This window comes from Hyperolius riggenbachi, chromosome 9, assembly GCF_040937935.1.
Source record: "Hyperolius riggenbachi isolate aHypRig1 chromosome 9, aHypRig1.pri, whole genome shotgun sequence".
NCBI classification, from domain to species: Eukaryota; Metazoa; Chordata; class Amphibia; order Anura; family Hyperoliidae; genus Hyperolius; species Hyperolius riggenbachi.
In genome coordinates this window covers 211,592,678-211,664,766 of record NC_090654.1, presented here as the reverse complement: position 1 = coordinate 211,664,766, position 72,089 = coordinate 211,592,678, and the positions used below count along the sequence as shown (strand labels likewise).

The 72,089-nt window shown below is 43.2% G+C and overlaps 1 protein-coding gene across 1 annotated transcript; it reads left to right on the top strand.

Annotated features, from left to right (window-relative positions):
• Positions 1-14,830: 14,830 nt before the first annotated feature.
• Positions 14,831-63,923, top strand: LMOD3 (leiomodin 3). The gene is made up of 3 exons (XM_068253951.1): positions 14,831-15,460; positions 42,205-43,674; positions 62,921-63,923. Exons 1-3 carry the CDS (start codon positions 15,023-15,025, stop codon positions 62,960-62,962), a joined length of 1,950 nt encoding a protein of 649 aa, XP_068110052.1. The 5' UTR covers positions 14,831-15,022; the 3' UTR covers positions 62,963-63,923.
• Positions 63,924-72,089: the final 8,166 nt, after the last annotated feature.

The window sequence follows — 72,089 nt, the reverse complement described above, 5'->3', positions numbered from 1 at the left end:
TATGAAAAGAGAAGGGTGAAAAGCGTGCACTGAAATGCTCATAGGCTTGAAGGAGTGTTTATTTAACTTTGTATGTGTCAGAGTGGTGCAATAAATATTTTGAATTTAAAAAATTTTTGGTTTGGGTCCGCTTTAAGGGGAATAGTGGAAATAAAGCAAAAAAGGTCTTGTAGTTTTTGAGAAAATAGATTTTGAAAATGCAAAGAAAAAATGGCTTTTAAACTTAGAAAAATGGTTTCAAAATAATCTTATTTTTGCATTTTCAAAATCAATTTTCTCAAAAACTACACGGTCTTTTTAAAAAAATGTTTTTGCCGTGTTCCCACTATTCCTCTTAATATATGTAGCAATTTTACTAGTGGCTATGGTGGGGGTTTTGCTATTAACTGCTAAAGTCGGCACAAATCAAATGTCCAATGACACAGGACTTCTTGCCTGGAGTCACAAAAAGGCTAGATACGCCCCCGTTTATTGCAGATGGTGAACCGACAAATTTTCAGCAACACTAGCTCATGTGAGGGATGCAAATTACTGTCATCAAATAGACAATTTTTGGTAAAATATTGATTTGGTGGCTGATAACTTATAGTGCAGGCATGATCGGAATTGCAATTTCTCCGTTCCGCGGTAATTCCGCATACCGCCGATCCCAAATTCCGCTTCCTTTTAATTCCGGCGGTATTCCGGACCAGTTCCACGGAATTCCGAAGTATACGGAATTCCGTCGGAAAATCTCTCTCTCTCCATCCATCCATCCAGTACAGAATTGCAGATTTTCAAAACAGCTTATATACCATAGGTGGGATTTGAACCCAGGACTCAGTGTGTAGTAGGTATCTGTCTTACCCTCTAGACCATGAACCACACTACATACTAAAGCTGGCCTAGCATAAAGCATACTACCATTATGATCAATTCGATAGTAAAAGTAGCAGGATTAAGGATTTGTACTTTTTGAAAAGCATGCTTATATACCATAGGTGGGATTTGAACCCAGGACTCAGTGTGTAGTAGGTATCTGTCTTACCCTCTAGACCATGAACCACACTACATACTAAAGCTGGCCTAGCATAAAGCATACTACCATTATGATCAATTTGATAGTAAAAGTAGCATGATTAAGGATTTGTACTTTTTGAAAAGCATGCTTATATACCATAGGTGGGATTTGAACCCAGGACTCAGTGTGTAGTAGGTATCTGTCTTACCCTCTAGACCATGAACCACACTACATGCTAAAGCTGGCCTAGCATAAAGCATACTACCATTATGATCAATTCGATAGTAAAAGTAGCATGATTAAGGATTTGTACTTTTTGAAAAGCATGCTTATATACCATAGGTGGGATTTGAACCCAGGACTCAGTGTGTAGTAGGTATCTGTCTTACCCTCTAGACCATGAACCACACTACATGCTAAAGCTGGCCTAGCATAAAGCATACTACCATTATGATCAATTCGATAGTAAAAGTAGCATGAGGAGGAGAGATTTTTGGTGTTATTGCGGAAAATTCCGTCAGAATTATAAAATTTCCGCGGAATTCCGTTTGAGAGGTATAGGAATTCCGTTTTGACTACCGGAATCGGAATTAATCCAATTTTGGCCGGTATCACGGAATTAATAATTCCGCAGAATTTTCCGACCACCCCTATTATAGTGCACTAGCCCTAACACACAGGCCTCAATTCACTAAGCTTTATCAAATGTTTGATAATTTACCTCATGTGTAAAATCTAATTTTGAATTCACTAAGGTGTTATAGATTTATCGAATGTTTTATCAATAAATCTATAACACCTTAGTGAATTCAAAATGAGATTTTACTCATGAGATAAATTATCAAACGTTTGATAAAGTGTTTAATAAAGCTTAGTGAATTGAGGCCATAATAGTCTGCAATTCCACTCCTATATAGTGCACTGCCCTATCCCTGTCCACCTTTTCCCCAAGGAGTCCATGGCTTAGCAACCAAATAATTTTATCAGGCACAGACCTTCTACAAAGTGCATCTGGCCAGTCATGACAGGGGGTGGCCAGAGCGAGGTGGTGATAGAAGTACACAGAGTGGAGAGAGCTGCTCACCTCACCATCCAATGGACTGTTATCTGGGGCAAGGGAGAGAAGCTGATGCTCAATGCAGAATGCCACTAACTACTAGGACATTCCGTAAAGCTGTTAGTGGATGCTGAGTTTCTACAACATTCATGTCACTGGAGCAGATGTCTTACACTGAGGGCACTTTATTAGAGCTGAACTGGAGTGGGGACATTTCCTGCATTCTGCTTGCAATTTAAAGAATCAGGAAGGCCACCGCAGACCACAGGGGTTCACTCTATCAGTGACCGCCGAGTCTAAGCTCTATAAAAATAATTTGTATTTACTATTTGAATTGCACTGAGCACTGTTTTTGTACTTTAAAAAAATGTACCTCCCCATAACGGAGGTTTGTATTGTCGTGTGCTGCTGGGGGTGTGGGGTCGGGGGGTACCATTACTTACCTATGGGGTGCTGATCCTCTGGCCCCCAGCCTGTTTTGGATCCTCCATCTGCAGTCTCCTGACCACAGCTTGTATGTGAATTTGTACTTCCCACTGGGGTCACATGCATGCGCACGCCACAATGCATGCTGGGTGATGTAGTCCCGTTAGATGCGAGTAAGTGGTATGCATCACAGCTTGCGCATGCGTCAAGATGCCGGGAAGTACAAATTCCTACACAGACTGCAGATGGCTGTGCATGGGAGAAGAAGATAGAGGATCCAGAATGGGGTGGGGACCAGAGGATCAGCACCTTGTAGGCAAGTAATGGTGCTCCCTCCAACCCCAACATCAAATAACTATAGGCTGCTACCACCCCGCTTTGCTGCTTTGTGTAACGCTATGTTCACAGTAGAACAATGCGGTGCATTGCATCGGACAATATAATCGCATTTCTATTCAGAAGACCAGTGCTTCCTTCACATAGATTGCACCACTGACACTCTGTGGTTTGAATCTCACTGAGTCATTTAGACCACCATGAGAATGGTCATGGATGCATGTAGGGCATTAAATAGTCCCCCCTCACCTTCTGGTCACTCCAGTCTTATCAATCTTCAGTGAATGCTAACGAAAATTTACCTCTGGATATAAAAGCGTTCATAGAGCAAGATGTTTAAAAATGTCAAAGATTGTATTCTTAAGCTGCACTCACACTTTCTTAGATGGGTTTTAGGCTTTGAGTTTTTGCATCAGCGGCCTGTCCCCGATCTCCCCGTCTGACCGCCTGGGCTGATGTCCTTCAATCTTTCGCAGCCACCCTCATACATGGCAGTAGTGAGTTTTGAGAGGCTAGGCCAGAGAGGCTGACATCTGTTGAGGCTAGTAGAGGGCAGTAGTGGGTCCTTAGTCATAGCTTATAATAGAAAACCATAAAAAATCCATAATATACAACTAATGATATCTTGTTACTAGATAATGAACAGTGTTCCTATCATAAAACTGTAGATTGAGTTAGATAAAGACATCCAGATACAACAATCATTAAAAGTGAACCCGAGGTGAGAGTGATATGGAGGCTGCCATATTTGTTTCATTTTGAACAATACCAGTTGCCTGGCAGCCCTGCTGATCTATTTGGCTGCAGTAGTGTCTGAAGTACAACAGAAACAAGCATGCAGCAAATCTTAATTGAATGTAGAACAGAGGCGCCAGCAGGATAAAAATTCATAAAACCTTTAAAAATGCTTGGAGGAAGTGGTGAGCTTTCCTCCCAAAAGCAGACAAGAGATCCTGTTTTTCATATAAATTAACACATTTATTATACGGTACCCCAAGCAAAAATGCAACGTGTTTCGCAGGTCAAGCCCGCTTCATCAGGCAAAATTGGGGACAACTGTGGACAAATGATATTCAATTTGAATATCATTTGTACTGTTCTAGTTAACAACTGTTACTCTGCAGTAACTGTATAGCTCTCCTCATTGTAGCCATTAGTGTTTATTGTTGTTGTCTTTATCCACAGTTGTCCCCAATTTTGCCTGATGAAGCGGGCTTGACCTGCGAAACGCGTTGCATTTTTGCTTGGGGTACCGTATAATAAATGTGTTAATTTATATGAAAAACAGGATCTCTTGTCTGCTTTTGGGAGGCAAGCCCACTGCTTCCTCTAAGCATTTTTAAAGGTTTTATGAATTTTTATCCTGCTGGTGCCTCTGTTCTACATTCATTTACACTGTGTCCACTCCTGGTGGAAGGGAGTGTTACCCCCTATCTTGATTCTTTTCTACAGAGAGCGACTTCTTAGCCCTGAGTGAGGACAGGCCTAATTTCCTCACCTGCCTTTATAGTGGTTGCCTGAATGGTAACCCATGTTTGTGAGTATAATTTTTCTCACTTAATCATTTGACCAATAATCTTAACATACTGCACCATATTGGGCTGTCGGTTTTCTCTTCTATATGCAGCAAATCTTGTCAGTTCTGACAATATTGTCAGAAACACCTGATCTGCATATGCTTGTTCAGGGTCTATAGCTGAAAATATTAGAGGCAGATGATCAGCAGGACAGCCAGGCATCTGGTATTGCTTAAAAGGAAATAAATATGGCATCTTCCATATAATGCTAACCTCAAGTTCACTTTAAAACTATAATTCACAATATATCATGTACAAAGAAGAGAGAATAAGATTAATAAGCTGAGGTAATAAGGAAGAACTCAAGCCTAAACCTATAACCTATATAAGGGGTGCCCACACTTTTTTGGCTTGTGAGCTATTTTAAAATTTGCAGTGTCCAAGGTATTTACTGATATTTCGAAAGCTAAGCATAGCAAATAGCTACAGAATCCTTCTCCCGTACCCCCCACACATTGTCATGAACAGCACCCAGGTACAGGTAGCCAGGCATAGGTGCCCCCTGTATGGGCAGCCAGGCATAGGTGCCCCCAGTATAGGTATCTAGGCATAGGTGCCCTCAGTATAGGTAGCCAGGCATAGGTGCCCCCTGTATAGGTAGCCAGACATATTGTAGGTGCCCTCAGTATAGGTAGCCAGACATAGGTGCCCCCTGTATAGGTAGCCAGGCTATTTTAGAAATTATCATACTCCAGTCTAAGTTTTCAGATAACCATTTGGCAGCAATGGGGATTCAAGTAGAAGCAAAACATTTCCGAACTCATTTATTCTATAAATGATTAATGGAACGCTCATATTTGACAAAGTATTCTTGGGGCCAGGTAGTATATATTTTTGGAATAAGATACTGGCTATTCTATATACTCTCTCTATATTCTATATACTCTTTACCAAATGTTTTTAACTTTTGGACAATTCCATCACGTATGCCAAAAAAGTACAAAGTACCTGACAACTTCTAGAAACAGTTTGGATCAACACTATCATTTTGCTCTTATAATTGGGTTCAAATACATATGATATAGTAATGTGACTTAGGTTTCAATAAGATTTTCATTACTCCAGCAACATATTCCACTAAAGGTACGTACACACGTCTGATATTTCTGAACAACTTGTCGTTCAAACGGGTCGTTTGAACGACAGTTTGACGTGTGTACGAACGATCGTCAGACAGATAGCAGCAGTTTTGACTGATCCGCTTGGCGGATCCGTGGACTAACTGTCGTTCAAACGTATGTACAAATGTACAATGTACATATGTACAAACGACTTGTTGTTTGAAAGTTTATTAGTGTCAAACTAATAGACTTTCAAACAACAAGTCGTTTGATCAGTCGTTTGATCTAGTCCATTGTTCTATCCAGTCCATTGACCAGGTCAAACGACATGTGTATTAGTTGCAATTAGCATTTCAAAGTTTTGTCATCTGTATATACAAGGAGTCTGAATGGCAAGTCATTCAAACGACCGGTTTGAATGATAATCGGGCATAAAATCAGATGTGTGTACGCACCTTAAGATTCTTTCCATTGATCAATGGAGATAGGAGAACCTAGGTCCATTTCTCAATGGGATTGTGTCCTAGTTTAAGTCAAGTGGTCAGAATAAATCATGGAATTATATATTAGGGAGATAGTCTTAAAGAGGAAGAATTTTTTTTTTATTACAAAGCAAAGGAAAATAGAGTGTGTTATGAGGCGTAGAAGAAGAAGAAGAGATAACCAAAAGAGAGAAAACAAATCCTCTAACCTTGTCAGTGTCGTGTAGAAAAGTGCCTCATGCAACATGGAATGAATCATGTTTACTACGGGCATGCAGGGTTAGAGGTTTTTTTTTTATTCCCTTAGTTGCAGACACTCCCCTTTTTTCCTTCTATAGTATACCCAGATTACTTAGGGACCAGTTTCACACTGAAAAGTGGTGCGAAATCGCTGCTCTTTTTTTCCACAATTCTATTTACAATTCTCGTTCAGGGAGCGATACTAGTTCCGTGCAAAATTTTGCCACGATTTTCAGTATGAAACAGACTGCTTTTGACACTGTTATTTTATGCTATTTCTCTGCTCTCCACTAGGCTGCTACTTCAGTGCTGTGTCCGTTCCTGTGCTACTACTGCTATTTCTCTGCTCTCCACTAGGTTGCTATGCTGAGGCTGTGTCTGATCCTGTGCTGCTGCTGTTATTTCTCTGCTCTCCACTAGTGAGTACCGTGTCTGATCCCGTGCTGCTGCTGTTATTTCTCTGCTCTCCACTAGGCTGCTATGCTGATGCTGTGTCTGGGCCTGCGCTGCTGCTAATACTCTGCTCTCCACTAGTGAGTACCGTGTCTGATACCGTGCTGCTGCTGTTATTTCTCTGCTCTCCACTAGGCTGCTATGCTGATGCTGTGTCTGATCCTGCGCTGCTGCTAATACTCTGCTCTCCACTAGTGAGTACTGTGTCTGATCCTGTGCTGCTGCTGTTATTTCTCTGCTCTCCACTAGGCTGCTATGCCGATGCTGTGTCTGATCCTCCTATGTCTACAGTATTATATTTATTATATTATGCTCCTGATATTAAAGGCTCGATATTTCAGCACTCATAGCTCCTACATACTCCAAATTTTGAGGGTAGAGTGGGGACCCCTGAACTACCTCTGTGCCAAATTGATGGTTCACAAGATAGCTTCAATATACCCCATCTCAGGAACCAACGGTGCTGTGAGGCTGAATATTGTGACAGAGGGGGTTCGATTGTGATATTGTGACAGAGGGGGTTCGAGGGGGGGGGGGTCAATTGGAGTGTGTAGGAGGTATGAGTGCTGAGATATTGAGCCTTTAACTACTTACTGCACCAGGTGCAGTATAATCACATCCTGAGAAACTTCATTTGAAATCCCAGGGCTGCGAAAATTAGTCAATGGGAGTGGGCGGCCGCCGGTTAGCGAGGCGTTCCCATTAATTACTCTAAGTCCCCGAGTCAATGAACGCTGGCATCTATTAGATGCCTGCCTCATTGTTTCTTTGATGCCTGCATCATTGTTACACGGCTACGCATTATTTCCGATTCACGTCCTTACGTACGCGAATCTGAACTAATGACCGAGTACATCTTGTGGCCAAATAGTAAAACTACATCACAACACATTTTATCTAATAAAAATACCTACACTTACGTCTAAAATTAACTATCTCCCTCCCACACTCCCACTAATACCCAAACATATATATATATATATATATATATATATATATATATATATATATATATATATATATATATATATATATATACATACATACAGGTCCTTCTCAAAAAATTAGCATATTGTGATAAAGTTCATTATTTTCTGTAATGTACTGATAAACATTACTTACTTTTGCAGAAATGACTGCTTCAATGCGGCGTGGCATGGAGGCAATCAGCCTGTGGCACTGCTCAGGTGTTATGGAGGCCCAGGATTCTTCGATAGCGGCCTTAAGCTCATCCAGAGTGTTGGGTCTTGCGTCTCTCACCTTTCTCTTCACAATATCCCACAGATTCTCTATGGGGTTCAGGTCAGGAGAGTTGGCAGGCCAATTGAGCACAGTAATACCATGATCAGTAAACCATTTACCAGTGGTTTTGGCACTGCGAGCAGGTGCCAGGTCGTGCTGAAAAATGAAATCTTCATCTCCATAAAGCTTTTCAGCAGATGGAAGCATGAAGTGCTCCAAAATCTCCTGATAGCTAGCTGCATTGACCCTGCCATTGATAAAACACAGTGGACCAACCAACACCAGCAGCTGACATGGCACCCCAGACCATCACTGACTGTGGGTACTTGACACTGGACTTCAGTCATTTTGGCATTTCCCTCTCCCCAGTCTTTCTCCAGACTCTGGCACCTTGATTTCCGAATGACATGCAAAAGTTGCTTTCATCCGAAACAAAAAGTACTTTGGACCACTGATCAACAGTCCAGTTCCAGTGCTGCTTCTCTGTAGCCCAGGTCAGGCGCTTCTGCCGCTGTTTCTGGTTCAAAAGTGGCTTGTCCTGGGGAATGCGGCACCTGTAGCCCATTTCCTGCACACGCCTGTACATGGTGGCTCTGGATGTTTCTACTCCAGACTCAGTCCACTGCTTCCGGTCCTTCTCCACAATCTTCCTCAGGGTCCGGTCACCTCTTCTCATTGTGCAGCGTTTTCTGCCACACTTTTTCCTTCCAACAGACTACCCCTTGATACAGCACTCTGGGAACAGCCTATTCATTCAGAAATTTCTTTCTGTGTCTTACCCTCTTGCTTGAGGGTGTCAATGATGGCCTTCTGGACAGCAGTCAGGTCGGCAGACTTACCCATGATTGCGGTAAGTAATTAACCAGGCTGGGAGTTTTTAAAAGCCTCAGGAATCTTTTGCAGGTGTTTAGAGTTAATTAGTTGATTCAGATGATTAGGTTAATAGCTCATTTAGAGAACCTTTTCATGATATGCTAATTTTTTGAGATGGGAATTTTGGGTTTTCATGAGCTGTATGCCAAAATCATCAATATTAATACAATAAAAGGCTTGAACTACTTCAGTTGTGTGTAATGAATCTAAAATATATGAAAGTCTAATGTTTATCAGTACATTACAGAAAATAATGAACTTTATCACAATATGCTAATTTTTTTGAGAAGGACCTGTATATCCAGTATATATGTATATAACATTCACTTAAAAAAACATGAATAGTTGCCTTAGGGACTGAACTTTTTTTTAATAATTATGTCAAAGGGGTATATTACTGTTATTTTTTTAATCTGCGGGCTTATAAATAGTGATGGATGCAACACTGGAAAAAGGCACCTTTATTTCCAAATAAAATATTGGCGCCATACATTGTACTAGGGAAAATTTTTAAACGTTGAAATAACGGGGACCAATGGGCAAATAAAATGTGTGAGTTTTATCCACAGTAGAACATTTTATTTTAACACTATATTGGCCGAAAACTGAGAAATAATGATTTTTTTCATGTTTTTCTTATTATTCCAATTAAAATGTGCTTAGAATAAAACAATTCTTAGCATAATGTACCTCCCAAAAAAAGCCTACTTGGTGGCGAAAAAAAAAATTATATAGATCATGTCGTTATAATTAAGTTTTTGGCGAAAGAACGGGAGGAGCGCTGACAGGCGAAAATTGCTCTGATCCTAAAGGGGGAAAAACCCTCAGTGGTCAAGTTGTTAATATCAGCATATGCAAATTAGGAATGAGCTGCATGTGATGTAATTACCCACCAGACTGTGAATTAGTAGGCCAAATTTTAATTAGGCCTACAGAGTGGGAGGGGTTTCACTTTTTCAGCTGGATTTCCATTGGCTGCAGGACCCCTGACAAACCTGCCATCAGCTTCACACTGGTGGTGAATTAATTTCCACCTTACAGTTCCTCTTTAATAAGGGTAGATTGTGAGAAATATAATTTTTGAAGAATGCAAAGTTTAGAGAGAAGAGGTTACAGATATGTGTACATCTGCGAAATTCACAGTTTGGATTATTCATGGTGTCTTTGAAATACATAAACAATATCACTTCCCCATTTGTTTTTTTCCTAATAAAGATATTTTATGGAACTACATTGTGGGCTGAGCAGTTCTTCCTGGAATATACTCCAGATACAGTATACAAGACAGGACTAGTTAGTACCAAAGTAGAAAGCGGGACAATGTACTATGTACTATGTGGTTAACCACCTCGGCGTTCTGATTCCCAAGGATTTCTGTGCAAAAAGCGGTACATTTAATTTTCAGCACCTTTTTTCCTGTAACTTACCAAAATGAGCCAAGCAAGAGTTTAGTATACATTCTGAGTATAATAAAAGTGTCAAACACTAATTCTTGTCAAAAATAAAATAAAATGTATTAATAACTAACTGAAATACCTTGCATTTTTCCTCAATGCAGAAATATAAAGAAAATGCAGAAATAAATAAATCAATGCAGAAATAAATAAATGAAGGCAGAAACAAAATTATACAGGGTTCAAGTGTACCTTAGAACACTTCTTTAGTGTGGTAGATCTTGAAGCATGGTAATGCGCAAAGTGGCACGTCACAATCTGGGCAGTAAGTGCGGGTCTCCTTCCGCATCTTTTTGCCATCCTTGTCCTTCTTATTGCAGCAAACAACGCACCTTCTTGTAGGGTTTGCTTTCTGTGGGGTCGGTGGCAAGTACTCCACAAAGTGTCTCCCTGAAAGCCGTGCCGGATTCACGACATATGATGCCCTGCGCCCCGGTCTAGATGTTGACTCTGGTGCGGGGTACTTCGTGCAGATTGCTTCCGTCAGCTGCCAGACAAAGTCATGGTGGGGTACAGGCCTTACACAGCTTTTCTTGTAGAGCACATAGCCATTCCACAGACACTGCTCAAGTAAGTGGCGGAAATTTTTTTTATAATATTTCCGCTGCTGCTTGCGGACAGCCGGATAGAAAGTCATGGCTCCATCAGCCCTGTCCACACCCCCCATAGTGTTATTGTAATCCAGTATGGCTTTGGGTTTATCCACCTCCTGTTTACTCCTGTTGGTGGTGCGGACAGTCTCGGCATTATGAATAGTGCTGAGGACACAGACATCACGTTTGTCCTTCCACCTTAGAGCCATCATTTTGCCTTTCTGCCAGGCAACGACCTCCCCCTTTTTCAGCTTCCTGGCAGAAAAGGCCGGCGGCAGATTCCGACGGTTAGCCCTCAAGGTACCATAGGCATCGGTTTTATGCTGGACCAGGTAATCAAAAAGTTCAGGGGAGCTGTAGAAATTGTCTGTCGTCAGGCAGTACCCCTGATCCAGCAATGGCTCAATTAGGGTTAGGACAGAGGAGGTGGCACACCCAAACTGGCTGAACTGAGGGGCAAATTTGGTGCCTTTGCCCGTGTAAATTACAGAGTTCCAGATGTACCCGGAGTTGGCCTCACAGAGCATATACGACTTCACCCCAAAGCGTGCCCTTTTTGAGGCAATAAATTGCACCCAGCTCAGTCTCCCCTTATATGCCATGAGGCTTTCGTCAACCGTGATGTCGCGATCTGGAACATACACAGCCTTGAAGTTCGCAACAATCATCTGGTATATGTCCCAAATTTTTTTCAGCTTGGGTGCGGGATGGGTGGCCTCATCAAACTCCTCGTTGTTTCCGAAGTGCAAATACTTCATGATGAGGGTATACCGTGGCTCGGACATAACAGATCCAAAGAAGGGCGTACTGAGGATCTTATTAGTGGTCCAGTACCACTTCTGCAGCGGCTTACCAACAACTCCCTGGAGGATGACGAGCCCCAGGAACACCCAGATGTCGTTGGTGGTCACAGGTTCCCACTTCCTGCTCCGCGAGAACCTGGGTAGAGAAGATCCCTGCTGATGTTGCGCTGCATAGCGATTCGTCTCCTCAACAATCTTGCGGATGACGTCATCAGTCAGGAAGAGCTCCAGAAAGGACAGCGGACTCTCGTCGCACGCGATCTTCTGCCCGGGTGCCCCTGTGAAGGGGAACCTGGGTGGCGGAGCTTGAGTGGGGCTCCCCAGCTCACACCAGGTGCGTGCGACCGTCACTGGCTCCTCGGCTTCCTCATCACTGGTCTCCGTCTCCGAAGACAGGTTACCGGGAACCTCGCTGTCTGTCGATTCCTCTAGGAGCTCGTCTTCGCTGTCGCTTGCCTCGAGGACATCCAACAACTCCTCGTCACGCACACGCCTCCGGGAGGACGAGGCCATGACCCCAAGCAGGGTACGGGGTCACGAGCAGCGACAAAAAAAAAAAAAAAAAAACAGCAAAAGCAAACGCACAGGGATCACAGCGTCTTGAAAAAGACGGAAAGCAATACGCAATCTGACAGTAATATGAACGAAGCTAAGGCTGGAAAAAAGCAGTAATCGTACAGAAATCGCACAGAAATCACAGATGATAGCTGAATACAGACTAACACTGGACGCTGAGGACTCTGAAAGAGGGAGAGCCAGTAACTGTTCAGGGCTTTTATTGAGAGCTGACAGGTGTTTGTGTTTGTGCAAACAACTTTTTGAAATACAGTAGCATGATTGGATTACATAGAGTTTGTTTCCCTATGTAATCCAATGATGCAGTCGCCGCGACGGACACTAGGGGGCGCAGGAGCCGACGTCAGAGGAAGTGGCTGGGCTACGCCATCTTCCCTGACTGCTGCTGGATCTCCGTAGGCTTGCGGAGAGAAGAGGGGAGCGGGGACCGGAGGATCGGGGGAGCCTGTGGAGCCTTGGACAGCGATCAGAGCCCAGCAGGAGGGAGAGGGAGCCCCGCAGCAGCCGCAGCAGCACTAAGGAGGCGGCTGAAATCACGTGCTGCACAGCGGTGAGTGGGGACAGCGCTGGACGAGCTGAGCTCGTCCTAAACACTAACAGCAACTTTTTCTTGGACGAGCTCAGCTCGTCCAGAACGCTAGGGTGGTTAAAGAGAATACAAGGCATAAAATAATAATAAAAAAGTAAATACTTACCTAAGGAAAGGGAAATCTCTGGATCCTCCAGCAGCTTTCTACGCTGCCCTCTGGACCCCTGCCACAAACTGGGACCCTCCTTAACATCGAGTCCAAGCTCCTCTTCTGGCACAAAACTGTTCCGGCTTACTGCACAGACACGGCCGTACTTGTGCAGTATGCGCTTGTGCCTGAAGAAGAGCATGGCCCCAATGTGATTACTGACAAGCCAAAATAAATTAAGACTTAAAGTTTACTGTTAAAAAAAATGAAGGCTTAAAAAAAAAAATTAACCTATATAACTCAGATTTATTACTGCAATATCTGGATAGCTTAGAGGATGCACTGCTGTCAACTGTATGTGTGAAAGAGCGCCAAGAGCGAGAGTATGGTTCTGATCCAGTTCTGTATAATGCCTGAAAGAAAAAATGCATCGGTTCGAAAGCTTGCAATAAACCATGTACATTTAGTCATTTAAGGTATTACGCAAATTACTCTTAGTTAGTATTATATCAACATATCTTCTCCACAACTAACACTGAACCATACTTCACTAGCCAAGTCCTAGAGTTTGAGGCGGGTTTCAGACTGCGGGGGATTACTGGGTTAATACATACCAAACAGGAAATTACTCTCGCTTGCACTAATTTCCTGCATTCACTTCCTGTTTCAAAAATACAGAAGTGTACGGAAGCGTATTGTAAAAATACGCTTCTGTGCATGCACGCCGCAGAGACAGCACGTACATTTTTAAGAAACCCTGCATCGCCATAGACTTACGTGACTTTTAGTCAGCCGGACGTCACAGCAGGTCGATGCAGAACCACGCAGTAATGTAGATTTGTCCTTGCGTCGGGGATGCATCAAAAACGTAATTTCCTTCAATTGCACCATACCGCGTCAGTATGAAAGTCCCATAGACTTTCATTGCCCTGCTGTGGGGTGCAATAAAAGTACAGCGATAAAAATACTGCGATAAAAATTCCGCACTGGCCCAGTGTGAAAGCACCCTGAAATGTAGAATTGCCGCAGGGCAATAAAAGTCCTTGTTTCCATAACAACCAGTCAGCATCCAGCTGTAATGTTTGCAGCCAAGGTTTGAAATCCAAATATTTTTACTGGTTAACCTGGGCAACAAGAATATTTTTCCTTTATTGCATGAAGGAAAAATATTCTTGTTGCCAGGGTTAACCAGTAAAAAGATTTGATTTTCAAACCTTGGCTGCAAATATTACAGCTGGATGATGACTGGTTGTTATCGGAAACAAGGACTTTTTTCTTTAGCGCACTTATACATTAGGACCACCTTTTGCATGACAGTGGAATATAACCCAGAATTTCTTCTTTGCTCTAAAAGATTATTTACAGCATATAATATACTAACACACTACTTTATTAGTAAAACAGCATTCAAAGGGTTACATCACAGGGCTGACTCTTTCTTCTGCAGGGAGAACCTGCATCTGAACTGCTGTTAAGCTTATCTTGTGTACACATTCTTTACTTGATACATTTATGTAAAAATTCTCTGGCTGTGCAGGACTTCAGCTGATGAGACCTGGGGTGAAACACAGGTCAGAAATTACTGGTGGCTGCATTCACAACAGAATTACAACAGTTATGAATAAAATGCACCAGCAGCTTTAAAAATAAATTAACTGAACTGTGGGAAGTTATAATGTCTAAATGAATAATAATACTTGTGCACAAAAGCAAATATGATAATTTATGGGTTATAAAAAGTAGGAAAACACATTTTTGTTAAAAATTTTGTCAGAGTTTTAAACCGCTTTAAGGTTTCAAACCACAAAATCTTTATTTAAAATGACAAGTGTTCGATGACCCTGCAGAGAGCTCTAGCAGGTGTTGCCAGTCTTTCATTGGAACACTCTAGAAAGTGACCACTACACGCATCACACAATTAGAGGGGGGAGACCAGCTATAGTCAAATGTCAGAAGCATTTGCACAGCTGACACCAGTTGCTGAAAACAGAACATGGCAGCAGCGTCATAAATTCTCTATGAAGTCTTGCAGAGCTTAATATAGCTCTGGCCTCAGCAGGACCGACTCTTGTCTGAGTAGCTGATGGTTGTGAGCTCTGTACAGGTACTCACTTCAGCACTATAGCTGCCTGTTTTCCACCAAAATTTTGCTTATAGACAGTACGGTTAGTCATGTCGCAGCAAAACCAGGATTCGGACTTGGATGAGCTTTTTGATGACATTGATGAAGACAACATTTTGGCTAGTCTGTCTCCAGAAGAGCTAAAGGAGCTTCAAAGTGAGATGGAAGCGCTGGCACCAGATGTACCACGGAGTACAGTGAAGAAGAACCAGGCAAACAATGACTCGAAGGAGCAGTCTCCAGACATGGATGAAGATGAGATTTTGGCCAGTCTGTCTCCGGAAGAGCTGAAGGAGCTTCAGAGTGAGATGGAGGTGCTGGCACCAGATCCACGTTTACCAGTGGGGATGATACAGAAGGACCAGACTGAGAAAGCCCCCACAGGGCAGTTTGACCACCGATCCCTCATTGATTATCTGCACTGGGAAAAGGAGTCAAAGCGAATGCTGGAGGAGGAGAGAGTTCCAGTCACGCTGCTGCCCTCTGAGGTAATGTTTTCACATGCAAGACAGAAAGACTAGAAAGCTGTATCACTTTAGGTACTTTTCTGGAGTGAAAATGAACAATATGAAGGGTGTCATTGCTACTTTCATTTAAAAAAAATGCAGCTTTGCCTTTCTGTAGTGTTGAACCTCTTCCTTTTAAAGCGACTAGTTTATTAGGGCATCTGCAGCTTGAAAAACATCAGACAACATAAGCATAAGCTTGTAAACATGGCCAAGATCATATCGTTAAATATTGTTTGCTATTAGATGGTAAGGGTTTGAAACCTTCCCCTGGAGGTTGCCGAAAGGTTGGTAACAGTTAAGGGCCTGTACACACTGCTGCCCTTTTAAATTGCATGCAATTTTTAAATCGCAAGCTTTCATAAGAATAGAAAAAGCGCATAGCAGCAGTGTGTACAGGTCTTCACGATTTTCATTATTTTTCAAAAGACCTTGCGATTAAAAAGCGCATTCGATTTGAAAAGCGCAGCAGTGTGTACAGGTCCTTAGTGAGCCGAGTAGCACGAATGCATCCTCAACAAAAAAATGTATTCATAAAGCTGTAAGAGTGTACTGTTTTTACTTTTTATGATTATTATTATTATTATTTTAAGTCATTGTTACATGCGCATGCATGTTACTGAAATCATTCAAGGTTTGCAAAAGCTCATTGGCAAATTTTAACAAATCCAGGTCATATTTTTTTTATTTAACAGGTAAGATTTTTATTGATTTTTTGTTCAGTACATCAGTACAACATGACTTTTATTACAACTACCAGGTCATATTTTTTGGATCACTTATGATCTACTAACTACAGTATCTTGGAGGACTTTAGTAAGTTAAATCTACCTGTGTTTGTATAGATCTTGGGTATTCTGGTTTTAGGTTCATTAGCGTCTGACTAAACTGGCCTAATGCTAGATACACACCATATGTTTTTTTTGGCAGATATATGGCTCGATAGATAAATTCCGACATGTCTGATATTATTTCCAATTCTTTTTCTGATCGATTACTCATAGAAGTGAATGGAAATTGATAAGAAAAGATAAGAGAGTCGAGCGGAAAATTGAGCGGAGAATTGATCGGACAGTAAATTGACCAAAAATTGCATCGTGTGTACCTAGCATTAGGTCTCTTTTAAATGGACAGCTGAACTGCATGCTTGTCAAGTAGTTCTGCATCCCATCTGCCACCTACGAGCGCAATTCGCGTGAAATCTAAATGCAGCCCAATCGCAGTGGTTGTAACACCATATGGTGGTGTTACTCTACAGTAGAAGACCACGACATGCCACATCTAAATATCAGCAAGTCAGATAGGACTCTATTGGGAGGGCCGTCTGTATCAAGTGACTAGCCGATGTCAGAACAGCTGACAGGATGTGAATTCACCGCCTTCAGCTGCCATTCTGAAGAAGGCATTAGAGAAGTGTTTACAAAATCTGTCCTCAAGGCTTAACAATTGTGCGTTCTTTGTGGAAAGCCACACAGGTATCCTATATGTGAGGTTACTTGCAAGACACGTGCTGATGGAGGGCTTTGAGGACAGGTTTGGGAAACTCTGCCCTATTGCATGTTTGCATGCATATGTGTGGTAGAAGCTTTAGATCATGAAGTAATTCAGGCAAAGAGCTGAATGGTCTTTACTCAGAAAAGCATGGTGCAGTGAGTCAGTACTATAAACTATATTTTTATGGACTATAAGACGCTTATGACCACAAGACGCACCTATGTTTAGAGGACAAAAACCAGGGGAAAAAAGATATATACTAAACCTGGTGTATCCATGGTGAAGGGGCATCATGTGGATTATTCCCCCTTTGTACCTTATGCCCCCTTGTGTCTCCCTGTGTTCTCATGTGTCCGCCTCTTTCCTCATTGTGTCCTCCTCTATGCCCCTTTGTGTCCCTCTGTGTCCTCCTCTACATGGGCACAGTACAGGGAGTCCCAGACATTGCGGCGGGTTGGACGTTCGTATTGGCAGGCGTTCACAACTCAGGAATTCCCTGCATTTGGACTGTAAGACGCAGTGACTTTTTCTCCTCCACTTTATTTTTTTTTTGGGGGGGGGGGGGAGAAAAAGTGACTCTTATAGTTCAAAAATACAGTAAATATCAGAGGTAAAGAGATGAGAGACGTAAGAGGGAAAGGGAACATTGCTTGTCTTGTCACTACAATGTGGAGATTTTGCATCTGGAAATGTACCTTCAGTGCTGCACCACATTTTTACATACGCTATTCACACACTCCAAAAGCCAACTACTGCTCAGATTTGTATGTTACTGAATGGACCAGGGCGTACCAGGATTTACATCATTGGAGCCTTTAGGCACAGTTGGCCTGGTACCTTAGAGTTTGCCCTCCATGAACCTACAACCCCCCACCAAACTGTACAGCAAGTGTACTGGCTGGCCCAGCTGTCACTTCTCCCTTACTTCCCTTGCCCGTCATGGGTAGCTACAGGTGTCCCTTGGCATTAGGTAGCTAGAGGTATTCTCAGTATTAAGTTGCCCCTGACTGAAGGGAGATCTCGTCAGTGAAATGCCGAGAGCTGGGTGAGTAACCTCTAATTTACACTCTCATCAGGACTCTGCATAGGGAAGGAGGGAGGGAGGCACTTAGGGGTGGAGTCAGCCACCTTTCCATTATCAGGCACCTGTAGGCAGGTGCCTACAGTGCCTTATGGTAAGTTTGGCCCCAGACCAGGGTGTACTCAACTAATCAAGCACAATTGTGACAGAATCAGGGATTATCAGAAGAACCTTCTCCAAATGTGCAAGCCTCAACTGACTCAAGAGGTCTGCTGCACTAGCAAATAAAGGCCACTTATGGACAGTTAGTAAGATGTTAGCTGTGTTTAATTTGCTAGAACAACTTTCACCACCTATGCAGCAGACATTTGGATGTATGAGTTTTCCATTCATCCTCAAGGCTGGATTCACCGTGGTCAGTTGCCTAACGCACGCGTTATAATGAGCGTGAACTGCAATGGAGACTGATCATAGACTTTCGCAATCCATTACCACACAGTACTGTGAACAAGTCCATAGAATTGTATGGGCCGTGAGTTAATATGCAGAATTATTCTGCAATGCAACTGAGCACTGTGAACTAGCTTTAACACTGATTAATTAACTGTCAGTTATAACTGAACAGCCAACTTAAAGAGGAACTCCAGTGAAAATAATGTAATAAAAAAGTGCTTTATTTTTACAATAATTATGTATAAATGATTTAGTCAGTGTTTGCCCATTGTAAAATCTTTTAAATCCTTGATTTATATTCTGACATTTATTACATGGTGCCATTTTTACTGTTGGCAGGTGATGTAGCTGCTGCATGTTTTTTTGGCAGTTGGAAACAGCTGTAAACAGCTATTTCCCACAATGCAGCAAGGTTCCCAGACAGGAAACTGCCAGGAGTATGTACTCAAGAGTTTCTTGTGGGAGGGGTTTCATCACAATATCAGTCATACAGCGTCCCCTGATGGTCTGTTTATGAAAAGTAATAGATTTATCATGTAAAAGGGGGTATCAGTTACTGATTGGGATAAAGTTTAAAGAGAAACTCCAACCAAGAATTTAACTTTATCCCAATCCGTAGCTGATACCCCCTTTTACATGAGAAATCTTTTCCTTTTCACAAACAGACCATCAGGGGGCGCTGTATGACTGATATTGTGGTGAAACCCCTCCCACAAGAAGCTCTGAGGACCGTGGTACTTTTGACAGTTTGCCACAATGTAACAAGGTTCACAGACAGGAAATAGCTGTTTACAGCTGTCTCTAACAGCCAAAACAGCTAGCAGCAGCTACATAACCTGCCCACAGTAACAATGTCACCATGTAATAAATGTCAGAATGTAAACCGGGGAGACTAAAGATTTTACAATGAGCAAACACTGACTAAATCATTTATACATAATTATTGTAAAAATGAAGCACTTTTTTTATTACATTATTTTCACTGGAGTTCCTCTTTAACGTCTATGTTTTTCTATGGGTCAGTTTACTTTATATGCATTGTAACTGAAAACTTTCCATGATGCACTGCTATAGAACAACTGATCTGTTAAAAACGCATCTGTTTTTCAGCGTTCAGTGTGAAAGAACCCTAAATGGAATCAGGCCCTAGAATTAAAGTGGACTGTACTACTACTATTTTTCTTTTTAATGCTATATTATGATTGCGAACTAGGTAAAAGTATTTTTTTTCATTGTATATTATGACTCCTCTCTAAACAAAACTCATAGCGTAATCTATCGCAGGATGTGAACAGAGGCGCCAACAGGATAAAATACACTAAAACTCTAAAATTGCTAGGGAGGCAGTGGTGGACTTACCTCCCCAAATTAGACATGAAACTGTCAATTTTCAGAAGTTTACATTTATTGACATACTCCAAAAAACAAAGCTGCAACACGTTTCACGGTTATATTCCCGCTTCCTCAGGCAATAACACAAAGGAGTATCTAACAGTAATATGTCATGATGACGCTTAGCGCCTCTCCCCACCTGCATTTACAGTGATTGCCTAATTGGGTAGCCCTGGTTTGTGAGTATTATTTTACTTACCTACATCTTTCATTTTTCCAATCCATACTACACTATACTGAGCTCTCTGTGTTTTCTTTTTTTGGGTTCATGGCATAATCTAGGCATTTTCCTAACGTCCTTGAGTCAAGGGTGCCATCTTTAAAGCACATCTATAGTGTGAGGGATATAGAGGCTGACATTTATTTCCTTTTAAACAATGCATGTTGCCTGGCTGTCTTGCTGATCATCTGCATTTAATAGTTTTAGCCACAGACCCTGAGCAAGCGAAGTCTGAGTAGATTAGCTGCATACTTGTTTCAGGTATGTTATTCAGAGACTACTGCAGTCAACAAGATCAGCAGGACTGCCAGGCAAATGGCATTGTTTAAAAGGAAAAACATATGGCAGCCTTCATATGCTGCTCACTTCAGGTGCACAGGGTTGTTCAATAAGGATTTACAGTGTAAAAAAAAACATAGCTTTCTTTATTACTGCGCTATAGAGATGCAGAGACTGGGTGGGTAGGCCAGCAGTCTCTACTGATGTAAATCTACCAGCATGCTTCTTATTAGGTGCAATCATCACATGATCAGGGACCCAGCCATGTTTGTCCATAGGTGACTAAGTAAAATATGGGCAACAACTGCAGATCAAATCCAGTATTTAAGGGGGGGGGGGGGGGAATTCCTGAAAGGTCTCTTTCAGCCACACACAATAGAATAATATTTTAGGACATTATGTTTTGATGTAGAGTAGGGTGGGAGAGAGATGGAGGGACATGAGACAGGGGAAGTGAGCTGATTGCAAGCATTTTACCTGTTTCCACTGGCCTCTGCAGCATAGTCAGTGAACACGGATAATAATGAGGACAAACAACAACAGTAATGAAGGGGGAAGTGAAGCATTCTGCATGGTCCAGACTTCCTTCTTTACTAGTACACAGCAGGAGCACAGGGCTGTGCTCATACCTGGCTCTGTGCTCTGTGAACACACTACTACTACTACATCAAAAGTCAACTGTAGTGGGTAAAGAAAGGAGGTGGGTGGCAAATAGTGCAGACAGCAGCACGGTGCTGTGACCTGCAGGGTGCCTGCGGACATTCTGGTGTCTCAACTTGTACCTGTCCCCAGACTCTGCATAGGATTCGATCTGAGAGGGGGCATCAGTAATCCCCCCTTTAACCACTTCAGCCTTAGGCGTTTTTCACCTTATGCATCTGAGCCATTTTCACCTCCCATTCATTCGCCAATAACTTTATCACTAATTATCACAATAAATTGATCTATATCTTATTTATTTCGCCACCAATTAGGCTTTCTTTGGGTGGTACATTTTGCTAAATGCATTTAAACAGGTATATTAAGAAAAAAATTGAAAAAAAAATGCATTATTTCTCAGTTTTCGGCCAAATATAGCTTTAAAATAATACATGCTGCCATAATTAAAACCCACACATTTTATTTGTCCATTTGTGCCGGTTATTACACCATTTAAATGATGTCCCTATTACAATGTATGGTGCCAATATTTGATTTGGAACTAAAGGTGCAATTTTTTAGTTTTGCATCCATCACTATTTACAAGCTTATAATCTAAAAAATATTGGTAATATACCCTCTTGACATGCATATTTAAAAAGTTCAGACTCTTAGGTAACTATTTTTGATTTATTTTTTTCTTAAATTGTAATATTTTTTTTTTATTTTTTTTTTAGTTAACATTTTTATTTGGGTATTTTTTTGGGTGTGGAAGGTAAACAGTTAATTTTAAATGTAATTCATTGTGTTTTGTGTAAAAAAAAAATGTATGTACATGCAGTTTTACTATTTGGCCACAAAATGGCCACAGTAATTTTTTCTTATTCCATCCTGTAAGCGAGCACTCTTGCTTTCAGGAAGTATGAGGACATGTTTTTTTTTTCTGTTCAGAAAGACCGTGGCTTCTCATTAAGAAGCTGTCAGTCTTTCTTCTGGGAACTTAGATCAATGAATGAGAACTATATTCCCATTCATTGATCTCTGAGCTAATGGGGGGCAGCTTGGGTGTGTGCATGATTGCGCACTGGAGCGCACAGCAGTAGCTTTTTGGACGTGACAGTAATGTCCAAAAGGCTAAAATGGTTAACCTTGCCTATGAACTAGTGCTACGGCTTGCTTAGCTTGAAGCTTAGTACACACTTTCAATTATAATTATCCAATCACCGACTTATTTTCCCACCTCCATGTAGTATGAGGACCAGCAGATTTTGAATACGAAAGTTGGGTACACACAAGATAAAAGTCTTTGCAAAATAAAAGATGAAAGATAATCTACAGATAATCTTTGTAAAAAAAAGTTCACAAAAGACCTCCAAAAGATAGCACGAAAGATATTTGTCTCTCAGTCTTTCAGATCCATTCCAGTAGATCTGAACTGTAGACAATTGTTCATTAACCATTTAATGACATTGTAGCGTATTAAAACGTCCTGTTTGAGCTCCTGCTCCCGCTCCGGACGTGTGCACCCTCCCCCCCCCCCCGCCGTTTACCATTGGGACCCCGTGTTCAGTGATTGGGGAAAGAGGACCGGGCAGTCCTTTACCCAATCACAATGCCTGGAATGAATGGACGTGACCGCGAAGAGTGGCCACGTCCATTCATAAAACAGGAAACAGTCACAGCATAGTAAAATGTAAAAAAAAAGTGATCACTTCCTATAAAACGGGAGAGTGGACAAAAAGTTAAATTACACATACAGTCAAAAACATACACATATTGTACACGTATTAAAATATCAGTAAAATTAATAACGTACACTTCCAAAGCCTTTTTAATCTATATTTTATGAGGGAAAATTACTTTTACTTTACTACATAGGGGATTGTAATTATGGCCCGGACAAAAAAAACAAAACAGAAAAATAACACCTATATTTCCAAATAATATATTGTCGTCATACATTGTGATAGGCAATGCGAAGAATCCATAGCACCACGTCAGTAATGTATAGCTCTTTTATTGTTTAAAATAATAAAGAAATAGCCATTGCAGCGACAGACGCTGTTTCAGACAAGGTCCTGCCTCAAACTGTGTAAGCCTGACACAGCTTGAGGAAGAACCTTATCCGAAACAGTGTCTGTCGCTGCTATGGCTATCTCTTTATTATTTTAAACAATAAAAGAGCTATACATTATTGACGTGGTGCTGTGGATTCTTCGCATTTGATTTTGTTTGATTCATTTGGGCTATTGAGTCTTTCCAATTAAGCACACGTCTTTCCCCGTTGGGTGCTTGTCTACCTGGTACCTACCTACCTACCTTGCCTACCTTGTGATAGGGACATCATTTAAACAGTTTAATAATCGGGACAACTGGACAAATAAAATGTATCGGTTTTATCCACAGGAGAACGTTTTATTTTAAAACTATAATGGCCGAAAACTGAAAAATAATGAATTTTTTCAATTTTTTTCTTATTTCTCCTGTTAAAATGCATTTAGAATAAAAAAATTCTTAGCAAAATGTACTACCCACAGAAAGCCTAATTGGTGGTGAAAAAAACAAGGTACAGTATACATCATTTTGTTGTGATAAGTAGTAATAAAGTTATTGGCAAACAAAAGGGAGGAGCACTGACAGGTGAAAAATGCCCTGGTCCGTTAGGGTAAAAAACCCTTGGGGGTGAGCTGGTTAAAGAAGGTAAGTATGCGATCTGCAGATATTTCTTAACTTTTGTGTGCATACACATGGGTGAAAAAGAAGAAAGTAAGTAGACTATGAAAGCATTTTGCAGAAACTGATCTTTTGCATGTGTCCCATATCTTTAGAAAGATCAGTCTTCCAAACCTCCTCGACAAACCTATGCCACAAATTAATTCCTCAGTTTGCGAAGATTTTTATCTGATGGGTGTATTCAGTCAGCTTGAGAACAGACTGTGTAGCTATGATTTCATACTACATAGAGGTGGTAAAATTGGCTTTGATCTCTCATTTTCCAAAGACTTTTATCTCATGTGTGTACCTAGCATTTCAGTTATGATAAGCCAATAACTGACCAATTTTACCACCTCCAAGTAGTATGAGAGCATACCTACACAATCTGCTCATAGGAATGTATGCCATATCTGTTGACCCTCATACTGCATGGAGGTGGAAACATTGATATGATTGGTATGATTGGCCAATCATAATTGAAAGCGTGTCAGGTGCAAACCAAGGATTTTCAAGGGGGTGGATTCCTGAAAGGTCTCCCTCAGCCACGCACAATACAGTATCGTAATATGGTAGGACATCATGCTGGGTACACATAATGCAATTTCCCGTCCATCTGACAGAATCTGACAATTATTTCCTAAATGTCCGATCTGCTCCCGATTGACAACGGGATTGATCAGGAGCAGTTTGGATACAGATAATGAGGAAAGCCGACATTGCTATTGAAGAGGAAAGTGAAGCATTCACACAACAGGGCTCAGGGCTGGGCTCATACCTGACTCTATTAAGTTCCCCAGAGCTGCTCTATGCTCTGTACACACGCTGCTGCTCCATGCTCTGTACACACACTGCTGCTCGATGCTCTGTACACACACTGCTGCTCCATGCTCTGTACACACGCTGCTGCTCCAAGCTCTTTACACACACTGCTGCTCCATGCTCTGTACACATGCCGCTGCTCCATGCTCTGTACACATGTTGCTGCTCCTTGCTCTGTACACACGCTGCTGCTCCATGCTCTGTACACACACTGCTGCTCCATGCTCTGTACACACACTGCTGCTCCATGCTCTGTACACACGCTGCTGCTCCATGCTCTGTACACACGCTGCTGCTCCATGCTCTGTACACACGCTGCTGCTCCATGCTCTGTACACACGCTGCTGCTCCATGCGCTGTTCACACGCTGCTGCTCCATGCTCTGTACACACACTGCTGCTCCATGCTCTGTACACATGCCGCTGCTCCATGCTCTGTACACACGCTGCTGCTCCTTGCTCTGTACACACGCTGCTGCTCCATGCTCTGTACACACGCTGCTGCTCCATGCTCTGTACACACGCTGTTGCTCCATGCTCTGTACACACACTGCTGCCCCATGCTCTGTACACACATTGCTGCTCCAAGCTCTTTACACACGCTGCTGCTCTGTACTCTGTACACATGCTGCTGCTCCTTGCCCTGTACACACGCTGCTGCTCCTTGCTCTGTACACATGCTGCTGCTCCATGCTCTGTACACACGCTGCTGCTCCATGCTCTGTACACACACTGCTGCTCCATGCTCTGTACACACACTGCTGCTCCATGCTCTGTACACACACTGCTGCTCCATGCTCTGTACACACACTGCTGCCCCATGCTCTGTACACACACTGCTGCTCCATGCTCTGTACACACGCTGCTGCTCCATGCTCTGTACACATGCTGCTGCTCCGTGCTCTGTACACACGCTGCTTCTCCATGCTCTGTACACACACTGCTGCTCCATGCTCTGTACACACACTGCTGCTCCATGCTCTGTACACACACTGCTGCTCCATGCTCTGTACACACACTGCTGCCCCATGCTCTGTACACACGCTGCTGCTCCAAGCTCTGTACACATGCTGCTGCTCTGTGCTCTGTACACATGCTGCTGCTCTGTGCTCTGTACACATGCTGCTGCTCCTTGCTCTGTACACACGCTGCTGCTCCTTGCTCTGTACACACACTGCTGCTCCATGCTCTGTACACACACTGCTGCCCCATGCTCTGTACACACACTGCTGCTCCATGCTCTGTACACACGCTGCTGCTCCGTGCTCTGTACACACACTGCTGCTCCATGCTCTGTACACACACTGCTGCTCCATGCTCTGTACACACACTGCTGCTCCATGATCTGTACACACACTGCTGCTCCATGCTCTGTACACACGCTGCTGCTCCATGCTCTGTACACACACTGCTTCTCCATGCTCTGTACACACACTGTTGCTCGATGCTCTGTACACACGCTGCTGCTCCATCCAAAGTGTAGCAGGGAAAGAAAGAGGGGAGAGGGAGAAAAGAAAAAAAAAACAATTAGCAAAGGGGAGAGAGGAACTGATCGACGGGAGGCCTCAAGGGGCTCCCACTCTTATTCAAGATCATTCACCTATATCCTTTCACACGTCACTCATACTTGTCCATCCTTTCATTCGAGATTGCCTATGTGGCAGAGGAAGAGGGCCTGGGGGAGGAGGGGGGTCTTACCCTCGATTTTATATCAGTTGTCCCCCAATGTCTTGGTCTCCATTTGTTAGTTTCCATCTCCCAGGGTTTCTTTACAATTTTCTGTTTCAGTGTATTTAAGCCAGTTTTCCCATATCTTTTCTCCCAACCCCTCTGTTCTAGGTAGGGCATTTGTCAGTTGTTCCATTTTATATATATAGGAGATCTCTCCAAGCCACTCCACAACAGAGGGAGGAGTCGTCGATTTCTAATGCCTCCCAATCAACACTCTTGCTGCATCTATCAGATGTCGCAACAGGGATCTTTTATATTTATTAATTCTAAAATCATTGAGGTGTAGAAGGAAGAACCCTGGGTCATCTGGAGGCTCATAATCTACCAATTCCCTCATCACTTTTTTAACTTCCTCCCGGAATGGTCTAATGTTTTGACAGCTCCAAAATATATGACTTAATGTTCCCGTTTCCCTCTGACACCTCCAACAGGTCTTATCTGCTCCCTGGAATATCCTCCTTAAAGGGAACCAGAGAGGAAGGACAATAAAAAAATAGGAAAAGCTTTTATACATACCTGGGGCTTCCTCCAGCCCCATAAGCCTGAATCGCTCCCACGCCGCCATCCTCCGCTTCCTCTATCACCAGTACCGGGTCCCGTCACTTCCGGCGGACACGACCAATTTTCCGCATCACAGGGGCTCCCTCCATATCCTTACGCATGCGCCTGCGTAGTATGGAGCCGCACGCGTAAGGATACGAAGGGAGCCCCTGTGATGCGCAAAATTGGCCGCGTGCTTACGTCGACTGGCCCGACTGGCCGAAACTACGGGACCCGGCACCGGCGGATAGAGGCAGTGGAGGACGGCGGCGTGGGAGCGATCCAGGCTTATGGGGCTGGAGGAAGCCCCATGTATGTATAAAATCTTTTCCCCCAACATCTCTGGTTCTCTTTAATCTCTCAGGTGTGTAGTAATTTGAAGCCGATTTCCTGTATCCTTGCTGATATAGACGATTTATGTGCCCACATCAATACGCTACCCCATTGTACATCTGTAAATTCCCTCTGTTATTCCCTATGGTCTTCCTTACAATTTAATAGGGTATATATCTGGGACAGGCTACCCCTCTGGCCTCTCTCCCCTCCACATAGGTCCACAAATCAGGTTTTCCTCCTTGATAATTCTGACTTAATGCACCGAGTGTTCAAGAAAGACCTAAACTGTACCAAGTTCCAATAATCCAGGTTGCTCTTCTGCAGGTCCCTCTCTATCTCAGTCAGTGTCTTCCAATTCCCTCCTTCTATCAACGTCTGCACCTGAATCCCCTTTGGGCCTCTCCAATGTTGATATGCCTTTTTTGCATTCCAGGTATAAATCCTGGAATAATCGAATCTATAATCTAATAATGGCAGTAGAGGGGGAAGGGGGGGGGGATGGATTGTGAGCTCCACTTGTTTATTGTATCTATAAAAGATTTTCAAGGTATGTCTCAATAGGTCACTAGCTGGATGGGCAAGTTTATAGCTTTCCCCTAACCAGTGTAAATTCTTCAATGGTATGCTTTCTAAGCTCTGTTCAAGATCTCTTATTTTGAGGGGGCCTATGCCAGTCCACTATTCTATTTAGTGCTGCAGCCGCATAATACAGGCGTGGATCTGGAACAGCTAGACCTCCTCTCTGCCTAGGTTGTGTCAGCAGCTTATAGCTTACTCTTGGGGGCCTGGCGTTCTATATGAACCTCAGAAAGTCTCCTCTGATAGATTGGAAAAATGGCAACGGTACTGCTATTGGGAGTGTCTGAAACATGTATAACAACCTTGGCAGGACATTCATTTTTAATATACTCACCCTTCCCAGCAACGTGAATTCTGGTTTATTACACTTCTACAGATCTTTTGTTATTTCCTTACTCATCATTTTATAATTCAAATGTACTATATCTCCGGGATCTGTCGCAATTTTAACACCCAAGTATGTCAAGGTCTTAGGGACCTATCGAATTGGGAAGTTTTCCTTAATCCCTTCGATTTCATCTGACTTCATGGAGACATCCAAGGCTTCACACTTGTCCCAATTTACTTTGAAGTTAGACAGCAACCCATATTTCTTAAATTCTGCCAACAGGCAGGGCAATGCTATTCTAGGTCTAGTCAAAAACAAAAACAAAAGATCATCCGCATATGTGACTATTTTATGTACCCCCTCACCCACTTCAATCCCCGTTATGTCCTTATTTTCCCTTATATGTCTTAGCAGTGGTTCCAGGGTCAGGGCAAATATTAGCGGAGAGAGAGGGCAGCCCTGTCTAGTCCCATTTCTTGTCCCATTTCTTATTTCTAAGGGGTCCGATAAGACCACATTTATTTTAATCCTTGCTGTGGGAGAGAAATATAGTGCCATTATATTAGTCCTTATCTTTTCTCCAAGGCCGATATACTCTAGCACTGTTTTAATAAAATCCCAGTCCACCCTGTCAAACGGCTTCTCGGCATCCGTCGCATAGCACTCGCATAGCGTGTCAAGATCAAAGTTCTTAAAGTGTTGTCACGGGCTTCCCTTCCCAGTACAAACCCTGTTTGATCGTTATGTATAAGGTCAGGGATCACCAATGACATTCGTCTAGCGAGTATTCTTGCAAAGATCTTCAAATCCATGTTCAAGAGCGATATTGGTCTATAACTTGCGCAATTCAATGGATCTTTATATTTTTTATGTATCACTGTAATATGGGATTCCAGAGTATCTCTACCCAACCTTTTCCTGTTGCCCTCTCCCTCCTCCAATGCCCTCAGAGCTCTCGTCAAATGGGGGACCAGAGTCTTGCTAAACTGCCTATAATATTCTACTCTAAAGCCATCCAGCCCCAGTGCTTTCCCTATTGGGGTCTATTTAATCGCCTGCCTCACTTCTTCTTCCTGGATTGGTCTTTCCATTTTGTCTTCATCTTCCTGGGACATAACTGGCATACCCGAGGTCTCTATGTACTCCTTAATTTTCCCCATTCTTTGTTCCCTACCCTTCTGTGACTCAATCCCTGGGAGTCCATATAAAGTGTCATAGTACTCCGTAAACACCCTGGCCATAGATTCATTTCTAATATGTTTCCGGGAAGCAGAGTCTATTATAGAAGGAAGATAGTTCGAGGCCTGTTGGTTCCTTAGGGCCCTCACAAGTAGTTTCCCTTTGTTACCGTCTTCATAATAGTTCCTTTTACATCTCTGAGTGTTATTTTATGTTGTCTCTCTAATCGTGCAATATTATTTAATAGCTCTATTTTGGTTTTCTCTCCTTCTCGCTTTAATCTGCTCCCTTCTTGAATCAGTACTCCGCTAATAACACATTTATGTGCTTCCCACAGGATTGTATATGGGACTTCCCCGTTATCATTAATTTAATAATATCTCTGGATGTTCTCTTCAATCTTTTCCCTAATCTCCTCCCTTTGTATAATGGAGGTATTCAGTCTCCATGTGCACGGTTTCCTCCTATTCTCATCCATACTTACCTCCAAGTAAATCGGTGCGTGATCCAAGGTAGTTGCTATTCCAATTTTTGTTTCCAGTGGGGTTGATAAAAGATTGTGTGATACCAGGAACATATCTATTCGGGAGTAGGACCTTTGTGGAGGGGAGTAGTAAGTATAATCCCGCTCAGTAGGGTGATGGATCCGCCACACATCTATAAGTTGATTTTTCTGAAGGAGGTACTTACCCTTTTTAATCCTTTTATATGGGAGGAATGTTTTCCCAGTTGAATCATCTATCTGTGTGTCCAACGTAACATTGAAGTCTCCTCCCAGAATCACTGTTTCTTCTGCAAATCCCTCCACTTCCACTAGGAGTTGTTCCAGAAAACTGATCTGTCTTGTATTTGGTGCATAAATTGCGCCTAAGGTAAGCTTATGGTCATTAAATATTCCTTTCACCAATATGAATCTACCCCCTGGGTCTCTATGTATACTAATATTTTCAGTACTAACTTCTCTGGACATGATAATTGCTACTCCTTTTCTTTTTGAGTCCTCTACACTGCTATAGAGGGCCTGAGGAAATCTCCATTTGGTTAACTTAGGGTGTGAGGGCCCTTTGAAGTGTGTCTCTTGTATAAATGATATCTGAATCCGCTGAGAATATAACTCCCTCACAAGATTCGTCCTTTTTTCCTGGTATATTGAGGCCTTGAACATTTAGGGACATACATTTAAGCTGTCTCATTTATCTTAGGTTTCCCCCCCACCTCCCGGCCCCCCTCCATCCAGCAGTCCTCCGGTATGAATAGACAACATCCAACTATAACATTCATATCAATCATACAAACCATCCAAAAAAAGTCATACTTCCCCGTTTCTCTTTGTGGATCCCATCCACAGAACCCTTAACTCTAGGTTCATTGGGTACACAAAATTCCTCCCTACCCGGGTCTGCATTCTAGTAGACCCTATATGTTGGTATTTCTACCCTTGGAGATGAAGTACCGTCTCGACTAAGGGGGTCACTCCACCTCCCGGTCCATTCTTCTTTCCCAATTCAATATTGTGCTCGAGACTCGCCATTGGAAAGGGGGGGGGGGGGGAGCCAGAGAGAGAGGAAGAAAAAAGAAAAAAAAGGAAAACAAGAAGGGAGAAAGGGGAAGGACTTGGCCTGCACACGCGCCTTACTTATGGCCAGGATGCCTCTTTATAATACCCATCACCCTTCTATATATATCCCGCCCACCTCAGTACACGGGGGGGGGGGGGGGTATGCCCCAGGGACGCCGTCCATTTTTCTACATAATCAATTAACGCCTTCATTTATTCGGTGCCCACAGCATATATATTTATTTCATTATATTATTTACATTTAAACCTTAAATTCTATCTATTTAAGTAGATTTGCCCCAGTGATGTCAGACTCCTACGTTTTTATTTTAGGTACCTATCCCCTCCTCACCTCCCCTCTCCCCATCTCACATATCTGATTTCTGTCTGTCGTCATTGGGGGCCCCCCATTCCAATTATATTTCCTCATCCATTTCACCCAGTGTATTTTTATCTTACTCATTCCTCATATTACTCATAACGTGTATCTATTAATCCTCACTCTTGTGATTCAGCTACCAATTACTCTCTAAATATCTTACACTCTTTCACCTCAGTGACATCAAACTCCTATATTCATTACTCTAATTACCTATATCCCTCCATTATCTACACCTTATAGCTTGCACATAGCATATCCTATTTACATGTCATACTACATTCCTTATTCATTTTATCTAGGTCCTGTAGTCACACCAGGGTAATATTTTACATATCCATATATCTTTTTTATACAGGCGTCTCCTCCTGCAGGGTAAGACTCGTACATCTTCTTGCTCATTATATTCATTCATTCCACTCGCACCTTCCATTCACTATTCATCCACTGCCCTAGCTACTCCGATTCATATCCATCATTCATATCAGACCTAAATCTATATTCAATTAACAGAGTTCGGCCGCGGGCTCGACATGCAACAGTTTTAATATGTACACCCCAGGGTCTCCTTACTATGTCAACTCAACCCTTCCCCCAGCTCCCCATAGACGACCATCGGTCAAGCTCCTGAGCTCCACGGGGCGCGACCCCCCCCCCCCCCCCACTGTCCTTCTGTGTTACTTAGAATTGCTTTATTTGGAGGTCGCACCCCGCTGAGCCCCAAGAGCCAGACCACCCAAGGCCTCCCTCCCCCCACCCCTCGCCAAAACCATAATATACGTATATACATTTTATAATTAATACCATAACGTCCTTAAAGATATCCAACATATGCTGCAAAGGAAAAAAAACAAAGGAAAAAAGTCCCATTTAAGTCCTGTTCATTTCTCTCTGCTCCCCCATCTCCCCATCTGGAAAGCCCCTTGTCACATCATGGGGGGTAAGGAGATTACAAAGGCGAAAAAGATTAATAAAATGGTGAAAAAAAGATGAAAAACTAGGGGAAAAAAAGGCAGCTGAAAGGGAGCAGAAAAAAACAGTAGAGAGAGCATTGTTCACATCAAAAAGAAAAAAAAGTCACATAATGCTTCATTGATACTTGCAATTCCGTCGGCTACCGTCCACCATGTCTATCTCTGGGTTCCAGTCCGGGACCTCAATCGCCTCGATCTCCAGAAAGATGAATAGCTCCGGTAGCTCAGATGGGAACCGCAGTACAAAGGTCCAAGCGTTATTCTTAATTATCAGGCTGAACGGGAATCCCCACTTATAAGGAATTCCCTCCGCTCTCAGAGCTTGCAAGATAGGTCGTAAGGCCTTCCTCTGTAGCAATGTACCCAGAGAGATGTCCTGAAAAAGTTGAATCTCATTCTCTTCATATATAATCTTTTCTTGTTGCCTGGCCGCCTCCATTATGGCCTCTCTGTCTTGAAAGTAGTGCATACAGCATATCACGTCCCTAAGCGGATCGGAGGTTTTCAGCATAGTTCTGAGGGCTCTGTGGCATCTCTCCATCTTCACTAAGTGCTCAGCCACTCTGTCCAGTATCTTATTGAACATAGCTGTTACGCTTCACCTCAGGTCATCCTGCTTCACTGTTTCTGGCAGCCCGCGTATTCTTATGTTTTTCCTTCTGGCTCTATTTTGCACATCCTCCAGCTGATATCGTAGAGCATTGCTGAGGGCGGCTTGCCTCTCTTTTTCTTTGTGCAGATTTTGTAGCTTAGCCTGCATCTCCGCCATCTTGGACTCAATCACGTTGATTCTGCCATTTGCTTCCTGTATATTTATACGAAGCATCACCATTTCGGCTTTGGTTGCCTGTTCTGTTTGTTCCGCCATATCCTGTTTCGTGGGCATGTTCTTTAACTGCTTCCATATATCGACCAGGTTCCCCTGTTTTTTGGGTGCAGTCGTCTGTGGCGGCGTTGCTGGAGCCGCTCGGTGCGTGGATTTCTCAGCCGCATCCCCCGCTGTGCTATCTACTGCTGACCTGGAGAGCAGCTCATTCACTGAGCGCTGAGGCGTCTTCTGTTTCTCCACCATACTCTCTGTGTTCCTTTTTGTTTGTTGCGTTCTGTCATTCCCCAATATCACCGCTATCAAGAGATCTCTTTCCCCATACACGCATACTCATGGGGTAAGCTCCATGGACCGCGGAGAGCGTAGGAGCACGCCCCTTACGTCATCACGTCGTGCTCCACCCCCTTCAGCTCTTAATCCTTCATCAGAGTATATTCCTATTGACTGACAATGTTAGAACATACAATCAGGAGGCGGTAGGTTTTTCTTTTTTCTTGCAAATATGAGTGTCATCCAGATACATTAATTACAAGGGATCTTGCAAGGATTGTGAGGTATTTATGGCAAATAGATAAGACCTTTGGTTTACTTAATACTTACATAGACTCAGGCCAACATGGAACATTTTTACAGACCCTATCCTGTTTAGTGTACAGTCCTGGAGCCTGAAAACAGTTAACTGCATGTTACTGAGTGGGGGAGGGGTTCAGTGAATAATCTGTGCTGATTGCAGCTCACCTACCACTCACCACTACCTGTCAATAAAGAAGCAAGGATGATGGCAAATGTTCATTTTTATGGTGAAAATTAAGTTTCCCCCAAAACAAAATGTAAAAAAAAACTAAATTTTTGGTATACAAAAGTTTCTAACAAGAAACAAAAATAAAAAATAAGTTTCCATGTAGCAGTTAATTTTTGCAAAGCCTAACACCCCCCCCCCCCCCCTCCCCGAAAAAAAAAAAGGTTGGCAAAAGTGTACGCTAATATAAATATATTTCTGACAATAGAAGCTGGATGATGGGAAGGAGACACAGTCTATGGATCAGTTCTACTCTTGTGCCAGCTAGTGGCAAGTACTGAAACTGCAGCTTGTAGACTGGCATACAGTCAATGCAACAGACAGGCTGCTTTCCAACACATGGAACAGCTGAAAGAATCAGCGGTAGATTCCATCTGTCTCTTTCTAGTGTAAGCAGAAAATAGAAACAAAACAACAGACTGCTTCTATGTTTTCTAAAGAATATGCCTGTTAATCAGGTAAACGTAATGTAATTTTCATGTATAAAGTTTAGTATTAATTTTCCACTTTCATGTATGATGCCTTGTTGACCTATTCAATAGGTACGGTAAGATCAATTATATAATTTCTATTTGCATTCAGATTTCATGTACGGTAAATGTTATGCAGCTTGAACTTGGACCAATAAAAGTTGGTAGGAAGTTATACTGATTGGTTCAATTGTAAACTGCATATAATTTAAAGTAATCCTGTAATGAAAAAACAGCCCCTGGGGGGTACTTACCTGGGGAGGAGGAAGCCTCTGGGTGCTAATGAGGCTTCCCCTGTCCTCTTCCGACCTGAAGATGCAGCGCTGGAAGCCCCCAAACTTCCAGCGCTGGATTCAGTGCAGGCCCAGTAGCGGCTTTCAGTGCAGGCACAGTAGCAGTTTTCCCATCGGGCTCAGGCGGAAATAGCCAAGCGCAATCGAATCCGTTCTACTGCACAGGCGCAGGGCCGTATCTATTAAGAGGCACCCGTGGGCCGGTGCCATGGGCGGGTCCTCGGGGGGGGCGGCTACTCATAGTTAATTTATTTATATTTTTTTTATTTTTTTTTTTTTTATTTTATTTTTTTTTATTATTAAACAAGTTTTGATTTTTTTTTTCCTAAGGGGGGGGGGGGGGCGACGCGCGGAGAGTGAATGCACAGAAGGAAGGGAACTCGCTCCCCCCCTCTCCCTCCAGCAGAGTGGCAGCGGCCGGCGAGCCTGTGAGCCTTCTTCTTCTTCTTCTTCTTCCTGTATTGGATGTGGGGCCCCGCCCCCTTCCTGTCCCGGCCATACAGCGGCAGTTTCAATGTGTCTCTGAGACACAACACAATCTGGTAACCAGATTCTGGTTACACTATGGATCTTCCGATTTCCCCCCCTGGCCAGAGGAGATCTGTGGTGGAGCAGCAGCAGCAGCAGCAGCAGCAGCAGCAGCAGCAGCAGCAGGGCGAGTGAAGGGGCCAGAGATCTGTGCAGCAGCAGCATGGTGAGTGGAAGGAAATGATTTCTGGCTAGCAGGGAGAGGTAGCAGCAGTGCACAGTGCTTCACTCTCCAGTTTAAAGAAGTCAGCTGTCATTATTGCCTGTTTCACTGGCTGCTGTGACACAGAGTGTCCTGGACTATTGATTCATTATTCTGATCAGAATAATGAATCAATAATGCAGATCAGTCTGGTGTTGCAGTGGCCAGTGATACAGGTAATAATGACAGTTAACTTCTGTAGTACCAGGAGCAGCACTGTGTAAGCTGGGGCAGTTTAGGTTATGCCTCTGATCTCTCCTCTTCCAGTGTCTCTTCCCAGCCCCCCTCCCCCTCTGCATTTATCAGCATGTTCTGTCAAACAAGTGAAGGCTGCAGTCCTGGTGAGCTCTCCCTGGCCCTGCTGTTCCTCTTTTGCCCCAGACTTTTTGACTGTCTTTATCGCCTCTCTTATGCTTCCACCTCTTTCTTATATTCCTCTTTCCTATTTCCCACATTCTCTTCCTTTTACCACAATCATTCATGTGTCCTCTTTCCCTCACACTCCCTAATCTGTATTCTCTTCCCTGTCTCTTTTACTTGCTCTCTTTCCTACCATCTCCTTCCTATTTTGTTTATTGCTGTTTTATACACCCTCCTCAGGGTGTATAATCAGCAATGTCTGACCTTAAAGGGAAGGTTCAGGGACTATGAAAAAAAAATGAAAATCCTTATCCATTTACCTGGGGCTTCCTCCAGCCCGTGGCAGGCAGGAGGTGCCCTCTGCGCCGCTCCACAGGCTCCCGGTGGCTGACCCGACCTGGCCGGGCCTCTTCTGCGCTCCATTGTGCGTTCCACGTCGGCGCGCTGATGTCATAGGACGTCCTCCGGGCTGTACTGCGCAGGCTCAGAACTACTGAGCCTGCGCAGTACTGCCCGGAGGACGTCCGATGACGTCAGCGTGCCGGCGTGGAATGCACAATGGAGCGCAGAAGAGGCCCGACCAGGTCGGGTCGGCCACCGGGAGCCTGTGGAGTGGCGCCGAGGGCACCTCCTGCCTGCCACGGGCTGGAGGAAGCCCCAGGTAAATGGATAAGGATTTTTATTTTTTTTTCATAGTCCCTGAACCTTCCCTTTAAAGGACTTTCGGGGCCAAGTGTAAAAAAAAAAAAAGTGAAATACTTGCACACATGTGTAAGCACGGAGGACGCCTTCCGCGCCCTCCATGCCGTTCCGCCGGGCCCACGCCACTCAATAGCCCTCAGGGCCGGCTCCCGACCGCACGGCCCGGGTCGGGCTCTCCTGCCTCCACTAACATGGCCGTGGCTGCGCAGGCTTTTTCCTGTAGCCTGGATCGGGGGTTGGCCCTAGAGCTGCGCAGCCGCACTCGCGGCTATGTGGACTGCGCAGCCGCGCCCAGCTCATGCGGCCATGTTAGTGGAGGAGGAGAGCCCGAGCCGTGCGGTCGGGAGCCGGCCCGGGGGGCTATTGAGCGGCAGGGACCCGGCGGAACGCCACGGAGGGCGCGGACGGCGTCCTCCGTGCCTACACATGTGATGCAGGTATTTCACATTTTTTTACACTTGGCCTCGGAAGTCCTTTAAAGAGAGTTTGAAGCCTACAAAATTACATCTTTTTTTTTAGGCAGCCTCTTCAACATTAATGGCATAACTGAAACACTGCTATCCTGCATCAAAACGAGTCCATAATCACCCCAACTACCGGGGCAAAAATCCGCGACTTTCTAGGATGTGGATATTGCTGCCCGGGGAGGCAGAGCTTAGCGCTGTAGCTCTGCCTCCAATCGCATCAATCTCCACGGATCACCACCTCTCCCCGCCTTCACGCTGCTGTGTGTGCCTGCTCCGCTCTATCTTCTCTGCTTAAATGATGCCCACTGTACGATTATCTTCTGGTGTTATGCTGCCCACATTGCGATTATTCTCTACTGAAATGTTGCACTCATTGCGATTATTTTCTGGTGAAATGTTGCCTACATTGCGATTATTCTCTGCTGAAATGCTGCCAACGTTGCGATTATTTTCTGGTGAAAATTGCTGCATTACGATTTTATGGTGAAACGCTGCCCCATTATGATTATTTGGCACCTATGGGGGGCCCCATTCACATTTTTTGCAAGGGGGCCCAGTGATTTCTAGTTACGCCCCTGACTACTACCTAAATTGGGGATACCTATAGACCTGGCTATCTATACTGGGAACACCTATAGTATGTCTGCATTGGGGATACCTATAGACCTGGCTACTTTATACTGTACTTATACTTATTATTTATATAGCGCCAACATATTACACAGTGCTGTACAGAGTATGTATTGTCTTGTCACAAACTGTCCCACAGAGGGGCTCACAATCTAATCCCTACCATAGTCATGTGTGTATGTATCGTAGTCTAGGGCCAATTTATAGGGGGAAGCCAATTAACTTATCTGTATCGTATGCTATTGGGATGTGGGAGGAAACCAGAGTGTCTGAAGGAAACCCACACAGACACAGGGAGAACATACAAACTCCTTGCAGATGTTGACCTGGCTGGCATTCGAACCAGGAACCCAGCGCTGCAAGGCGAGAGCACTAACCACTACGCCACCATGCTGCCATACTACTGTACTATATTGTACTGCCATCTTCAGCAGTACTTCACAGAGTATGTAGTCATGTCACTGACTATCCTCTGAGGAGCTTACAATCTAATCCTGCCATAGTCTAATGTCCTACCATATTATTATGTATTTTTATAGCACTGGCTATTTCTGCAGCACTTTGCAGAGAACAGTCATGTTACTGACTTTTCTCAGGGGAGCTCACAATCTAATACCTACCACTATTTTGTGCGAGAGAACACTGGCTAATGTGTGTTGTTGTTGTTTTTTTTTTTTGGGGGGGGGGGAACATTTCCTACTTGCTTTTTTAAATCCAAAGATAAGTTGCGCGTCAATCTTACTTATTGCGTACAGAATGAAGATCTCCCTATGAAGAGAATGGAAATGTGCACATAGGCCTGGTGCACTCCAAAACCCGCTAGCAGATCCGCAAAGTGCTAGCAGGTTTTGAAATGCTTTTTCTTCTTTTTCTGTAGCGTTTCAGCTAGCATTTTGCGGTTTTGTGAAGCGTTTTTGGTGTAGTAGAATTCAGATATTGTTACAGTAAACTGTTACTGAACAGCTTCTGTAACAAAAACGCCGGCAAAACCGCTCTGAACTGCCGTTTTTCAGAGCGGTTTGCGTTTTTCCTATACTTAGCATTGAGGCAGAAACGCATCCACAATCCAAAAAATGCCTCACCCCGGGAGTATGCGTTTCTGCAAAACGCCTCACGCTCTGGTGTGAACCACCCCATTGAGATACATTGACCAAGCGTATCCGCAGCCGCAAGCTGTGAACCACCCCATTGAGATACATTGACCAAGCGTATCCGCAGCCGCAAGCGGCTGCAGAAACGCTGAAAAAGCCGCTCGGTGTACACCAGCCCATAGTGCCCAGTACTGCTAATTACACAGACTCTTACACCTCGTGCTGCACTCCTGGGGGATGTGCCACCACCTGGGAAAGACAACGGGTAGCCCCCCCCCCCCCCCCCCCCCTCGTGCATTCACTCACCAGCTCCAAACTTGCACCATGCATATCATATATGAGATTTTGCTCCGCCCGGCGGAGCTAGGGAGCACGCTGACGTCACCAGGAAGTATCGGCAGGATCGTGGAGACGCACTACCCTGTGTACCGCGGCCAGGGAGAGGAGAGGGCTGTCACCCACTGCCTTTTAATTCGTTTTTTAATAAAGCCTGGAACTTTGTTTTACCTGGAATACCGCCTGGACAGCAAAATCTCATATATGATATGCATGGTGCAAGTTTGGAGCTGGTGAGTGAATTCACGAGGGGGGGGGGCCTACCCGTTGTCTTTCCCAGGTGGTGGCACATCCCCCAGGAGTGCAGCACGAGGTGTAAGAGTCTGTGTAATTAGCAGTACTGGGCACTATGTGCACATTTCCATTCTCTTAATAGGGAGATCTTCATGCTGTATGCAATAAGCAAGATTGACGCGCAACTTATCTTTGGATTTGAATTTTATTGAGTGAGGTACTCTTGTGTGGTTGCGATCCCCTATATTATATTGGTTCTCTATCCCGTGGAGCGGAGTCCTATTCTGGTTTACTTGCTTTTTTAGGGTCACTTTACTCATACCCGGGGAGAAAACACGTCCCTACCGACTTTGGGCTGCACTCATACTAGGAAATTTTAATTGGCCACACCCACTGCATGTTACGGACACGCCCACTGCATTATGTGGCCTCGCCCATTTTTCGCCGCGGCGCGCGAACAACGTGCTCCTCTTGGGGGGGGGGGGGGCGCCATAAGTTTGGGGTGCCTAGGGGAGCCCAAAACCTAAATACAGCCCTGCACAGGCGACAGTCATCTGCACAGTAGAACGAACCCAATCAGGCTCAGCTTTTTCAGTTGGAGCACATCGGAAAGCCACTTCTGCACCTGCGCTCGATTGCGGTAGGTGAATATTGGTACACCTGCGCAGTGCTTATCGGGGGACTTTTCAGGGGAGCCAGCACTGGATCCCCGAGACTACAGATGACAGGGGAAGCCTCATTAGGATCCTGAGGCTTCCCGGGGTAAGTATCACATAGGGGCACTTTATTTGGTTACAGGTGTACCTTAAAATTTGAATGTAAGGATAAATAATTTGCATCTCATTGATCATCCTAACTGTTTAATTGTCGTTTATCTGTAACCCATTGCCTTGCAACTGTCTTTGTTAAATAATATTAATAGTTCTACAAATACATTTAAGTGTGAATATTAAATATTCCAACCAAATGCTTAAAGTGGTCTAACATCCAGCATTTCAACTTTAGAAGATTGCTTACAGCTTAGAAACTATTATGCCAGATTTTTTTTAAGCAGAAATTTACTGAATGGGTTAAACATGACATTTTAGCGTTGCATTTAGCTAGAAATCAGCGTCAGTGCTGAGGTTTAGATACAAATGTATCATGTTTGGAATGTAAATAAACAGAAGCCTCTCTGAGAGAGCACAGAGGGCTTCCCGGACAGGCTTTTCAGAGGTTTATTTGCATTCCAAACATGATACATTTGTATCTAAACCTCAGCACGGATGCAGATTTCTAGCTAAATGCAACACTAAAATGTCATGTTTAACCCATTCAGTGAATTTCTGCTTAAAAAAAAAACCTGGCATAATAGTTTCTAAGCTGTAAGCAATCTTTTAAAGCAAAGTTGAAATGCTGGGTGTTAGACCACTTTAACTATATACTTAAATTCACCCAGTGGTTTGACTGGCAAGTTCTGTATAACTGTATTGCTTTTTTGCTGCTGTTGCTGCTGCAGCAGTACTTAATTGGTCCAATTTCCAGCTACTATACATTTGTATTAAATCAGCATACACATTTGACTCAACTCACAATTATTTACATCACATTGACCATGCCTAAAGATGAGATGAGTCTGCAATAAACAAATGGCCTCTGTCGTGTTAGATACCTGTATATTTCAACAGTAAGCAGCGGAAGAACTTTTTGAAACAATGGCCTCGATTCATCAAACAGTTTGCAGAAAAAAAATTGCTGTTCGTTAACTTACTGCATGCGAAATTTACAGAATGCTTAGTAGTAGTCAGCAATTTTTTTTAGTTGTCGACGGTTGTTCATTAAAAGATCGCTAGTGTTCGGTAATGATGCGGTAAATATCAACACTAGCGATCTTTTAGCGAATACAAGCCATTTTGAAAGTGCATTGTGGGTAAGGATGGTGCATTGTGGGCAATTTAAAGTAAAGAGAAACTGAACTGAACATGAAAAGTGAAAATAAACAAACGTGACATCAAAAAAAATAGCCATTACCCCATAACAGCTCTCTGGTCAGCACACTTTTAAACTGTAATATTGCCCACTTAAACCACATAGAAACATGGACATAACCTTACACATTCAGTTGTTACTGACAGCAGCTGTTATATAACTGACAGAAACTGGTATATTTCAGTTCTGATAATCTTGTTAGAACTGGAAGGGATCACTGTAAGAAGAAAAGGTGAGTTTCCGAGAGGAACTGACGGCGAGGTTAGTATGTAATATTCATTTGCAGCTACATCATGAGTTTATTTGAAATAAATTAACTCAGTTCAGGTTCCCGTTAAATACACCGACAGCAGAAACATAAATAACGACAGGGCAGTGCGTGCGACATTGCACTCGGAATTTACCGCCCTGACACGCCCCCTTTCTGCTTCTTGAATACTAGTTTCGGAAAATGTACTGCACAATTACCGCACTATTACCGCCAGAACACCACGCGCACAATATTGACATGCGATGTCGTTCATGAATACTAACTGCCGCAAAATGATAGTGCTACATTAAAAAGCGTTCGGTAACACTGAATCGAGGCCAATATGATACTATCTGTAACTGCAGCCCAGGACTTGACGCCAATTGACGTTAGGCGGTCCTGGGGCTGCCGCCGCGGCCACACCCATTGGCGCGAGGCAGTCTTTAAGTAGTTAAGGCACCCTTCACATATGTCAGAATTTGTGTGCAATTTCCATTTTTGTGAAATTGCATATCTATTGCAAGTCAATAACATTACATTTGACATCCGTTGTGAGAATTTTTGCATCCAAATTTTCTGCAGAAAAAAAACAGCCTTTTAGCTGCAGTTAAAAAAAGTGCACAAAGTTTGCATACAAATGCAAAATTGAACACAAAAAATTGCACACAAAAAAAGTTTAGTGTGTGAACCCAGCCTAAATCTTTTAAAATGACAGAAATGGTATTTTGATGTTAAACGTATCACCTTCACGGAAGGCTATCATATTACAATACAACACAGGAGCAACCTAAGATGATTTTCTGCTTATAAATCTTGCCAGTCAAGTCAGTAGGTGGACCCCCAGAACATAATACATTTACTTGTTTAAAGCTTCAGATCTGATTCCGATAGATTTATAATTCTTCTTTTTTTTTCTTTTTTTTACTGGTTAGAGAGTAACTGCCAGGGCTGAGCAAGAGAAGTCAAAAAGCAAGGAGAATACGGTGGAAGAAACCCAAACAGAAGAAGCTACAAATGGAGTATCGGAAGAGGTTTCTGAGCCAGACAGTCAGGAAGTCATTGAAAAAGATGAGAAAGAAGATGTGCCAGTGGTCTCAAATTCAGAACAGGATCCAATAATGGAGAAAGAAATTGAAACTGCAGTAGTTGATTATGGCCAAAAATTAACTGAAGATGTGGAAGGGAATGAGTCAGTGCTCAGACAGCCTGATAACAGCACTCCAGTTACAAACAATGAACAGGAAGAAAAAACTGAAGACACTAAACCAGTAGGGAAGATCTCCAAATTAAATATTCCGAAGAAACTGGCCATTGACTCCAGCTTTATTAAGATGACTGCAAGACCTTCTGGCAACCAAACCGACTTGGACAGAACGTTGAACAACATCCGGAAAAACGATCCAAATGTAACAGAGGTCAACTTGAACAACATTGAGAATATTCCAAAGGAAATGATAGTTGATTTTGTCAATGCACTGAAGAAGAACAAGCATGTAAAGACATTTAGCATGGCAAATGTTGGAGCCGATGAGAATATTGCCTTCACCTTAGCAAATATGTTGCGTGAAAACAGAAGCATCACCACCCTGAATATTGAATCTAATTTTATAACGGGAAAAGGCATTGTGGCCATTATGAGGTGTCTTCAGTTCAATGAGTATTTAACCGAGCTGAGATTTCACAATCAGAGACATATGTTGGGCCACCATGCAGAGATGGAAATCTCAAGGCTTCTAAAGGCCAATAACACTTTGCTGAAGATGGGGTACCATTTTGAGCTGCCTGGTCCTAGAATGGTGGTTACCAACTTGCTCACAAGAAACCAAGACAAACAAAGGCAGAAAAGGAAAGAGGAGCAAAAACAACAGCAAATAAGAGATGAAGATGAAATAATTGCTATGCTGGAGAATGGACTGGAGCTGGGTATTCCTCCACAGCTCTGGGCAATGATTAATCAACCACCACCTGTGAATAATCAACCTTCACCAGCTCCTAACTCAAGGATGCCGCCAATTCCTGAAGAGTCTCAGATTCCAGTGCCACCACTCAGAAAAAGCAAACAAAACAAGCCATTATTTAACTTGGAAAACAAAGGTAGTGATGATGAACCCCCACCCTTCAAAGAAGTGAAACTCAAAAAGTTCCAACCAAAATCCATTGCCCAAAAGTTAAGAGAAGAAGCAGATAAAGCCAGTCTGAGAGATATGATACAACTCAAGAGAGCAACACCCAAGTCGAGTACATCTCAAGATTCAGAGCTGTCAGAGAAAACCAATCTCAGGGATGTAATAAAAACTCTCAAGCCAGTGCCAAGAAACCGGCCACCACCTCTTGTTGAATCAACGCCAAGGGACGACCTTTTAAAAGATATTCGCCACGCCAATGTGGCTTATCTTAAACCGGTGAGTCATTTAATCTTAAAAGGGTTTTATTACTTAATCAGAATAACATTTTCAGAAATTATATATTTGTATATTTTTGTTATCCTTCAAAGCCGCAGGTTTTTTTTCCTTTAGTATTGCCCAAAGTGTCCCTCTAGCCATTTGAGAGGCAGGTGAATCTCCAAAATGTTGGCGAGTGGGTTGGAATTTTCTACTGCTTGCTGGTGTGTTAAAAATGACATGCAATTTCTTCCAAGCAGAAATGTCTCAATCTGTTATCTGAAGCTCCCAGCCAAACTTCCCATTTCATTGTGTCTGGAACTGTCATTCCAGCATTTGAGGAGATCTAATTGTTTTCCATGGATATAGTCAGACAGGTTACATAGTTACATAGTTAACTAGATTGATAAAGACATGTGTCCATCAAGTTCAACATCATAAATCATCTCCTTGACTGGATCAAAGTAATATCTTCTTACATCTAGCTGTTGTGGCTGTTGATGTCCTTCAAAGTCAACAAAACATCACAACCCCTATTTAAATGCTACATTTAGCAATAGCAGTCATACCGTAACTGTGGACTTTCTACAAAGTAGAGAAAGCTTCCAAATGCTTTTTAAATGCAGGTTTAGAATTTGCCAAGATGACTCCCTGTGGTATGATATCCAACATTTTAGCCAATCTAACTGTGAAGAACCACTTTCTTTGTTGGCATATCTAAAATGTGTGACCTGACTTTTATTGACATTAAACTTTATTTGCCATATGCCTGCCTATATAGCCATGTTGTTCCACATTGGTAAACACAAGAATGTTTAAGATTGTCTTTGATGAAGCAGTTAAATAATTTATTCTAAAACCAACAAGAACTTCACTCATGTGGCCAACATACAGTGGGGTGCGAAACTTTGAGCAACCTTGTTAATCATGATTTTCCTGTATAAATTGTTGGTTGTTACGACAAAAATTGTCAGTTAAATATATCATATAGGAGACACACACAGTGATATTTGAGAAGTGAAATGAAGTTTATTGGATTTACAGAAAGTGCTCAATAATTGTTTAAACAAAATTAGGCAGGTGCATAAATTTAGGCACCACAAAAAAGAAATGAAATCAATATGTAGTAGATCCTCCGTTTACAGAAATTACAGCCTCTAAATGCTTCCTGTAGGTTCCAATGAGAGTCTGGATTCTGGTTGAAGGTATTTTGGACCATTCCTCTGTACAAATCATCTCTAGTTCATTCAGGTTTTATGGTTTCTGAGCAAGGACAGCTCTCTTTAACTCACACCACAGATTTTCAATTATAATCAGGTCTGGGGACGTAGATGGCCATTCCAGAACTTTGTACTTGTTACTCTGCATGAATGCCTTAGTGGATTTTGAGCAGTGTTTAGGGTCATTGTCTTGTTGAAAGATCCAGCCCCGGTGCAGCTTCAGTTTTTGTCACTGATTCCTGGACATTGGTCTCCAGAATCTGCTGATACTGAGTAGAATCCATGCATTCCTCAACTTTGACAAGATTCCCAGTCCCTGCACTGGCCACACAGCCCCACAGCAAGATGGAATCACCACCATATGTTACTGTAGGTAGCAGGTGTTTTTCTTGGAATGCTGTGTTGTTTTTCCTCCATGCATAACGCCCCTTGTTATGCCCAAATAACTCAATTTTAGTTTCATCAGTCCACAGCACCTTATTCTAAAATGAAGCTGCCTTTTCCAAATGTGCTTTAGCATACCTCAAGCGGCTCGGTTTGTGCTGTGGGCAGAGAAAAGGCTTCCTCTGCATCACTCTACCATACAGCATCTCCTTGTGTAAAGTACGCTAAATGGTTGAATGATGCACAGTGACTCCATCTGCAGCAAGATGATATTGTAGGTCTTTGGTGCTGGTCTGTGGGTTGACTCTGACTGTTCTCACCATTCATCACTTCTGTTTATCTGAGATTTCTCTTGGTCTGCCACTTCAAGCCTTAACTTGAACTGAGCCTGAGGTCTTCCATTTCCTCAATATGTTCCTAACTGTGGAAACAGACAGCTGAAATCTCTGAGACAGCTTTCTGTATCCTTCCCCTAATTCATAATGGTGAACAATCTTTGTCTTCAGGTCATTTGAGAGTTGTTTTGAGACCCCCATGTTGCTACTCTTCAGAGAAAATAAAAAGAGGAGAGAAACTTAAAATTAATACCCTTAAATACTTTTTCTCATAATTGGATTCACCTGTGTATGTAGGTCAGGGGTCACTAAGCTTACCAAGCCAATTTGAGTTCCAATAATTAGTTCTAAAGGTTTTGGAATCAATAAAATAACAGTGCCCACATTTATGCACCTGCCTAATTTTGTTTAAACAATTATTGCACACTTTCTGTAAATCCAATAAACTTAATTTTACTTCTCAAATATCACTGTGTGTGTCTCTTATATGATATATTTACCTGACATTTTTTGTCATAACAACCAACGATTTATACAGGAAAATGATGACAATTAACTAGGTTGCCAACTTTCGCACCCCGCTGTATAGTTTTCATTCGATCAACGATGTATAAGGATTTTCCCAACTGGATGGTGTACTGGTTAGGGCCACCACCTTTATTGTAGGAGATTAGGGTGTGTATCCTGGCTGAAACCACTACCTAACTAGTAAGGTGTCCTTGGGTGAGACTCCCTAATGCTTTAAATGTTTGATTAAGTGGCTGCAGCTCTCCCCAGTGTAGTTGTACAAAGTATTTATGAAAATCCTTATATGTCTTTGATTAACTTGCATTAACTGTACAAAAGACTAGATCCAGGCACTGCCCAAGTAATCAGGCATAGCCATGCATTTTCACACAGTTACATGGGGTAAGGGTAAGACAGGTGAATGTAGGTGGAGAGGGAGTGACAGGAGTCTGGCATCAGTGCTATCTGAATCACAACCCTGAAACAAGCATTTGGTTAATCCAGTCAGACTTGAGTAAGAGCTCCTGGTCTGCATGTTTTTTAAGGGTCTATGGCAAAAAATATTAGACACCGGATCAGGGGGACAGCCAGCCAACTTGCATTGTTTAACCTCCTTGGCGGTATGCCTGACACTGTGTCGGGCATACCACCCTCTATCCTCAGGAGTCCCCCAGAATTAATTAATTTTCTCACATGGCTGTAAAAGCTTTAGCTAGCACTAGGCTAGCTAGTAAAGGTGTCCGGCACCCCCGATGGCCTGCGATCCCCCTGTTTATACATTACCCAGCTTGGATCCTGTGATCGCACAACCTCCCTGCACAGCTCTGGTCTCTCTATGGAGAGGGTTGGGTTTGCGCATGACGTCATGACATCGGTGACGTCATGTGCGATCCTCCCCATAGTGAAGACCGGAGCTGTGTGGGAAGGCTGCACCGATAGCTGGATCCAAGCTGGGTAATGTATAAACTGGCTGGATCAGGGGGTGCCGGACACCTTTACTAGCTAGCCTAGTGCTAGCTAAAGCTTTTACAGCCATGTGAGCAAATTAATTAATCCTGAGCAAATTAAAACCTCCTGAGCAGCGTAACGCTCAAGAGGTTAAAAGGAAGTAAATATGGAACCCTCCACATCACTCCCACCTTGTTTTCCCTTTAAGTTTATTTAAAGGGTACCTGTCGGAAAAAAAACGGGGGAAAGACAGATACCTCAGTAGAGGAAAGCTTCTGGATAGTCCAGATGCTTCCCCCATCCAATTGAACTATTTCGGTGTTGGGACCCTCTGAATATTTTCAACAAGAGCTTGTTGAAAATGTTCTTATGGCCGCAATCCTGTCCGTGTGTGAGTATGGCCATACTGCACAGACACAAGAATGGCCTTTACAGTAGAATTAATCTGCGGGTGCACAGCTTTTCCTCTGAGTCCCAAGTGGCGTTTGTGCTACTGTGCAGCCAGGGGCTATCCTGAGGTCTGCACTGTATGAATATACTCTTACATGAGTGGGAGAATGGTCTTGAAGAAGAAGAGGGTCTTAGCGAACAGCGGTGGAAAATCAGAGAAACCTCAACCAGAGGCTTCCCTCTACTGAGGTAATTTTTTTCCCTCCATGCAAGTTTGCTTTAAATTTATTGGGGTTTTATTTCACATGGATGATATGTTCATGTTAGTGTTGCCATAAATGATTTAACTGCTTCAGCAAAGATAGTTTTGAACATTCTTGTATTTCCCCATGCATAACATCATTGTGTTGGAGTGTGGTCGGAGCAGTGCTTTTCAGCGCTGCTAGATTTGGGCGCAGTCGGCGCTTCCATAGACTACAATAGGAATCATTCCTATTGCAGCGCTCAGTGAGTAACGTCGGCTCCGTCAGAAGACGGAGCCGAGGTTGCTTAAAAAAACACAATAATTCGGCCTCCAGCTATTTCATTCCCCCGCTATCCATGGCGGCCTGGAGGGGGAATTGTAATTAAAACGGCCCGAACTTGTGCAAGAAGCAGGATCAGCCATATACTGCTGTATCCTGCGCCCAAGTCTACCGGCGCCGATTTCAAATGTACTCAGTGTGGTGACCACTCTTAGAAATACAGTATTATATCCTAAGCATATAGCCATGCTATCCTGTTGTAATATGCCACTCTACTGCTTAGTGTTGATAATTCCGCATAATTTTGTATTATCTTATGCAACATTACTCTGTATTCCATCCACACTTTGAGGAACATTACAATTCTGCAACAGTTAACTTTTGGAAGTTAATTTAAAAAGATCCAAACTACAAATGTTATCCGTATTTAATGTTGAGCTCAATTACAATTTATGGAGATTCTCTTTAAATGATAGGGCATTAAGAGGAAAGATGCTCAAAAGGTTTATAATGTTTTAATGATACCAGAATCAAAAATCAGTATGACCCCCAAAAGCTTTTAGTTCAAAGCCAGGATGCTAAGATTTACCATACACCTCCCCACTTCTGCATTGCTACTACAGAAACCACTGGCGTATGAGCTAGTCTTTATATCAGCATATCAGGGTTTTGATATTTGCATATGCACTCTGACCCCCATGTGACCATGCTTGACTCAAGCAAATAGTTGGGCAGGCACTCCACATCCCTTGGTTTTGTGTGAACATTTTTCATCCTTGTAGTAGCAATGTAGGAGTGGTAAAGTTGCCTAATCACAGCAACATTAAAGGTCGCCATACATCAGAAGATTATGGGCAGGCAGATTTGACAAAGAGACAAATTTATCTCTAATCGAATCTGATTAGAGATAAATTTGTCTCTTGGATGAAGCTGCCCATATACTAAAGGCCGATTCCCGTCCGATTTCAGCATGAATTCCCGTCCTCCCCGCCGCTGCCCCCAAAATCTATAAATGTATGTAGTGTGTGCATTTATACATTACCTGTGCTGTAGCAGCTCCCACACGGTGTCCGTTCATCTCGCCGGGTAACAGCCGCATACACGCTAGGGGCGCATAGTGTCTGATGTCAGATGCTATGCGCCGCCTGCATGTATGCGGAACCCGGAGATGGATGGAAACCGCGTGGAGGCTGACGTCGGTCAGGTAATGTATAAATACACACACTACTGTACATACATTTATACATTCTGGCGGCAGCGGCGGGGGTTTCGGCGTCTCGTCACTTGTTCGCAAATCGGCCACCGCACAGTTCAGTGCAACTTATGTAAATATTGCAGTGCGATTGAAGAATAATCCCATGGCAATGTTCATAGTGGGAATGGAGCCTAAAAGCACAGGCTTTATTAAAAGCCTCACAATGCATGCAGTTTTATTGAACCACTATTCAAGAAACCCCACCTAACATATATTCTGCAAAGTGGTGATTAGGTGAATTTAGGTCAACTCAACAGACATTTTATTTCAGTGTCTTTGCTAGTTACAGATATCTGTTGTCCAACAGACCTGTAATAAAACACTGAGGAGTGTTTTTTTTTAGTGCAGTAGAAGCTGTAATTTGGCTGCTAGTGAAATGGCGGGAGAAGCTGGCAGTATGATGATTGAGCTTCATAGTCTGGCAACACAATGCTGCTGACAGCATAATCGACAATTCCCTGGTGTGTTATGCATCTTATAGCTAATTACATCTCCATTTAGTTATCAGCCAAATATTAGTAAATTGAATCACGAATATTGAGGAAAAATGACTTCTGGTGATGTGCAGGATTTATAGTTCATGAATCCTGATGGACTGGGTGACAAAGTGAGAGACCTCAGGCCTGCCAGCCAGGGCACAAACCGGCCAGGTTCTGCCGCCACCCCAAGGGGACTCAACTTTTATTTGTCTCTCTCTCTCACTCTCTACCTTCTCGCTATCCCTTTCCTCTCCTCTCTCTCTTCCCTGTAGTCAGACTGAAGGGCATCTGATTCAGTTATTACTGCAGAAGCGTATCATATACGGCAGCAGATTACCCCCCCCCCCCGGGCTTTCTCATGAGTCCATCTTTCACCTTATCTTTCTATCTATAATCACTCAATGAAGCAAAAGATGATGATCAGCACCAGACACTGGAATGGCAGACTCTTGGGGGGGTTATCTTAGGTGATCACTCACTGTGGCTCCAGTTAAGAATTCCAATAAACAGCCAGGAAGAGAAGGAACCGAGCACAAGTTGAGTTGCAAATTCACCAATTTATTTAATTCCCTCCAAAGACAGACACAAATACCAGGTCTCTGAGGAAGCGAGCGATTTAGCTTGTGACACGGCTTTGTAGGCCTGCTGCCTGGTGTTTGTGTCTGTCTTTGGAGGGGATGAAATAGGTGAATTTGCAACTCACCAGGTGCCCGGTTCCTTCTCTTCTTGGCTGTTTAGTGGTATCTTTCTATCTATGCTTTACATCATAAACTCTATTGTATCTATCTTCTGCATATTGCACCATACTGCTGTTTACTGTACTGCTGTATGCTACTGTATCTATCTTATGTATGCATAATGCAGTATACTTCTGTTATTGTACCACTGTATGTTACTGTATGCTATTGTACCACCACCGACCCTGTAGTGCCAAAACCAATTTGGGGTACAACCACCGTTTTACTTGGAGAAATAAATTACGATTATGATTCATGCAGAACATACATGGAAGCTGAACTTCAGGCAGAAACCCTATATTAAATATCTTATGTGCCAAAAAGTCTGAAATCATGTCTGGCCAATCTTGCAATAAAGTTATGTGATAACAACAGAGGCGCCAACAGGATAAAAGGAGAAACCGTATTAAAATCAATAAAACAGAGGGGGGCAAGGGTGGACTTACCTCCCCAATATTCAAAACACAACCACTGTGATCAAATGGCAAAAACATTTAATCTGAACTCCAAGACAAAGAACAATTGCAACGCGTTTCGCGGGTCTCAAGCCCGCTTCCTCAGGTAAAAATACAAAAAACAAGGAGCAGCTGTAACAAACAGAGAAAATAAAATGAAATAAAATAGAAGAATAAAAATAAAAATACGAAATACGTACAGTAAAAATGCGTCCAATAAAAAACGTCCAATAAAACGCATACAATGGAAATTGCAGTAGTGTCAGAGTAAACAATAAACAATTGATGAAATAAATATTACTGCAAGTATAAACGCGTCAATCATGTACATAAAACCAATTTAAGTGTGGCATGATCATCATATAAATATAAATAAAAATATAAACTATACAAAAAGAAAGTGTGGTGGTGACGTGTTTAAAACAGGTATATAGGTATATAGTGAACCCGATAAGGGATACAATAGCACAACAACTTGGCACCTAAGGAAAAAATAGAACCCCCCCCCCCCCCTCCCTTACATCTCCTATCAAGTGGGAATAGTATATGTATAAACACATGTCACCACCACACTTTCTTTTTGTATGGTTTATATTTTTATTTATATTTATATGATGATCATGCCACACTTAAATTGGTTTTATGTACATGATTGACGCGTTTATACTTGCAGTAATATTTATTTCATCAATTGTTTATTGTTTACTTTGACACTACTGCAATTTCCATTGTATGCGTTTTATTGGACGTTTTTTATTGGACGCATTTTTACTGTACGTATTTCGTATTTTTATTCTTCTATTTCATTTCATTTTATTTTCTCTGTTTGTTACAGCTGCTCCTTGTTTTTTGTATTTTTGCCTGAGGAAGCGGGCTTGAGACCCGCGAAACGCGTTGCAATTGTTCTTTGTCTTGGAGTTCAGATTAAATGTTTTTGCCATTTGATCACAGTGGTTGTGTTTTGAATATTGGGGAGGTAAGTCCACCCTTGCCCCCCCTCTGTTTTATTGATTTTAATACGGTTTCTCCTTTTATCCTGTTGGCGCCTCTGTTGTTATCACATATTGTTATCCACCTGGTGGATGGGTGTGGACACCCACTCCTTTTTCTACTACAGAGAGCGACTTCTTAACCTGAGTGGGGACAGGTCTAATATCCCCATATGCGCTTATAGTGGTTGCCTGATCCTCAGCAACCCGTGTTTGTGAGTATATTTCTCTCATTAACTTACTTTTCCCATCTTATCACCAATAATACACTATTGGGGGCTCCCGTCTCTATTTTTGTCTCCTCACATTGCCAAAAAGTTAGTACATCCAGTCATTACACCCAGCATAACCAGCTCTGTAAGCTCACCTTTCTCCCCATCCATTAGAGATTTAACAGCATTATTACCTTATTACTACGGTATGGTAAAACAACCACAAGATGTCACTGTGTGCAAAATGTCATGATGATCTTTATGGGATTGTTATTTCCTTTATTCTCTATGTTCCCCTGTTCTAAGTAAGCTGCATTTTCCTGATGGTGGTGTGTGATTATATCTCGGCATGTTTTTCTTCAGTAAAGAGTAACTTGTTTTACCGGGTGCCTTTCTGTGTATACAGACCAATCTTCTCGGTCAGATAATTAGATAATGAAGAGAAGCAGATGTATCTTTTTTAATACCCAAAGACACAGTCATTTAATGGGAAGAGTTGTGTGTGGGGTGGGGACTTAGCAAAACTTTGAATGTTTACAGCCCCTATTACTGTGGTGAGCCCCTATGGCCAAGAGGCCCATCATAACAATTGTGGCCCCAACAACACTTGCTCCGGAGTGGCAGCCACTCTATCTGAAGGGGGAGGACAGAAGTTGGGGGCCCACAAAGCTCTGGGACCCCTGTGATGCAAGAACTGCTCCCCCAGTAATTACACCTGTGTACTAGGGCAATGTTCCCCAACCCTGTCCTCAAGGCCCACCAACAGTGCATGTTTTGTGGAAATCCAGAGGTAGTTAATCAGCTTTGCTGAGATGCTAATTAACTCACCTGTGCATGTTTGTGGTTTTCTGCAAAACATCTACTGTTGGTGGGCCTTGAGGACAGGATTGGGAAACTCTATTCTAGGGGCATCTTTGCGACTCACTGAAAATCAGACAAGGCATCAAGGCTTACTTGTTTGGTTCAAGTATGGACAACAATGGGCTCTATTCACAAAACTTCTCATTAACCATTTTGGCGTTTTGAACGTGACTTTCACGTCCAAAAGACTGCTGTGCGCGCGCCAGCACGCTCCCGTGCCGCCCCAGGTAGCCCAGAGATCAATGAATGGGAACATTGTTCCAATTCATCGATCTAAGTCCACGGTAGAAAAAACGACGGCTTCTTTTTAGAGGCCGCGGTCTTTCTGAAAAAAAAAATATCACGTCCTCCTTGTAGTTCCTGTGAGCGAGCATGCTCGCTCACAGGATAGAGTAACAAAATTTTACTGTGGCCATCTTGTGGCCAAATAGTAAAGCTACATGCACATACATTTATATTACGAATAAACACAATACATTACATTTAAAATTAACTGTTTACCTCCCACACCCAACATATACACAAATAACATTTTTAAAGAAAAAAATAAATAAAAAATTTACAATTTAAAAAAGCAAAAAAAAACCATAAATAGTTACTTAAGGGTCTGAATTTTTTTTTAATATGCATGTGAAGAGGGTATACAACTAATATTTTTTAAATTATAAGCTTGTAAATAGTGATGGACTCAAAACAAAAAAAAATGCACCTTTATTTCCAAATAAAATATTGGCGCCATACATTGTGATAGGGACATAATTTAAATGGTTTAATAACCAGGACAAATGGGCAAATAAAGTACGTGGGTTTTAATTATGGTAGCATGTATTATTTTAAAGGTATAATGGCCGAAAACTGACAAATAATGAATTTTTTCAATTTTTTTCTAAATATTCCTGTTAAATGCATTTAGAAAAAAATAATTCTTAGCAAAATGTACCACCCAAAGAAAGCCTAATTGGTGGCGGAAAAAAGATATAGATCAATTCATTGTGATAAGTAGTGATAAAGTTATTGGCGAATGAATGGGAGGTGAAAATTTCTTGGATGCATAAGGTGTAAGACAACTGAAGGCTGAAGTGGTTAATGACTTATTTATCACATAATTGATAAAAAACAACCTAAATTTACAAGCAAAATAATCACTCAAAGTTAGTTATTCCTGATTTACTTCATTTCAATATTACTTTTCTTACCTTAATTATATTATATTATTGCTCTTTGGGAGCTTAAAAATGTAACATAGATAAGGTGAAAACAGAGGAAAACAGGTTAAAAAGCTTTGTGAATCATGCCCAAAGTCTGGTTGGAACCTCACGTGGATTATCTCAGTACTGTATATGGTCCAGCAATGACCTCTGAAAAGTACCATTAAATATGAATTACTGTAACATTCTAGGCAGCTAGCATTCACCACAAGTGCAACAAGGGGACTTCACGTGCGGATCAGCGGGGTAGATATGCATACTGTTACCTTACCGCAGCGTTACACGATCCCCACGCCGTTTTCCTTTGCCCCACCATCGCTGCCCCCTCCTTCTGTGATCGGGATGTGAGAATCTTCTATTCTCCATCCCGATCACTGTTCCTGTGTCTTCCGAGAGCTTGATAAGGTGATGCAAGCTCTCAGACAGGACACTTCTGTGTTCTATTAATAGAATCAGGGTCTCAGTAGCACCATCTTGTGGTCAAACAGTAAAAATACACCTAATTATACCACTATACTGTTTTACTTAAAACAAATATTATTAGTTTTATTTTATTTTATTATTTTTAACTACTTCCATCCCTACCCCACAGTTACAGAAATAAAACATGTTAACTTGTTAAAAAAAATGAAAAAAAATTACATCATTTAAAAAAAAAAAATTACATAAATAGTTACCTTAAGGACTTTTCTAATATGTATGTCATGAGAGTATATTACTGTTAACTTTGCAAAAAAAAAGTCTTGTAATAAGGGAAATAGTATTAACAATCCCTAAATGGAAAAAATGCTCCTTTATTTCCAGATAAAATATTATCATCATGCATTGTACTAGGGACACTATTTAAAAGTTGTAATAACGGGGGCGTGGCCAGCAACCGAGGCAGATGGACGCTCGTTAGCCTCGCTCTGCACCGTCCGGCTGCATTTGCCCTTACCGCACCTGTCACTACCGATTTTTAGCCAGCTCTCCTACTTAGCTGAATCCCTAAGAGGCTCCGGAGCATAGATGGGCGGTCGGCGCTCCGGGAAAACACCCAAAACCAAGGCACGCCAGACTCTCCCATCACGCGGCAAGGGGACCAGGATGGCGCTTGATCAACCACGAGCGGTATCTCCGGCACTAATATCCGAGGATGGCAGCTTCGTCTCCTCCCAACCCGAAGAGCGCGGACAGCGGAAACAATCCCCGGCTGCTCGAGGTAATCCCTCCAAAGGCAAGGCACAACAGACAGCCTCTCCCTCCGCCAGCACACCTAAGATGGCGCCTGGACAACAGCGCGCCTCGTCCCCAACATCAGCCTCTGAGGCAAGCAGCGCAGTTTCCGCATCTCCGGCGGACCAGGCCCAGCAGAGCCCAGCCACTACTGCCAAAGGTACCGGGGTTATAGAGACTCGGGACAAACTGCTGCTAGAGCAGTTTGAACTCATTCTCCAGCGTAGATTAGAGGAGGCCTCCACGCGTATCACCCGCCAACTTAAAAACGAGCTCAGGGAGCTGGGAGCCCGCACCAACGCACTAGAACGCAGAATGAACAATGCCTCCGTAGTTCTAGACGCCCATGAGAAGGACATTGGGTCAGTCCAAACAGACATGCAGACAGCCCAACTAAAAATGGAGGACTTTGAAAATCGGGCCAGACGCTGCAACCTTCGAATCCGAGGGGTTCCGGAATCAGTGACCGACCTCAATTCTACCATAACAGCTCTCTTCCAAGAACTCGATCCAACAATCCCGATCGACAGACTAGAGTTCGATCGGATACACAGAGCTCTTACCCCGCTTAAGCCTAATGGTCCTCCCCACGATGTACTAGTAAAGCCCACCTTTTACAATACCAAAGAGGCCTTGCTGCGGGCTGCACGCGATAAGGACAACCTTACTTTTCAAGGGTACACCTATCAGCTTTTTACGGATCTTGCTCCCTGCACGATTCAGCGCAGACGTGCTATGAAGCCTTTCTTGCAAATCCTGATATCCCACAGCATAAAATACAAGTGGGGGTTCCCTTTCAAACTGATATTCACCTACCAGAAAAACAAGTAATCGTGACTACCCCAGAGGAGGCTCAGCAAAAATTCGAAGCTTTGCATTTGTGTTTGCCCGTCAGCTCCCCTGCCCGCAGCCAAACCTCCACACGCTCTGCACCCCTTTGGGAGACGGTTAAGCCGCGCCGAACCACCTCCAGACGACGAGAGATCGGGGGTTCGCCCTCTAGGATGTCCGACCCGGGCTGAGATCAGCGTGTACCACCAGCTTTGGCTTCAGCAGTAGGTCTGGAGGGCTCTCCTGACCTTAACTTTTCCTAAATGGCTATTATCCAGTTCTGTTATTAGCCCTTCATAGAAGGAAAGTTATGCACTTAGTTGACTTTACTTGCCAGATATAGCCATATGTTTATATAGAACACACTAACTCTCATATATATGCAGGTTCGTTTACTACCGGTGTCCAAGCGCTCTGTTATGTAGTAGAGCCGGTTTCAGATATAGCTGTTTATTATGCGACAGGTTTCATTTTCCAACGGTTTATACCATTACACTAAGCTTTGCAGCTGGAGGGGGCTACTAGTTCCCCCGCCACACTTTTTGGCTAGCCACCTAGCAATGCTGGGCGGCACCCTGGCTCCCCCTGTGCTCTTTGAACACAGGGTCAGCCACCTTTTGAGATTGGTTTGCATCCCCCTGTTTGGTCTCCTTCCAGGGGAATGCGCTCTGTTATGTTTCCTTCTTTTTCTCTGTGTTTCTAATCCCTACTATCCTCCCCACCCCTCTTCCCCCCCCCCCCCCCGCCCTGACCCCTATCTCTTCAAGGTCACCGACTCCACCCTCACGAGTGGTAAGTAGCATTTTGTTCGCACCAGATCTGTATCATGGCTATGTCTAGTGTTGTAAGGGGCCTTACAATCATTTCCCACAACGTGCAAGGGTTTACCGCCCCACAAAAAAGAACCAAAGCGTTCAACTATTATAAATCGTGCAAAGCAGACATCGTCTGCTTGCAGGAGACAAGGTTCTCGGTCTCCTCCCACCCTTCCTTTCTTAGCTATAATTTCCCCCTGACATATAATTCCAGGGCTAGAGAAAAGGTGAGGGGGGTGACCATCGCGTTTCGCAGGGGACTCCCCTTTAAATGTAAGACATCCATAACTGACCCAACTGGGAGATACGTGCTTTTAGTAGGATCACTGGGAGACGAAAGTCTCACAATAGTATCATATTATGCCCCGAACAGTTTTCAGGAGCGCTTTCTCACTCACCTAATTCAGGTAATTAATAGCCACAAAGAAGGCACTCTCATTCTATGTGGAGACACTAACTCCGTGCTTGATGAAGCTTTAGACAGGTCCCGGCCCACTAACAGAACCAACACCCCCAAGACCCCTGGCACCCCGTGCCCCACAACTATCAGCTCGCTGTTCCGCTCCCAGAATCTCCACGATGCCTGGAGAGAGGCCAATCCTCACACACGGGACTACACATTCTATTCCAATACCCACAACAGCTTCTGTCGGATAGACCACCTTTTCCTCCACCAACAAATTTTACCCAATATAAGTAAAGCTAAAATACTTACAGTCACTTGGTCGGACCATAGCCCATTACTTATCCAGCTTACCTCTCTAACCCCCAGGAAATTTAACTTTAAGTGGCGCATGAACGACACTCTACTCTCTGACCCAGACTCCCTGGGCAAAATCCGAACCTATCTGGAGGAGTTTGTGGAAGAAAATGGGGAATCTGTTGCTTCGCCCATCACTTTATGGGAGGCTCTGAAAGTGACGGTCAGGGGGCGCATTATTGGCTTAGCCTCATACAAAAAGAAACAAAAACAAAAAGACATAGCAGATCTATCTGATAAATTAGATAAAGCTGAAACTGCCTGGAAAGATAATCCTACCACCCCACATAAAAAGGAAAGAGATCTCCTCCGCACTCAGCTTGATCTTAAATTATCAGAGGCAGCTGAAAAGTATTTACGTTAGCAGAAAAACAAATACTATCGGTGGGCTAACAAATCAAATACTTTGCTAGCCAATAAATTAAAACACAGGGTTTATAGGCCTCCCTCTACAGCGGTTCGCCTGCCCACTGGTCAGGTAACTCTGGATCCTCACAAGATCACACAAGGCTTTCATGACTTCCTGAGCAAGCTTTATGCCCCCCCCTGATCCCACTCCGGCAGCAGACATCTCCTCTTTCCTAGATTCCATTCACCTCCCACAGATCCCCCCAGACTTTTTAGAATTAATGGGTGGAGACGTCACACCAGCAGAGGTTTTGGGGGCAATTAAATCTCTCAAGGTCTCAAAAACCCCAGGGCCAGACGGGTTTTCGGGTCTTTTCTACAAAAAGTTTGCCAATGCGCTAAGCCCTCTTCTAGTTCCGCTTTTCAACGCATATAAAAAGGGTCAGGCTCCTCATCCCAGCTCCTTGCAGGCTGATATAGTGATGCTCCCTAAATCTGATCAAGAGCCTTTGGATCCTCAGCAATTTAGACCGATATCCTTATTGAACATAGACCTCAAACTATTAAGTAAAATACTAGCCTCTCGAGTCAATAGATTCCTGGCAGATATTATTCACAAAGACCAGGTGGGGTTCGTCCCGGGTCGCCAGACCTCTGACGCCACTCTACGGGCAATGCAAATTTTTGAACTACTGCACTCCAGGAAGATATCAGGTCTTTGTCTTTCTCTCGATATATATATATAAGGCTTTTGACCAGGTCTTATGGGAGTACCTATATGCGGTGCTGGACAAATGGGGTTTGGGAGGCCCGTTCACCTCCTGGATAAAAATTTTATATTCCAACCCAACAGCCAGTATACATTATGTGGGCCATTCTTCCCCTTTATTTAAAATTCACAGGGGCACCAGGCAGGGTTGCCCCCTGTCGCCCATTCTTTTCATTATGGCCATGGAGCCTTTAGCAGCAGCCATCCGTCAGCACGGTGGAATCTCGGGGGTGGGGTTAGCGGGTATCCAACATAAATTAAACCTATTTGCGGATGATCTGCTACTTTTTATTACTAAACCCCAAACCACCATCCCAGAACTCATGTCGGTTCTAAATACGTTCTCCATTGTCTCTGGCCTTCAGATAAACCCTAAAAAATCTAAATTACTCAACATCACTTTAGCCCCAGAGGCCTGCCAATCCCTTAAAACCCTCTACCATTTCACGGGGCCGGGCCCTGCACTGGACTATTTGGGAATTAAGCTAACTGCCTCATATGATACACTATTTCAACATAATTATTATCCCCTAGCTAGGGCAATAACACATGTGTTATCCCAGTGGTCCTCTTATGGCCTCGCCTGGTTGGGTCGGATCAATTCGATCAAGATGTCGCTCCTCCCCAAGCTGCTTTATCATTTTAGGCTGATGCCAGTCCGGGTTCCCCCCCATTTTCTTAGAATGCTGCAGAGCAAACTAAACAATTTCATCTGGAATAACTCCCGCCCAAGGGTCTGCAAACAGACTCTGTATGCTCATAAAAGAGATGGTGGCCTGGGGGTCCCGAACCTTTCCAGCTATTATCAGGCAGCCCAAATAACCCACCTTATAGACCTGTACAAAGGCTCTAAGATGCCGTCGTGGACTCTATTCGACATACCGGCAGCTGCCCCCCAGTCTGTACAGACCCCCATCTGGCTACATAGGCGATCTCGCCCCCAGAATTTGAGCGCTCTACTACGGCACTGCTTGTCAGTGTGGGACGCAGTGCGCTACTCTAGAAACTTGATGTCGCCCACCCTTCCTCTACTATCCATTATTGACAACCCCCTCTTCACCCCAGCTTTTGATAATCCGAGCAGCTTTAGTTGGTGGAGAGAACAGGGTCTAGAGCAAGTTAAATCATTAACTAATAGTACAGGAATACTGTCTTGGGAAGACTTAAGAGGAAAACACCAAATTCCAAACAAAGAACAATTTCGATATCTTCAATTAAAACACTGGTTGAAATCGTTCTTCCCGCGGCAGGCTCAGTTCCCAATTGTCCTAACTAGATTCGAGAGACTCTGTGCCCTAGAACCCTTTGCCACAGGGGTCATTTCAGATCTATATGCACAGCTCAATGACCTGCCTCCGTCGTTTCGTCATGCGTACGTTGCCAGATGGGAGTCTGACTTGAGGTCCACTAAATCTAAAGAGGAATGGGAGGCGATTTGGAGCACAGTACCTAAACTCTCCTTGAATTTAGCCTTGGTAGAATCGGCCTATAAAGTCCTACTCCGGTGGTATTGGGTCCCTGCTAGGCTCCGACATGTTCCTGGGAACGAATCGGGCCACGGTTTTCGAGGCTGCCAATCTAAAGGAGACATGTTGCACATCTTCTGGGCATGCCCCATGATATCTAGATTCTGGTCCAGGATCTACAGAATGTTTCAAACGTTATTCGGCAAGCAGGTCACTAAAGACCCATGGTCGGCGCTTTTACATTGTAAAATAGCCCAGCTCACTAAAGCCCAGAATACTCTGGCTCACTTTATCTTGGGAGCGGCTTCCCAAACAGTGGCTCGCGCCTGGCGCACCCAATTTGTCTCCTTTGAAGAGATGAAATGTAGAGTTTCTGCGTATATGGTCCAGGAACAGATGGCCAGCATATTGGACGATAGGGTTGAAGCGTTTCATAAAATTTGGGATACATGGAGCCATCACATTGCCTCAACTTCAAATACTTCAGTATTTCAACTTCAGTATTTCTGAGTAGGCCCTAGCCCCCGGTGAAGGCTGGAGTCTAGACCTTGACCCCCTTACCCCTTCCCCGCTGTCTGCCTCTCTTACCCCTCCTCCCCCCCTCTACCCCCCCTCCATTTTCTCCTTTTCTTTTTCTGTTGGAGGGGCCACGGCCTAATCAGCATAAACGTGGTCAGAATAACATTCAATTATAAGAGTCTCATCCGTGGACATTACAGAAGAGTATGTATGAAGCCATGGGCTAGCATACTGAGACGACTTGAACCTTGGGGGATACCCGCTACCCCCTGACCCGTCTGAACTGTTCTGTATAAGTCTATACGTTGTATTCTGTAAATTGTATTCGGAAAACTTCAATAAAAATTTTGAAACAGAAAAGTTGTAATAACCGGGACAAATGGGCAAATTAAACGTGTGGGTTTTATGTATCAAAGCACATTTTATTTTAAAACCATAATGGCTGAAAACTGAGAAATAATGATTTTTTTTCCTTATTATTGGCTTTACAATGCATATAAAATAAAATAATTCATAGCAAAAAGTACCACCCTAAGAAAGCCTAATTTGTGTAGAAAAAAACAATATATAGACCATTTCAGTGTGATAAGTAACAATAAAGTTATCGCTGAATTAATGGGAGGAGTGCTGAAATGTGAAAATTGTTTTGGTTTTTAAGGGAAAAAACATGTGATCCTGAAGCGGTTAAACAGAAGATTAAGGCTGGTTTCACAGTGGGACGTTACAGGCGCACGTTAGAGCAGCCTGTAACGCAACCCACCGCACAGTAATGAAAAATCAATGGGGCTGTTCACAGTGCGGACGTTGCGTTACATTGTAACGCTGCGTCACAAGACAACGTACTGCATGCAGTACTTTGGACGCGGCTGAGCCGCGTTAGACTGCTTGCACATGCTCAGTAATGTTGGGGAGGAGCGGAGAGCGGCCAGGCACATGGCTAATTAATATGCACTGCACGTTATGACGTGCAGTGTTTACTTCCTGGAGCAGCCGCTCTGTGCGGCGATTGGCCGGCGGGACCACGTGATGCCGCATGCGCACAAGAGTGCGCATCACGGCATGACTGACGCCAGAGTGAGCTGCACAACGCGGCTCACTCTGACGTCCAGATCCAGCACCACCAGGCGTTGAGTTAGGGGGACGTTATGCGACCTTAACGCCCCCTCTAACGCAACGTCCTGGTGTGAAATTAGCCTAAAAGAATGATCTCCTAGGAATAAACTTAGGAGAAAAAGTGAATTGAATAAGGGCTGATAAATACTTTTTGTTTACAAAGGGCTAAACGTTATGCCCATTTATAATTGTTGAATACTAATATAAATTGTCCATTGCTCATGGATTCTTTATGGTGTCTATAACTGGGGAATTTGTAGTGATGTGGGTGGAAATTTGTAGTGGGTGTTTGTCTTGGGGGGAGCAGCTGAAAAAAAGACAGGTATGGTGGGTGTTTGCCCTTTGCTAAGATGTACACGCTGGATGCTATTAAGTTTGGAAAGGCGTACATAAAAAAAAAATTATTTGTCTGTTTGGTTATTACTTTCACCCTGTGATATGATAAATCTTGCCTACTAAGTGAAACTGATGGCTACAGAAATAGGTATTTTAAATAAATGGCAGCATCCATATTTGCATTATATTAATTTCACTTTAATATGGAAAATACTGGGGTAGCATGGTGGCGTAGTGGATAGCGCTCTCTCCTTGTAGTGCTGGGTCCATGGTTCAAATCCCAGCCAGGGCACTATCTGCATGCACTTTGTATGTTATACCCGTGTCGGTATGGGTTTTCTCCGGGCACTCTGGTTTCCTCCAACATCCCAAAATCATACAGATAAGTTAATTTGCCTCCACCTACATTGGCCCTAAACTATGATGGTAGGTATTAGATTGTGAGCTCCTCTGAGGGACAGTTAGCGATAAAGACTGTAAATACTTTGTAAAGCGCTACACACAATTTTAGCGCTATAAAATACTAAATAATATTTTTTTTTTTTACAAGGCTGAAGTATATTTAACTAAGGCATTCATTTATCTTTGCAGGTACAACCTCCTAAAGGCTTTGAATATCCTCTGGACTTGTAATATCTTCACAACTGAATGAAAAATGTTACATTTAGGCTGTACATAAATTGCTTTGGCTGGACTTAAGCAGACAATGTGGAGATTGAGCTACTGTAGTTACTTGGGATCAACATGGCACATTGGAAGAGTAAAGTGAATAATGAGGAACATTGACATATATCCATCAGCAACCTATTCACAGAAAGCACTTCCCATCAAAGCAAGTCGTGTAGAGAGGACGTTGCACGCGACCCAGAGTATGCAATGATATAATTTAGAAAGTACACATAAGACCAGAAGAATACCTAAAGAAGGTGTATGTGCATTGCTCCACAAATTTTGTCTTGAGAGAATACATGCTACCAAACCTTTTATGGATTACAGCGTACGGAAATAATCTCAGGTTTGAGAATATGTTGACTATTGATTCGGACCAGCCTTTGATATGTGCAAGTTGTCCCTGCTCTATGCTTTATGAGACACAAAATATCCTTTATGAAAAGCCAATTATCTACTTAAAGTCAAACTATCCCCTCTGTTCCAATAGGTTAGTCATACTATAAGAACTTTTATAAATAAAGAAATTGCCAGATAGTTATTAAAAAGGTCAATAGACTGTGTTTTACTTTGTTGGCAGTTTATCAGCTACATGCTACATTGCTACCAGCATTGTCTTCTGATCACTATTTGCAGCTGATAAGGGTGAATAAACATAATACTGTAGAAAGTTTCTTTTTCAGGATGCAGTATGACTGTAAAGGTGCGTACACACGCACTACTAAAGAGAACGACGGGTCCATCAGATCCTCCCGCTGGGCGGTCATTCTCCCAACAGTAGTGCGTGTGTACAGTCTGTCTGCAGACTGATGAGGCTGTTTCTGATCGATCCGCTGAGCAACACTGAAGAGACACTGAAGCGAGAGAAAAAAATATGATATAATATATGATATACAGTGGGTTGCAAAAGTATTCGGCCCCCTTGAAATTTTCCACATTTTGTCATATTACTGCCACAAACATGCATCAAGTTTATTGGAATTCCACGTGAAAGATCAATACAAAGTGATGTACATGTGAGAAGTGGATCTGAAATCATACATCATTCCAAACATTTTTTTACAAATAAATAACTGCAAAGTGGGGTGTGCGTAATTATTCGGCCCCCCGAGTCAATACTTTGTAGATCCACCTTTTGCTGCAATTACAGCTGCCAGTCTTTTAGGGTATGTCTCTACCAGCTTTGCACATCTAGAGACTGAAATCTTTGCCCATTCTTCTTTGCAAAACAGCTCCAGCTCAGTCACATTAGATGGACAGCCTTTGTGAACAGCAGTTTTCAGATCTTGCCACAGATTCTCGATTGGATTTAGATCTGGACTTTGACTGGGCCATTCTAACACATAGATATGTTTTGTTTTAAACCATTCCATTGTTGCCTTGGCTTTAGGTTTAGGGTCATTGTCCTGCTGGAAGGTGAACATCCGCCCCAGTCTCAAGTCTTTTGCAGTCTCCAAGAGGTTTTCTTCCAAGTTTGCCCTGTATTTGGCTCCATCCATCTTCCCATCAACTCTGACCAGCTTCCCTGTCCCTGCTGAAGAGAAGCACCCCCATAGCATGATGCTGCCACCAGTATTTGACAGTGGGGATGGTGTGTTCAGAGTGATGTACAGTGTTAGTTTTCTCCTACACATAGCGTTTTGCATTTTGGCCAAAAAGTTCCATTTTGGTCTCATCTGACCAGAGCCCCTCCTTCCACATGGTTGCTGTGTCCCCCACGTGGCTTGTGGCAAACTGCAAACGGGACTTCTTATGCTTTCTGTTAACATTGCCTTTCTTCTTGCCACTCTTCCATAAAGGCCAACTTTGTACAGTGCATGACTAATAGTTGTCCTATGGACAGAGTCTCCCACCTGAGCTGTAGATCTCTGCAGCTCGTCCAGAGTCACCATGGGCCTCTTGACTGCATTTCTGATCAGCGCTCTCCTTGTTCGGCCTGTGAGTTTAGGTGGACGGCCTTGTCTTGGTAGGTTTACAGTTGTGCCATACTCTTTCCATTTCTGAATGATCGCTTGAACAGTGCTCCTTGGGATGTTCAAGGCTTTGGAAATCTTTTTGTAGCCTAAGCCTGCTTTAAATTTCTCAATAACTTGATTCCTGACCTGTCTTGTGTGTTCTTTGGACTTCATGGTGTTGTTGCTCCCAATATTCTCTTAGACAACCTCTGAGGCCCTCACAGAGCAGCTGTATTTGTACTGACATTAGATTACACACAGGTGCACTCTATTTAGTCATTAGCACTCATCAAGCAATGTCTATAGGCAACTGACTGAACTCAGATCAAAGGGGGCCGAATAATTATGCACACACCACTTTGCAGTTATTGATTTGTAAAAAAATGTTTGGAAACATGTATGATTTTCGTTCCACTTCTCATGTGTACACCACTTTGTGTTGGTCTTTCATGTGGAATTCCAATAAAATTGATTCACGTTTGTGGCAGTAATATGACAAAATGTGGAAAACTTCAAGGGGGCCGAATACTTTTGCAACTCACTGTAATGAATTGGTTGTGTACTATGAATAATTACTAGAAGATTAGCAGCAAAGAAAATATTCTCATACTTTTATTTTCAGGTATATAGTGTTTTTTCTAACATTGCATCATTCTATGTGTGCAGATTATACAACATTCAGCATTCAAAATGATTCAGAGCAGTCTGTGAACTAATGACCTCTCCTCTGGCAGAGAAAAAGAAATTGTTCACTAACACTTAATAAAAGTCAGAAGACAGCCGTCTTCACGACTTTGAAAGTCATAGAGCTTAATAGTTTTTTTGCATAGAGATGACAACTGGAGTTTCTTAACTCTTCCTGTACTGGAAACAATTAGACTAATGTATCTGATGTTAATGTTTTATTTCTTATCTGTACTACACATCCAAATCATAATATCATAATTTTTTTTTCGCTTCAGTGTCTGAAGGGAATGTTTTCAATCGGCATATCGCTGTAAGATTTCTGAATTAAATTTTGATTAAAAAAAAAATAAATCCATTGCAATTTCCAGCCCTACTATTGTAATCTATGCTGAAGTAACTTGTGATTTTTAAAGCCCCATGTACACCATACAATTTTTTGTCCGATTTCGATTTATTGATTCGATTCAATCCGACATGTCCGATCAGGATTCGATTCGATTCAATTTGCCATTGTTTTGCAATGGCAAATTGAATCAAACTGAATCCCGATCAGACATGTCGGATTGAATTGAATCAAATCAATGAATCAAATTGAATTGGACAAAAAATTGTATGGTATAGATGGGGCTCTATATGACATTACTTTGGGATAAAAGCAAGTAGAAAAACTGCATGTGAAATAAAGAAACATTTTTTTTCAGCTTATGGCACTTTAAGCTGGAATAGCTGGGATAGTTTTTTCTCATGTTCTTCCCAGCTGCTTCGATGCTTCAAGGACATCTGAAGTGAGGGGAGGCAGCTGCCATGGCAGTTGCCTGGCATCTTGCTGACCTTTAATACATCAGTAGTGTCTTAATCACACACCTGAAACAAGATTACAGCTAATCCAGTCAGACTTCAGCCAGAGCACCTGATCTGCATGCTTGTTCAGGGTCTATGGATAAAAGTATTAGAAGCAGAGGATCAGCAGGACAGCCAGGCAGTGTGCATTGTTTAAAAGGAAATGCATATTTCAGCCTCCTTATCCCTCTCAATTCAGGTTTCCTTTGAGGGACAACTGACCAGAGAAGCATATGAAGGCCATTTTTTTTTAAACAATACCAGTTACCTGGCATCCTGTTGCTCTTACATGCACCAGTAGTGTCTGAATCACACACCTGAAACAAGCATGTGGTAAATGCAGTCAAACAAAGTGCACTTAGCACCCATCATCATTTTTTTCCCCAATGAACCTCTACATAAGGGGGGTTCCTAACGCAGTATACCATTGGGGGCTAGAGGTTGGGGGGGAGCACCATTACTTACCTACAGGGGGCTTCTTCTGTAGCTCCCCATCTCTATGGGATTCACCATCACCAACCACAGTTCAAAGAATCTGTCACTCCTGGCCACAGTGCATGCTGGATGATGCATGCTGGAAGCTGTAGTATGTACAGGGCTTGATTTAGGCCAAGGCCACAGGAGCAAGGGCACCAAAGCAGCAGGCTAAACTGGTGCAGCATTTGCAAGCTTACAAATGCTGCAGTGCAGGGAGATCAGGCGAGCGCCTGACGGAGGTACTTTGCTGCCAGCCGTCTGTGCAGGGACCGCCCTGCTCTCTCTGCACGTTGGCATTGTGGCCGGCGGCTATGGACTTGGCCAGCATTGCAGAGTTACAAGCGGAGGATGTGGAATAGCAGCTGCCAGTCGATCACATCTCTGCTTGTCTCCAACGTAGAAGCTTCCTCTTCCCGTCTGACTTAATGGTAACATGCCAGCAAGTCACAAGTGAGAGATGATGGTTGGAGGGACAGATGTACAGCAGCGGCTGATGGAGACAGAGGGGGAGGGGAAGAGGAAGCTTCTGTGCTGGAGACGAGTGGAGAGGTGACACTGATGACTACTGCTGTGTGGAGGTGAGCTGGCTACCTATACTGAAAGGGGGGTGGGAAAGGGATAAAAAGGGGATATCTAGCTACCTATACTTAAGAGGGAGGGGTCATCAGGCTACCTACACTATAGGGAAAGGGGGAGGGGTCATCTGGCTACCTATACTGAAGGGAGGGGGCTGGTGACAGTGGCCTTGGGCGGTAAAGAGTACAAATCCGGCCCTGAGTATGTAGCTGTGAGTACATCTTCCACAGGGGAGATGTACAGACTACAGCTCCCGGGATGCATTGCGGCATGCCTTGACTCTGAACTGTGGCAGCTGCGGCAAGTGATGGCGAATCTATTAGAGACGAAGGGTTACAAGAGCAGCCCCCCCTTAGGTAAGCACAGGGCCGGTTCTAGACTTTTTCGCTGCCTGAGACAATCTTGTGAGGATGCGCCCCCCCCCCCCCCCCCCATTTGGAATGATTGCACAGCACCCAAAATTTTTCACCCTCACTTGCCCCAGTACAGGTAGTATAGTTGCCCGCCTGTATAGGTAGTATAATTGCCCCCTTTAGGTAGCCTGGAGGAGATAGCCAGGAAGGGGAGGGGGGGCAGCAGGTACAGCGGTGGGTAAGGGGTCCACCCAGCGAATCCAGCGCTGGAGACGTGGGCGCTGCCGGCGCCACCATAGGCTGTAATAGGAATTACAGCTATAGCGACACACAGTGAGTAACTTCAGCGCTGTCAGAAGACGGAGCTGAAGTCGCTTTTAAAACAATTATTTCCTTCCCCCACTATCCATGGCGGCCTGGAGGGGGAATAGTAATTCACACGGCCCAGACTTGTGTGGCAGCAAGATCAGCCATATACCGGCTGTGTCCTGCGCCCAAGTCTACAGCGCCGATACCTCTCATACGCCCACCCAGTTCCCCCCATCCGCTCTATTATGACTGTGTATAAGTATCAGGCAGCAGGTGGGGAAGCAATGACTCACTACCTTCTGCGTTCCAGGTGCTGCTTTTCACAAGCTCTTCACTTCCTGCAATGCCGCCCACTGTACTTCCGCAAGTACAGTGGGCAACACTGTAGGAAAAAATGACAAGCGGTGGAACGCAGCACTGGAACACGGAATATATAAAGATTATATTACCTATCTATTCTAATTAACATAACTAATGTAACTTGATGACAGTATGTTTGTTTAGGCTGAAGTTCCCCTTTAACCACTTGAGGACCCACCCTTTACCCCCCCTTAAGGACCAGCGCTGTTTGTTTGGATCTGTGCTGGGTGGGCACTGCAGCCCCCAGCACAGATCCGCGGCCACACAGAGCGATCAGATCGCCCCCCTTTTTTTCCCCCTATGGGGATGATGTGCAGGGGGGGTCTGATCGCTCCTACCTGCAGGCATGTTGCGGGGGGGCACCTCAAAGCCCCCCTCCGCGGCGACATTCTCCCCCCTCCCTCTCCTACCTGCTCCCCCGGGAGATCTGGGCTGCACAGGACGCTATCCGTCCTGTGCAGCCAGTGACAGGACGTCCCCTGTCACATGGCGGCGATCCCCGGCCGCTGATTGGCCGGGGATCGCCGATCTGCCTTACGGCGCTGCTGCGCAGCAGCGCCGTACAAATGTAAACAAAGCGGATTATTTCCGCTTGTGTTTACATTTAGCCTGCGAGCCGCCATCGGCGGCCCGCAGGCTATTCACGGAGCCCCCCGCCGTGAATTGACAGGAAGCAGCCGCTCTCACGAGCGGCTGCTTCCTGATTAATCAGCCTGCAGCTGGCAACGCAGTACTGCGTCGCTGGTCCTGCAGCTGCCACTTTGCCGACGCACGGTATAAGCGTGCGGTCGGCAAGTGGTTAAGAGCAAATGTGTGCTCTGCATCAGGTGCTGAACTCTGCTGGTGCATAGCCTTTCAAAAAGACTTCACGGAGCAGTTGGGGTTGAAGGTAAACACTGTCGCACTGTTTTATGTAACGTAGCATTTCTTATAATAACAATATACCAAGTAACCCTATCACAAACAACTGCACACTTTCTGAACTTCAATAAAAACGCCAAATGCTCTTTTAAACATACGTTCATCGAATTATCTGGCCAGTAAAATACATGGATGTATTTAGACAGGTTCAATCGATGAATAAATCGGCTGGGAGTTTGAGATTAAGAACATGGATATGACTGTGGTGTGATAAAAATGTACACATCAAAACCGTAGTTTAATGATTATTTAAATAAAAACCCTCATTTATGGTGTTGTATATTTGTATGTTCTCAAAAGCATTTGGCATTGTTATAGTTATATATCAGACATACAGTTAAATTTTTGAAAACATGTATGTATGTGGTAGAATCAGAGATGGATGTGGCAGGAAACTGAAGGCGGCCAAGGCTCAAATTAGGCTGTAGTGCAATTGGAGGAGAAGGAGTATGTGATAGAATATGTTTGGTACTGTAAAAAAAAAAAGTAGACAAGCGCCACCTAGCGATAATATATATGTACATTACCACGTAAATCTGGGTTATAGCTTTTAAAATAACATCTTTTGTAAAGCGCTTTTCTGTCGTAGGACTAACTAGCATAGCAAGGTAGATTACATCACAGAGGAAAAAGCTAAAAGTCTGCAAATGCCAGAGTAAGGCCTCTTGCACACTACATGTGATTCGATTTTTTATATGATCCAATTTTTGATTACGATAAAAAAAAAAAAGGACTGCATGCTGCTACTTTTTTTTAATCAGAATCAATAATCAGATAGTATTAAAAAAAAAATTGGAATCGCATGTAGTGTGCAAGAGGCCTAGAGGTGGCATTTCAATGCAGATTAAATCACTTTATGGGATGGAGCTCTCTTGATTGAGTGTAGTAAGGAATAATAAAAAGGTTGGAGCAGCATAACAGATAACAACAAACACTTTTTGGATCCTATTCACTTTTCTCAGAGGAGATATTTTCAAAACGTATCAATAAAATAGTTTTTAAGCTCCCACCAAACAAAACAGTACTCAAAATAAGTTTTATTTTACCTTTGTACCTACTTTTTAGCACTTTCTAAATTGATAAGTGCTAAAAAGTTACCTTTAAGATAAGTTGATACATTATCTCCTTGGAGAAAACTCAGGAGAAAAGCTAATAGGATATGGCCCTTTATGAGCAAAAGTGGGTTTAGAAAGATGTGGATCACAGATATAGATTAGGTACTAGGTCTACAGAAATAAAACTCACTTTCTAGCTTGAAAGACAGATGCCCCCACTGGATCCTATATGTCAAAAATATTATAATTGGCTTATTATATCAAGGTATGTGGAAAAAGTGACATGTGGACTGAGGTAAAACACATTTGGATCTGTGTAAAAGCATAATAACTTGTTGGACCATAGTGGATGTGGGTCTGCTAAGAAGAAATGTGACTGTTGCTAGTGTTACTGGCTTCATATGCATGGCAATTTTACCTCTATTTAGTGAATATGCTCCAATGTGCTAGTTTCTTACACCTTTGTAGGTATACGTTTAATGACCAAGTGTGGGGGCTGAAATCTGGAGCCGGATACCAAAGTGAAGCTTTGCTCAGGGCGATGTGATACCCAAGACTGGCCCTGTAGAAGAGCATATGGGATACATACCATACATTTGAAGAAAAAAAATAATTGTAGCATGAAGGGATTGCATGAAGTTTCAATGGGGCATCATAACAAAACTTTGCAAGACACCTAACACCTGGTGGCCGATACGAGGAAGAAACAATAACACAATCTTTCAAGTTATTTGTGTATGCTTACTAGGAGGGCTAGAACTCCACAGGCATCAAAAGAAAGTTGGCTGGTCTGATTACTGAAGCTCAGATCGGTAAGGGATCAGAGGTTTACACAAGAATCAATTGTTGTATAAGTACAATTCTATTTAATTTGGAAGAAAGCAACTGGATAAGTTCAATTTTTTATATGATAATTACTAGTTCATTGTCCTTTCATAGGGCAACCATCCCTCTTGTCTACCGTGCCCATAGGAAAAAAAATATACCAAACTGAGCCCAGACTATAGGTCTGTTCAGTAACCACTCCTTTAACCCCCTTGGCAGTAGGATTATTTTCGGATTTTAGGGTCTAAAAGTGGTACAAATCTTTTGTATGTTTTTAGAACCTAAAACCGGGAAACAATCATGCTGCTAGGGAGATCTGCAGCAGCTCAGCACTCAGTCACCTCCCTGGATCCAGCGCAGCAGTTTTCCCTCCGTCCTCCGGATGACGCTGTAAATCTATAGTGAGATTGCCAAAAGATGGCGATCTCACCAGGGGGAAGCAGAGCCCCGGAGGAGAGGTAGAAGAATGGCAGCCGACGCCAGGATACCCAGGGAGGTGAGTGGAAAAATCACCAACAGCGCGCATTGCACTGCATAGACCTCCAACTGCTACCACGAGTTCAGCTCAGGGTTACCGCTTCAGGCATGTTTTTTCTGCCCCGAGCTGTACTCGTAATTACCGCTGAGGTTAAACATCTGTCTGAAGTCACATTTTCAGACAGGAAGGTGCAGGCTTTCAGTGATGTTCTCTATTATCTACCTTTTTAAAGGAGAGTGAATGGGATGGAGAGGA

Excerpts from the sequence above, each read along its gene's own strand:
- LMOD3 (XM_068253951.1), top strand. The coding sequence starts at position 15,023 with ATGTCGCAGCAAAACCAGGATTCGGACTTGGATGAGCTTTTTGATGAC. Across the intron at positions 15,461-42,204 it reads TCACGCTGCTGCCCTCTGAG|AGAGTAACTGCCAGGGCTGA; the intron begins GTAATGTTTTCA and ends TTTACTGGTTAG. Across the intron at positions 43,675-62,920 it reads ATGTGGCTTATCTTAAACCG|GTACAACCTCCTAAAGGCTT; the intron begins GTGAGTCATTTA and ends TTATCTTTGCAG.